The sequence below is a fragment of the Ahaetulla prasina genome, chromosome 7 (assembly GCF_028640845.1).
Source record: "Ahaetulla prasina isolate Xishuangbanna chromosome 7, ASM2864084v1, whole genome shotgun sequence".
Classification (NCBI taxonomy): domain Eukaryota; kingdom Metazoa; phylum Chordata; class Lepidosauria; order Squamata; family Colubridae; genus Ahaetulla; species Ahaetulla prasina.
This window is the reverse complement of record NC_080545.1, coordinates 87,983,258-88,055,346: the sequence shown is the minus strand read 5'-3', so window position 1 is coordinate 88,055,346 and position 72,089 is coordinate 87,983,258.

Below are 72,089 nucleotides of genomic sequence, written 5' to 3'. Positions count from 1 at the left end.
GGGACCTTGGAGATCTTCTAGTGCAACCCCCTGCTCAGATAGGAAAATTTATACCATTTCAGATAAATGATTGCCCAATCTTGTCTTAAAAACTTCCAGTGTTGGAGCACTCACAATTTGTAGAGGCAAGTTGTTCCGCTTGTTAATTGTTATCACTGTCAGGAAGTTTCTCCTTAGTTCTAATTGGTTCTCTCCTTGATTAGTTTGCATCCGTTGCTTCTTGTTCTGCCTTCAGGTGCTTTAGAGCAGGGGTCTCCAACCTTGGTCCCTTTAAGACTTGTGGACTTCAACTCCCAGAGTCCCTCAGCCAGCTTTGCTGGCTGAGGAACTCTGGGAGTTGAAGTCCACAAGTCTTAAAGGGATCAAGGTTGGAGACCCCTGATTTAGAGAATAGGTTGACCCCTTCTTCTTTGTGGCAGCCTCTCAAATATTGAAACACTACTATTGCAGTCCATTCATTAAACTAGATGCAACCAATTGGTTTGTGTGAGTGAGCCGGGATACCTGTGTACAGTTCTTAATTTTTAGGGCTGCTTTCCAACTGGGAGAGAGGGATGTTAAAGTAGGAGAGACGGATGTTAAACCACATCCAGAAATAGGTCTACAGCAGCAACGGGTTTCATATTTTGTTGCCACCGGTTCGCCACGCTCACGCTTGCTTCGCCCATGCACGCACCTTCCGCGCATACGCCCGGCCTCAAAAAACGTGCATAAATAGGACAGCATAGAGTTGGGCGGGTAGGCAGGCCTACCAGTGATTTCCGCTACCGGAAATCGCTGGTTCGGACCAGTTCGTGTAAACCAGTCCGAACCGGCTGAATACCACCTCTAGTCTACAGATAGTCTTCGACTTAGAACCATTCATTTAGTGACCATTCAAAGTTACAGTGGCACTGAAAAAAGTGACTGAGGACCATTTTATACAGGACCACAGCAGCGTCTCCATGTCCACGTGATCAAAATTCAGATGCTTGGCAATTGGCATTTATTGATGAGGGTCATGGTGTCCTGGAGTCATGTGATCACCTTCTGTGATTATTTGGGAAAGTACAAATGCTTTACGTACTGCCCATTAAAAAAGAATAGAATAATAATAAATAATAATATCAGAGTTGGAAGGGACCCTGGAGGTCCTCTAGTCCAACCCCCTGCCCAGGCAGGAAACCCTACACCATTTCAGACAAATGGCTATCCAATGTTTTCTTAAAAATTTCCAATGTTGAAGCATTTACAACTTCTGCAGAAAAGTTGTTCCACTGATTAATTGTTCTAACTGTCAGGAAATTTCTCCTTAGTTCTAAGTTGCTTCTCTCCTTGATTAGTTTCCACCCATTGCTTCTTGTTCTACCCTCAGGTGCTTTGGAGAATAGTTGGACTCCCTCTTCTTTGTGGCAGCCCCTGAGATATTGGAACACTGCTATCATGTCTCCCCTAGTCCTTCTTTTCATTAAACTAGACATACCGAGTTCCTGCAACCGTTCTTCATATGTTTTACTCTCCAGTCCCCTAATCATCTTCGTTGCTCTTCTCTGCACTCTTTCTAGAGTCTCAACTTCCTTTTTACATTGTGGTGACCAAAACTGAATGTAATATTCCAAGTGTGGCCTTACCAAGGTATTAGAATAGAATAGAATAGAATATAGAATAGAATAGAATAGAATAGAATAGAATAGAATAGAATAGAATAGAATAGAATAGAATAGAATAGAATAGAATAGAATAGAATAGAATAGATGGAATAGGACAGGATAGGGTAGAGTAGAGTAGAGTAGAGTAGAGTAGAGTAGAATAGAATAGAATAGAATAGAATAGAATAGAATAGAATAGAATAGAATAGAATAGAATAGAATAGAATAGAATAGAATAGAATCGAGTAGAGCAGAGCAGAGCAAAGCAAAGCAGAGTAGAATAGAGTAGAATAGAGGAATTGGAAAGGATCTTGCAGGTCATCTAGTCCAACCTCCCGCCCAAGCAGGAGAAGAAGTCGAAGAAATCCCAAAGAGAGCGGAACTAAAGATAGGCTAGGGTCCGTAAGAGGAAAAGAGTGGTCTATGTTAGTAATAGTATAGTAATAATAGTACAGAAGAATAGGATATACTGTACAGGTAATCCTCAACTTACAACCATTCATTTAGTGACCATTCGAAGTTACAACGGCACTGAAAAAAGTGGCATGGCCGTTTTCCCCACTTACGACCATTGCAGCATCCCCATGGTCATGTGTTCAACACTCGGATGCTTAGCAACTGACTCATATTTATGACGGTTACAGTGCCCCAGGGTCATGTGATCACCTTTTGTGACCTTCTGACAACCAAAGTCAGTGGGGAAGCTAGATTCACGTAACGACAGTGTAACTAACTTAACAATTGCAGTGGTTCACTTAATAAACTGTGGCAAGAAAGATTGTAAAATGGGGCAAAATTCACTTAACAACTGTCTCACTTAGCAAACAGAAATTTTGGGCTTGATTGTGATTGTAAATCAAGGATTAATTGTACTTTGTTCTTTACTGTCTAACAGCGTTGATCGCTGTACTGAATTTGGTTCTGAGAAGATATCTCAGAGTAGATGACAGCATAAATATAGCAGCGGTGAAATTCTCTGAATTTTGCTACAGGTTCTGTGAGTCTGCTACTGAGTGTACATGCACGCTTGAGGCGTGCCCATGCAGCGCTAAAAAAGGAACATTTTGAAGCCATCCGAGTCTGCAAAGGTAGGTAGAACAGCGAGTTGTGGGGGGGGGGGGAATCCGCTGTGCCACGCAATTTAGGTGAGCTAGAAAGCAGGAAATCTGACAATTCTAGCTAATATAAATCGTACGTCACAGTTGATCATTGGAAACACCGGTTCAGCCGAACTGGTAGAATTTCACCCCTGAAATATAGTATCTGATGCCAACGAATTGTATCTTTTCTCAGGATTGCATGGTTTCCATTTGATCCCCCCAAAAAGATATAGCTGCTTTAAAGAGTTGTGGGCAAATGCCACATTTGTGCTTCTGTGTGTTCTGTCGCTCTTTGTGTGCTAGTTCAGGGGTCTCCAACCTTGGTCACTTTAAGACTTGTGGACTTCAACTCCCAGAGTTCCTCAGCCAGCAAAGATTCTAGGAGTTGAAGTCCACAAGTCTTAAAGTCTTAAAGTGGCCAAGTGGCCAAGATTGGAGACCCCTGTACTAGTTGTCTTCTCAGATACACCTCAACAAATTCCAGCAGGCAACGCCCTTCTTTTGAACTCCATTTTACTTTATTCGTGTTTTATTTCAAAGATAGAAAGTACTGCTTTCTCTTTTAACCCCTACAAGGGTAATCATGAAAACAGCATATAGTTTAAGTGGATTAGCAAACAGATCTTCCCCTTCCACTTGCATCTGACTTGAAAGTGAACTTTGACATGCCTTAAGAAAGCAATAAATTACTTCATGATATTAATAGCTGCCACCATTCAGCAATTAACTATATCGCTCCCTGCAAATTAATGCCTCTTTTGAGGTCAGTGTGCTAATTCTAGGATGTACAGTAGCTAAGACTTTGTGTATAACCATGTTAAATTTACCCCACAGAATTAATCAAGAACATTAATTACTCCTAGCTTGCAATCTATCAGGGGCAACGGCGTTTTAATCTTCTTGGGTTTTCTTCAAATCTTCTTATCTCTCTCTGGCCTGTGCAGAGTAGACATCATCCCTGATAGTCCGATGCTTCACTATTTTTGGTAATCTTAACTTCACACTGGAATTCTTTTGTTGTGAGTTTGCCCAGAGTTATTGGGAGTCAGACAGCATGCATTCTTAAATCATCATCATCATCATCAAAACAACAACAACAACCCTAAAAAGACCACACCTGGAAAACTGCAACCAATTTTGGTCAACATACTTCGAAAAAGATGTTGAAACTTTGGAAAAAGTTCAGAGAAGAGCAACTAAGATGATCAAATGCCTGGAGGCTAAGCCATATGAAGAATGGCTGCAGATTTTGGGTCTGGCTAGTCTAAAGGAAAGAGGAATTAGGAGTGATGTGATGGCATCGTTCCAGTATTTGAGGGGCTGCCACACAGAAGAAGGGGTCAAATTGTACAGGAAGGGAGAAATGGCTTTTCAAATAGTCCAATCAGTTGGTCGACAGAAAAAAAGAAGTGAGTAATTCCTTGAAGTTTCACCATTTCTCAAGAAATTTCTTAACAGTGATAGAAGCATCTTCATCATCATCAAGAAACCTCCATGGGTGGATGATGGTTGCACAGTTATTTTTTCAGAGGCAAGAACCTCATATTCTACCCACTGTGGATAGGTTTTTCTTTTTTGAAGAAATATTGAAATAAAAATTTCTTCTATCTTGTTGTATAAAAGAATGGCAGAAAAAAGAAGGGATATATGAAAATAAAGGATATGCATACGCATATGGATAGTTGTGTTGATCCAATACTTTGTTTTTTTGTTTGTTTCCTACTGGTATTATTTTCATAAACAACTTAAGGTGGCAAGCATATCTAATACTCCTCCCTCCTCCTATTTGGTCCATAACAACAACAACCCTGTGAGGTGAATTGGGATGAGAGATTGGCTCAAGCTCACCAGTCGCCTTTCATATATAAGGTGGGACTAGAACTCACAGCCTCATAGTGATTGGCCCAAAGTCACCCAACTTGCTTTCATGCCTAAGGCAGGACTAGAACTCACAGTCTCCCGGTTTTTACCCTGGTGCTTTAACCTCTAGACTAGGCGTGTCAAACTCACTTCAGCACGGCAGCATCACATGACATATTGGGACTTCCCCCCACTTCGATAAACCAGGTGTGAGTGTGGCCAGCATGTGACGCATCCAGCCTGCGGGTTGGGAGATCGACAGTCCTGCTCTAGACCACAGGCGTCAAACCCGTGGTGTCACATTGCAGTCATGTGATGTATCATGATGTTTTTTCTTTTCACAGAGCTGGAGTGGGCGTGGCCTGTGCATAACACATTCAGCCTGCGGGCCACCAGTTTGACACCCTTGGTCTAGACCAAACTGGCTTCATTTAGAGAGATGGATATGAAAGTTGGATTCTACATGGAAAGGGAAGTTTAAGGTTATAAGTGTAATCTTAAAATATGGAAAAATAAGTATGGAAATCTGTTTTGTCAGAGCTTACCAATATGATGTTTTTCAACTTCTTTTATTGCTGTCAGAAGTTGCTACTGTTGTTGGTATTTGTCTTCAAGTTCCTCCATTTCCCTGAACTTTTCTTCACTACCCAGATTTCCTTAACAGAATAAGCCCAAAGGGAGAAATCCAGAAATCCCTCCTAGGAATTGAATAGGAATCTCAGAAGCCAAGAAGGTGTTCTGACATAGGCTTTCCAAGAGCATGAATCAGACTCCTCATCCCGATAAAACCTCTTTTATTGTCTCCTGCAAACTCCCCTCCCTTTTGCTCCTCTTTATTCCCTATGGGAGGGGCCATTCACCATCCACCTTTACTCCTGAGTTGGCCCTTGTTCCTTAGCTATTCCCTTCTCCTGGCAGCTCTGCGCATGCGCACACTGGGAACAGGCTCCAGCTGTTCTTCTGCCCCAATGATGTCCGGCTCCGAAGGCAGCTGACAACTGTTAGGCGGCCCTGGCCCCATCTCTGCTTCTGATGCAGAACACTCATCAGAGCCTTCCCCAGACTCCTGGACTGGCCCATGTTCCTCCCCAACCTTCTCACTGTCTGAGTCTCCCACCAGCTCTGCTAGCCGCTGGTGGGCCACAACAGAAGGTTGCAGACTGTTGAAATGACGATTATTTAATAAACAAGACATTCTCACAATTCTTGGCCACCTCTAAACTAAGCAATTATCACGTTTATCACATTTCTTGTAAAGGAATCTATTTGAGATTCTCTTCTCTCTTTTAAATAAATAAACATCAAAAGGAAATTCACTTTCATCAAAGCACACACAAATCGGTAGAAAAAAAATAAAATAACAGTGCGATATTCTTTTTCTGGATGGTGCAAATCAAAATTGTTTTCTCGTAGCGTATTACCAGTCAATGAAACAAGGTAAAACACTGCACATGATGGAACAATAAAATAATCAAGTTTTGTTTGTTTCTTGAGATTTAACATAAATAGCTTAATTTAATTGCCTTTTTTCCAATGAGACTGATCTATCAGGGCAACATGGTCTACCCAATTATGGGATGAAAAATACTGTTTTTGCTTTCACCTTTCAATCCAGGAGCCTTCGCAGGCAGTCGCTTTCATGACAAACTATTTTTGTGTTGAATTTATATTTACCGACAAAGAAATAAAGGGAGACAAGTATAGATTTATTTCAAGCTACTTAGCTCTTATCAGCTAGCCATACCCTTCTGGGATTCGAACCTGTGCTGCTTGCATATTAGATAGATGTATTAACCTCTAAGGCACGAGCTCTCTTCGCTTTGTTGGCTATACCAGGGGAGAGATTAGGGTATGGCTAGCTGATGAGAACTAAATAGCTTGAAATGGATCTATACCTTTATTTCTAAGTTGGTAAATATAAATTCAACACAGTTTAATTTAATATCAACAGTAGCATTTATCTACTGCACCATTGGTGTTGAGATAATCCTAAATATATATATATATATATAGGATTCTTAATTATTTGAAGTAAACAGGCACACCCTCAACACAGAAAGAAAATATCAACTCACAAAGCATCCCTGGCCTGCTCTCGTATTGCCCTAAGCAAGGCGGGGATGGGAAACTGATGAAACGGCACGGCAGCCAAAGACAGATGCACATTCCAGACTTATTTCCCTCAAGGCTATATCCCAGGGTTACCCACAGTGGCTGTAAGGGAATGGTCTCTACAACCCGCAAAATTGCTCTGCGGGCGAATGTGATTGATGACACACCCTGGGGGGGGAGGGGGGAAACAAGGTCATGACTGGGGTATCAATTAGGTAGGGTCAGAGCTGGCTTCACCTGGTTACATGCCGACATGAAGCTCTTAATAAGTAACTGGATTTCTTTTGAAGTTTGGCTCGAGGCTCATGTTTTAATTAGGGCATCCGACAGAACCTTGACAGAAAGTAGGACACACATGACTTAAAAGTCTCTTATAAGACATACGAGACACAACAGTTTTAACTATTGTTCCTGTTAAATTGGAAACTAGAAAGACAAGGATGAGTGAGGGAATGAGGTTTGTTAAAGGGGAAACAATTCAGAAATCCAAGCTTGCTTCCAATGCTTCTTATGGAGAGACTTTTTGATTGAATGGATTATAATAATCAACATTTACCATATTAAACATTAAAGTGGATGCATCCACTGCCACTACGGCTTCATTGTTTGATGGGATGTTAACAGTTTGGTTTGAAGGACACGGAAAAGGATGGAGCCTAGAACCACACCTCAAGAAATACTGATTTGGGTTAATGTAATAGTCCATTTGCCACTGATTAGTCAAGTTAACTAAGCTAAAAAGTCCCTTTTAACATATGAATGGAAAGAAATTGGGTCATTAATAATTATTATTGCAAATGTCACTGGTTTCAGATTATGAAACTTAATAGACTATGGCCATTGCAGCATGCACATCTTCGAATGAGGCTAGGTACTATTTGGTTCACACAAGGTCGCTTGCACACACAGCTGCTTCCAGAGGACAGTTGCTTCCATTTTGGACAGTTGCACAATGGAGAATACACTTAATAAGACCTCCCCACACAACCCTTTCAATTTCCGATGCAATTGCTGTGATGCGAAGACCAAGCAATTTTATTAATTGCTGATAGATCATAGGACTTTGACAAATGGGAGAAACAGTTTTTCCTTTGAGTTCTAATTCATTCCCTTTGAGTTATAATCAGTGTATTTGCATCAGTATCTATCTATCTATCTATCTATCATCTATCTATCTATCTATCTATCTATCTATCTATCTATCTATCTATCTATCTATCTATCTATCTATCTATCTGCAGGATTTATTTATCACTTCAGTTGACTAGTATTCTAGGCCATGGACAAATTAATAAATAATCCTAAGTAGCCTCTGTTGCTTGGAATTGCCGTGAGCTAAAAACACACTTATTTATTCAAGCGGGACTGGCCTAATAGTTTTATTAAATTTTTAATTGGGGTTTTAGTATTATTTTAGGGTTTTCAAATTTTAAATCCCGGTACAGTCAGCTGAGTCCACGGCTGACTGTTGGAGGCGAGTCATTGGCCCCGATGGAGAGGGTGCGCAACTTGGGCGTCCTCCTGGATGAACTGCTGTCTCTAGAAGATCATTTGACGGCCGTCTCCAGGAGAGCGTTCTACCAGGTTCGCCTGGTGCGCCAGTTGCGCCCCTTTCTAGACCGGGATGCCCTATGCACGGTCACTCACGCCCTCGTGACATCTCGCCTGGATTACTGCAATGCTCTCTACATGGGGCTCCCCTTGAAGGGCATCCGGAGGCTGCAGTTAGTCCAGAATGCGGCTGCGCGGGTGATAAAGGGAGCCCCTCGTGGCTCCCGTATGACACCTATCCTGCGCAGACTGCACTGGCTACCTGTGGCCTTCTGGGTGCGCTTCAAGGTCTTGGTAACCACCTTTAAAGCGCTCCATGGCATAGGGCCGGGTTATTTACGGGACCGCCTACTGCTACCGAATACCTCTCACCAACCCGTGCGCTCTCACAGAGAGGGACTCCTCAGGGTGCCGTCAGCGAGGCAGTGTCGTCTGGCGACGCCCAGGGGAAGGGCCTTCTCTGTGGGGGCTCCCACCCTCTGGAACGAACTACCCCCAGGACTTTGTCAACTTCCGGACCTCCGAACCTTCCGTCGCGAGCTTAAAACACACTTATTCATTCGCGCAGGACTGGATTAGATTTTAAATTTATGGGTTTTAAATGGGTTTTATTTTTATATTGTTTTTAAACATTTTAACATTTTTAAACACTTGGCCTTTTAGAATAAGTTTTTTAATTGTTATTTTACTTTGTATTTATGTGTTTTTATTTGCCTGTGAACCGCCCTGAGTCCTTCGGGAGATAGGGCGGTATATAAATACGATTAATAAATAAATAAATAAATAAATAAATAAATAAATAAAATATGTCGGCCATTTTGTAATATGCTTTGTTTTAAATTTCTGTTTTAATTGTATATATATTGGGTTTTTATCTTTTGGCTGTACACCGCCCTGAGTCCTTCGGGAGAAGGGCGGTATAAAAATCTAATAAAATGAAATGAAAATGAAAATGGAATTAATTACATAATTGCAAAGTGGGTGATTATTGCTCTGTTGCTCACATAGCTTAAAAGCTTAAAAGCTATGAGCTGTTTCCTATTAAAATAATATGCTCGGAAGCAGAGGTGGTATTTGGCCAGTTCGCCTGAACGGTAAGCAGAAATCGCGAATGGGCCCACCCACCCACCTTGGCTCTATGCCATCCTATTTAGGCACGTTTTTGACACTGGGCACTTGCGTGAAAGTTGCATGTGCCAGCAAGGCACATGCGCAGAAGGCCAGGCACATGCATGGACATGTGCGCTCATATTCGCGAACCGGTAGGAAAAGTAAATGAATACCACCGCTGCTCGGAAGCATATTTGATGGAGTTTTCTTTCTATTTCTGAAGTGGATAGACTAATGTAGGGGTCCCCAACCCCTCGTCTGTGGACTGGCACCAGTCCCCGGCATGCCAGAACCTGGGCTGCGCAAACAAGCGAAGCCCCAACTGTGGGATGCAGGCAGCACTTGAACCACACCCTCTCCAGTCCACGGAAAACCATCTCTCCAAGGAACCGGTCCCTGATGCTGAAAAGATTGTGGGCCACTGGTCTTACGTACTTTTCAGACACTCCCAATACACTTTTTAAAAAAATCTGTCAGCATTCCAGAAAAAAACCTCCCACTCCAAGTAAAATCTCTGAAGCAAGCATCTTTCAAAGTTCTATTTACTAGGATAGGTAAACTGGCACATCTGGGAAAATACGAATCTGAGAGGTCTGGGTTTTCCCTCAGTAAATCAAAAAAACCCAAACCATCCCCTCACTCCTCAATCACATGCTCCAATCACATGCTCCAATCGCCAACCGTCCCATCTCAAGGCAGCATTCTGACCACTCCTTCTCCAGATGCAGGATCGGCCTGACCTTGACCGACAGGAAGAATGCTATTAGGTCTAAAGACAACCCCTCTACTAAATCCCCATCTCCTACTTTCCCACACATGAGAAAATGGCAGCACGGAAGCTTCCGGGAAAATATGGCTTCCAAAGCTGACACTAACAACCATCCTGTGATTATTAGATGAAAAGACAGGAAACAAACTTTAGCCCTAAGGTGGGGTTGATCCTGACTCTGTCAAATACTTTTAGGAGGACTGGTCTCTCCCCAACACACCGTTGAAAAGGGCAAGTTGGACATGAAAATGTTGTGCGCTTTTATTTTAAGCCCTAAGTTCAGTGTGAGACATTGTCATTGTTTTCTGAATAATCTGGCCATTTTAAATGTCTATGGAGATTCTCAGTCAATCCAGGCCATGTGTTATGTCCTCCTCGCCTCCGTCCGAACAATGGCTTAATTAGCTGGCTCTTATCAGCTCTGGCAGCAAAAGAGCCAGCGTCTTCCAAGAGCCCTCGTTGGCTGCCAAGACACTGGTGAGTCACAACCTTCAGCTCTAGTTAATCCGTGGATTTGCCTGATACAAAGAGACACACCAGCTCTTGCTGCCTTTTATATCCTGTGGGGTGTGGCTCCATGACTCAGCACTTCCTAGGCCTGCCCCTTCCCTGCTTCTGTCGAACTCTTCCCTCCTGCCTATGAAACCTGGGATTGAGTCAAGCCTGATTGCTGTCAGCTGGGTCTGCAGGCATGGCCTGGGGGGGGGGGGGAAGAGTCAGGAGGAGGAGGCCTCTCTATCTCTTTCGCTTGGCCTGCTTCTGGCTCCTGGAGCTGATCCAGGGAGGCTGGTGCTTCCAAGGTAAGTCCTGATGGCCCTTCCCCCTCACTGTCCAAGTCACTTTCTGGCAGCAGGCCCGGCTCCGAGTCACTTTCTGGCAGCAGGCCCGGCTCCAAGGCACTTTCGGGCATGGGGCCAGCTTCTTCATATTTTATATTCAGGATTTATATCCCTTTCATTCCCCACCATTTAGTCAGAAGTGAAGATGCTTCTTGGACGAGAAGCGAAACATCTTCAAGAGAAAAAAAGCATAGAAAGTCCAGTTGCCTTTTGAAAAAGCACTTTGGGGACAAGCCATTTTAAGGGACTACTACACAAACCGTGGTTAAGCCTATCATCAACTTTCAGCTAAATTAAAGTTTGGGGGCTTGGAGTCCAAAAAGATGCCTTGAAGTATGCGGGGGCATAACTGGAGCACCTCACTGCCCCTCTTTAAAGCAACCGCATCTTTTATTATGATCCTAGGATGAGGCTGTTTTAAGGAGTGGCTACAACTGTGCCATTCATGCTGACATATGCTCCAAAGCAGCCGTCACCAACTGGTGGTCCATGGACCACTGGTGGTCTGCGAGAAAATTTTGGTGGTCTGCAGAAAAACTATTTGCATTTTTCATATTGTACAAAATTAGGGGTCCTCAAACAATGGCCCCTGGGCCGGATACGTGCAATGAACGTTTGCGTTGCTGCAGAGAGTCTCCCCCTTTGGGGTCTTTTTGTGTGGTTCAGAGGGGGGCAGAAATTCTGACTTGGGATCTGCTTCGGCCTCCTCGTGTGGGGCTTTGGGTGAATGGTGGAGGGAAGTGCTGCTGTTGGCGGAGAGCCAAAGGGCCTTTTTCCAGTGGGACTGCATCATGGCCTGGAACTGGCTGACCATCTCAGCCTGCTGAGCCTCCAGGCGCCGGTACCTGGTCTTATACTCCTGTAGATCTTCCCTCTGCTTGGAAAGCCTATGCTCCTAGTCCTCAGTGAGGTGCTTCTGCTGAGCCTTCTTGATCAGATCCAATTTGAACTCAGCTCTTTTGCTAACTCTTTCTCGTGGTGGCTGCTTAGCTCCAACAACTGCTTCCTGTTGGGGCCCTAAGGAGCCCGGGTGGGGAGGCGAAGAGTTGGCCACGCCCACCCAGTCACATGACCACCTAGCCACACCCACCCAGCCAGTCATTAGACAGATCATATTAGTGGTCCACGGGATTTAAAATTATGAATTTAGTGGTTCCTGAGATCCGAAAGATTGGTGACCCCTGCTCCAAAGTATCTTTTTGCCTTCAGATCTGAAGCATTGCGAAGCCCTTTTGAATTGCATTCAACACTAATTTCTTAAGACCTCATAATCCCTTGTGGGGTGGAGTCGGGGCAACTGAATGAATCTGAGTGTTTACTGGCTGGATGCCCTTCCTGCAGAGTTTTGTTCAGCAGAAAAATTCTCAGTGTGCCCAGAGAGAGAAATATCTGCCTCTACTAGGATCGAATTCACTGCCTCCCAATTGTGTGGCAAGAGCTCCACCTCTAGGCCACTGGACCACTCCAAACACTAATTTCTTGTATGTGTCTGATTAACCTCAAATTCATCCAGTTAATTGGAACTCTTCTCAGCCATGTGTTTGTCAAGGAAGGGAACGCTCTGAAAGAAAAGAAGAAGGAGAAGAGAAGCTCAACAATTGTGATCATCTTGTTTATTTTATTTTTTTTATTGAAAAAGTTTTAAAAAAAAACAAAGACATTTTCGCCCCTTTTTTTCCCCCTCCCTCCCAGAAAACCTCCTTCCCCCCTCCCTTCCCCCCCCCCCCCCGGCTTCCCAGGTCAATCACAAGGTATTGTTATACATAAACCAAACAGAATAAAATTTTCCCTTCCAATCCAATTAACCTCATCCAAAGCTTTTCATCTCCCAAACCCCTCCCCATTAAATAAAATAACTTTCTAATTATTCAAAGGCAATCTGATATTTCTTAATCTGATATCTGTTTTGTAGATAATCAATCCATTTTTTCCATTCAATTAAATATCTTTTCTGCGTATTGTCTTTTAAAAAAGCTGAGATTTTAGCCATCTCAGCCAAATTAATGACTTTCAGTATCCATTCTTCTATTGTAGGTACCTCTTCTTTCTTCCAATATTGTCCAATCAACAGTCTTGCTGCTGTTATTAAATTCAGAATCAGTTTAGTCTCAATCCCTGTACAATCCGTTATAATTCCCAAAAGGAAAAATTGTGGTAGGAAGTGATCATCTTGTTTATTTAATTTCTTCCCAAGTCAACTCTTTTTTCCCCCCTTTTTTTCTTCGGACTGATCTCTACAGAAAAATAAAATACATGGTGGTTTGAATGACTTTGTCTGGCTTTGTTGCTGCTTTGAAACACATGGCTCTAAAATTCAGAACAGTATCTATCATTTGGGCCAAGTCCACAGGAGCGATTCTTAAGTCAGCTGCATCTTGCAGGTTTGATTGTACGATGGTATCTTGATAAATAGACTGCTGCTTTCTGAATGCCTGATGTTACCTCTTCTCAAGCCACGGAAGGATAGGCTTGTAAATATAGGCGCACTTGGATTCGAGGATTCGGTCGCTTCATGAGAGGCTCGATGATCCAACAGTTTGTTAGAATAACCGAGTTGGAAGGGACCTTCGAGGTCTTCTAGTCCAGCCCCCTGCTTAGGTAGGAAACCCTATACCATTTCAGACAAATGGTTGTCCAATCTTTTCTTAAAAACTTTCAGTGTGGGAGCATTCGCAACTTCTGGAGGCAAGTTGTTCCACTGATGAATTGCTCTCACTGTCAGGAAATTTCTCCTTAGTTCTAAGTTGCTTCTCTCCTTGATTAGTTTTCATTCATTGCTTCTTGTCCTGCCCTCAGGTGCTTTGGAGAATAGCAAATAAAAGGTATCCATCCACCCATGATCTATCTGTCTGTCTATCTGTCTGTCTATCTGCCTGCCTGCCTATCTATCTGTCTATCATCTGTCTGTCTGTCTGTCTGTCTGTCTGCCTGCCTGCCTGCCTACCTACCAACCTACCTACCTACCTACCTACCTACCTACCTACCTACCTACCTACCTACCTACCTACCTATCTATCTATCTATCTATCTATCTATCTATCTATCTATCTATCTATCTATCTATCTACCTATCTATCTCTCTCTCTCTTCCTTCTCTCTCTCTCTGTCTCTATCTGTCACCTATGTGCTTCTCTATCTTTATATCTCTTAATCTCAATGACTCTTAATGATCTCATAAAAAGATTTTCTTCACGAAAATCTGTCCCTAACTCTTCTTTCAAGTGTATTGATGAGTCCATCTACTCTGCTGCTGATTGTTCTCTTCTTTCCATCCATCCAACCATCCGACTATTTCTTGCTCTCCCCCTCCCTCCCTTACTCTCCATCTTAAAATAATATTTTTTTGTTCTGAGGAACAAGCCAGTGAAAGTTGGCACAACCCTCTTGCATTTTCTGTTTCTGTTTTTATACTTTAGGGCGATAAAGCCCCTCCCCAGACTATAGGCAGTATATGTATGTATGTATGCATGTATGTATGTATGTAGGTCTTTGGTTATTCAGGTTTTCTCCCACGTAAAATTGGAAGTGTCTTGGCGACGTTTCGACAAAGTCTCATTCGTCATCTTCAGGCTGGTGTTTACAGCTTCGTGCTTCTAGGAGCAATGTGTGATCGCAGCTGTTTCTTCCTTTTAACTGTTAGTTAAGTTAACTCACTAGCAGTTAAAAGGAAGAAACAGCTACGATCACACATTGCTCCTAGAAGCACAAAACTGTAAGCACCAGCCTGAAGATGATGAATGAGACTAGGACACACCATCTACCAGAAGAAAACACACACAAACCGCTATCTGCACGCACTCTCACACCACCACCCAGCACAGATCAACTCCGTAGCCAAGATACTCATTTCCAGAACAAAATGCTTAGCTGATGAACAACACCTAAAACCCGAACTAGACACTCTCACTAACGTACTAACATCCAATGGATTCCAAACAAATAAGATTACCAAGTTAATCCAAAAAGAACCCCCCACTAAAATCCAAGACAGAGAACAAGAAAACGGCACAGCCCTCCTCCCATATATAAAAGGCACCACAGACAGAATCAGCAAGATCCTCCACAAACACAACATCAAGACAGCATTCTGCACAAACCGAAAAATATCCACCATCCTAAGAAACCCCAAAGACAAAATTGAGTTAGAAAATCAAGGAGTATATGAAATCCCATGCACCGCCTGCCCCACCACATACATCGGACAAACCAACAGAAGAATAAGTGCACGCATTGAAGAACACAAGAACTCAGTCAAAAAAGAGGAACCAACTTCTTCCCTGGTCCAACACTTTAAAGTCACAGGACATGATATTGACTTTAAAAAGACCAGAACTATTGCCAAGACTGAACACTTTAACAACAGAATAATCAGAGAAGCCATTGAGATAGAAAAACGCCCACATAGCATGAACAAACGAGATGATACCTCCCGCCTACCAGCCATTTGGAAACCCACCCTTATTGACAAATGAGTCCCTAACACGAGGAATGACACCAGACCCACACTCACGAGGTCCACACAGGATGTCACCACCGCACATCCACCCAGAAAGCAGACCCAAACCCACACTGATCATGAAGCACGACCAAGGACCAGAAGCCAGACTGCAGCTGCAACATTAGCCATTTCAAACCCCTCCAATCCATACATGCAGCAGACTGACACCCACTATGAAGATGTAGCACCACCACAAAGCCAAACAACAGCTATGCAGCTCACCAGCTCAAATCCCCCTGCAACACAGACTAAATTGAGCACAACCAAGCCCCCACCCAAACAGGACACACCCCCAGCCAATCAGAGCACAAAAAAACCTCCATCCAATCAGAGCACAGCCAAGCTCCCACCCAATCAGTTCAAACCCCCACTAGCAGTTAAAAGGAAGAAACAGCTGCGATCACACATTGCTCCCAGAAGCACGAAGCTGAAGGCTGAAGATGACGAATGAGACTTCGTCGAAACGTTGCCAAGACATTTCCAATTTTACACGGGAGAAAACCCGAACAACCAAAGACCTATATACAAACACCCGTGAAAACCTCAGAAAACAAATATTGCACCTCTACGGGGAGGAAATCCACCATCTGACCAGGACCTATGAAAAACTAGAAGTCCAAAGAGCTTCCATTTTATGTGACCTCGCATTCCTACGAAACTGCCGCGATCAAAATTTAATCCCCAAATGCTTCCAATTGAAATTCCACTCCAACTCTGCAGCCACCAAACGCATCCTAAAAAGAACAGAATTGGCCTTAATCAGAAATGAACTTCACACAAAAAGATTCCTCCTAGATCAAATCAACAAAGATCTCCTCACACTTCACCTCAAACTCAGCAACAAGATGCACCCTGCACTTTGGGACAAATCCAAACAACTTGCCGTCTGGAGAGCCGAAACACAGACCACCCTCAAGACAGACACGCACACCAACAAACTCCGAAGACTACAAGAACGCCAGAAACAAACTCCTCCACCCTTACAGCAACACATGAAACAAACAGTGCATAACATCTCAGATAGGATCCTCACCAAAGCTGAAACCGATGTCCTTTCCAAAGGATTCAACTTTGCAGTCACTCCCAAATACATCCCCACCGAAACCATTATATGCGGAGTTGAAACCAGCCTGACCAAAATCAACCCCGATGACGCTAACAAAATCAGACTCGAGATCTCCAACATCCTCTGCACCAGCAAGCCACCCAAAAGCAACTTACCCAAAGAGGAACAGACAGCACTACTTAACCTGAAAAAAGATACCAGCATAATAATCCTACCAGCAGACAAGGGCAACGCCACGGTGGTTATGAACACATCTGACTACCAAACCAAATTAACCAACCTACTCCAAGACCCTGCATACAAGCCCCTAAACACAGACCCCACCACCTACCTAGAAAACCACTAGATCCAAAATAAAAGCCTCCCCATCAGCGAAGAAATCCAACAAAGAATCATTCCCAGAGAGAAATCATCCAGATGCCCTAAGCTCTATGGCCTCCCCAAGATACACAAAGAAGGAACCCCACTCAGACCCATAGTCAGCTCCATAGGCTCACCTCTACAAAACCTAGCCAAATTTCTCGCCAAACAACTACAGCCCTATGCAGAATCCATCACCTCACACGTAAAAAACTCATTCCAGTTCATAGAGATCATAAAGAAACAAAACTTACAGCCCAGCGACCTACTCGTGAGCTTTGATGTCATATCCCTCTTCACCCAAGTGCCAATCAAAGAAGCCTTGACAGCTATCCAAAACAAATATAACCCCCCCAAGCACATCCTAGATCTGACCAACCACTGCCTATCCAACACATACTTCATCTATAATGGACAAAAATACAAACAAGTAGAAGGAGCACCCATGGGATCACACCTCTCACCTGTCATTGCCAATCTCTACATGGAACACTTTGAAACCCAAGCTCTAGAAAAATCTGATCACAAACCCAAACTCTGGCTCAGATATGTAGACGACACCTTCATAATCTGGCCACACGGGAAAGAAAAACTTGACAACTTCCTCACACACCTCAATAGCCTACACCCCAAAATACAGTTCACCATGGAAACAGAAGTTAATAACCAACTTCCTTCCTGGATGTCTTAGTCTACAGAAACCCAATGGCTCCCTAGGACACACCATCTACCAGAAGAAAACACACACAAACCGCTATCTGCACGCACTCACACCACCACCCAGCACAGATCAACTCCGTAGCCAAGACACTCATCTCCAGAACAAAATGCTTAGCTGATGAACAACACCTAAAACCCGAACTAGACACTCTCACTAACGTACTAACATCCAATGGATTCCAAAGAAATAAGATTACCAAGCTAATCCAAAAAGAACCCCCCACTAAAATCCAAGACAGAGAACAAGAAAACGGCACAGCCCTCCTCCCATATATAAAAGGCACCACAGACAGAATCAGCAAGATCCTCCACAAACACAACATCAAGACAGCATTCTGCACAAACAGAAAAATATCCACCATCCTAAGAAACCCCAAAGACAAAATTGAGTTAGAAAATCAAGGAGTATATGAAATCCCATGCACCGCCTGCCCCACCACATACATTGGACAAACCAACAGAAGAATAAGTGCACGATTGAAGAACACAAGAACTCATTCAAAAGAGGAACCAACTTCTTCCCTGGTCCAACACTTTAAATTCACAGGACATGATATTGACTTTAAAAGACCAGAACTATCGCCAAAACTGAACACTTTAACAACAGAATAATCAGAGAAGCCATTGAGATAGAAAACGCCCACACAGCATGAACAAACGAGATGACACCTCCGCCTACCAGCCATTTGGAAACCCGCCTTATTGACAAACGAGTCCCTAACACGAGGAATGACACCAGACCCACACTCACAAGGTCCACACAGGATGTCACCACCACACATCCACCCAGAAAGCAGACCCAAACCCACACTGATCATGAAGCATGACCAAGGACCAGAAGCCAGACCGCAGCTGCAACATTAGCCATTTCAAACCCCTCCAATCCATTCATGCAGCAGACTGACACCCACTATGAAGATGTAGCACGACCACAAAGCCAAACAACAGCTATGCAGCTCACCAGCTCAAATCCCCTTGCAGCACAGACTAGACTGAGCACAACCAAGCCCCCACCAACACAGGACACACCCCCATCCAATCAGAGCACAGAAAAAACCCCATCCAATCAGAGCACAGCCAAGCTCCCACCCAATCAGTTCAAACCCCCACTAGCAGTTAAAAGAAAGAAACAGCTGCGATCACACATTGCTCCCAGAAGCACGAAGCTGAAGCCTGAAGATGACGAATGAGACTTCGACGAAACGTCGCCAAGACACTTCCAATTTTACACGGGAGAAAACCCGAACAACCAAAGACCTATATACAAACACCCGTGAAAACCTCAGAAAACAAATATTGCACCTCTACGGGGAGGAAATCCACCATCTGACCAGGACCTATGAAAAACTAGAAGTCCAAAGAGCTTCCATTTTATGTGACCTCGCATTCCTCTGAAACTGCCGCGATCAAAATTTAATCCCCAAATGCTTCCAATTGAAATTCCACTCCAACTCTGCAGCCACCAAACGCATCCTAAAAAGAACAGAATTGGCCTTAATCAGAAATGAACTTCACACAAAAAGATTCCTCCTAGATCAAATCAACAAAGATCTCCTCACACTTCACCTCAAACTCAGCAACAAGATGCACCCTGCACTTTGGGACAAATCCAAACAACTTGCCGTCTGGAGAGCCGAAACACAGACCACCCTCAAGACAGACACGCACACCAACAAACTCCGAAGACTACAAGAACGCCAGAAACAAACTCCTCCACCCTTACAGCAACACATGAAACAAACAGTGCATAACATCTCAGATAGGATCCTCACCAAAGCTGAAACCGATGTCCTTTCCAAAGGATTCAACTTTGCAGTCACTCCCAAATACATCCCCACCGAAACCATTATATGCGGAGTTGAAACCAGCCTGACCAAAATCAACCCCGATGACGCTAACAAAATCAGACTCGAGATCTCCAACATCCTCTGCACCAGCAAGCCACCCAAAAGCAACTTACCCAAAGAGGAACAGACAGCACTACTTAACCTGAAAAAAGATACCAGCATAATAATCCTACCAGCAGACAAGGGCAACGCCACGGTGGTTATGAACACATCTGACTACCAAACCAAATTAACCAACCTACTCCAAGACCCTGCATACAAGCCCCTAAACACAGACCCCACCACTTACCTAGAAAAAACTAGATCCAAAATAAAAGCCTCCCCCATCAGCGAAGAAATCCAACAAAGAATCACTCCCAGAGGGAAATCATCCAGATGCCCTAAGCTCTATGGTCTCCCGAAGATACACAAAGAAGGAACCCCACTTAGACCCATAGTCAGCTCCATAGGCTCACCTCTACAAAACCTAGCCAAATTTCTCGCCAAACAACTACAGCCCTATGCAGAATCCATCACCTCACACATAAAAAACTCATTCCAGTTCATAGAGATCATAAAGAAACAAAACTTACAGCCCAGCGACCTACTCGTGAGCTTTGATGTCATATCCCTCTTCACCCAAGTGCCAATCAAAGAAGCCTTGACAGTTATCCAAAACAAATATAACCCCCCCAAGCACATCCTAGATCTGACCAACCACTGCCTATCCAACACATACTTCATCTATAATGGACAAAAATACAAACAAGTAGAAGGAGCACCCATGGGATCACCCCTCTCACCTGTCATTGCCAATCTCTACATGGAACACTTTGAAACCCAAGCTCTAGAAAATCTGATCACAAACCCAAACTCTGGCTCAGATATGTAGACGACACCTTCATAATCTGGCCACACGGGAAAGAAAAACTTGACAACTTCCTCACACACCTCAATAGCCTACACCCCAAAATACAGTTCACCATGGAAACACAAGTTAATAACCAACTTCCTTCCTGGATGTCTTAGTCTACAGAAACCCAATGGCTCCCTAGGACACACCATCTACCAGAAGAAAACACACACAAACCGCTATCTGCACGCACTCTCACACCACCACCCAGCACAGATCAACTCCGTAGCCAAGACACTCATCTCCAGAACAAAATGCTTAGCTGATGAACAACACCTAAAACCCGAACTAGACACTCTCACTAACGTACTAACATCCAATGGATTCCAAAGAAATAAGATTACCAAGCTAATCCAAAAGAACCCCCCACTAAAATCCAAGACAGAGAACAAGAAAACGGCACAGCCCTCCTCCCATATATAAAAGGCACCACAGACAGAATCAGCAAGATCCTCCACAAACACAACATCAAGACAGCATTCTGCACAAACAGAAAAATATCCACCATCCTAAGAAACCCCAAAGACAAAATTGAGTTAGAAAATCAAGGAGTATATGAAATCCCATGCACCGCCTGCCCCACCACATACATTGGACAAACCAACAGAAGAATAAGTGCACGCATTGAAGAACACAAGAACTCATTCAAAAAAGAGGAACCAACTTCTTCCCTGGTCCAACACTTTAAAGTCACAGGACATGATATTGACTTTAAAAAGACCAGAACTATCGCCAAAACTGAACACTTTAACAACAGAATAATCAGAGAAGCCATTGAGATAGAAAAACGCCCACACAGCATGAACAAACGAGATGACACCTCCCGCCTACCAGCCATTTGGAAACCCGCCCTTATTGACAAACGAGTCCCTAACACGAGGAATGACACCAGACCCACACTCACAAGGTCCACACAGGATGTCACCACCGCACATCCACCCAGAAAGCAGACCCAAACCCACACTGATCATGAAGCATGACCAAGGACCAGAAGCCAGACCGCAGCTGCAACATTAGCCATTTCAAACCCCTCCAATCCATTCATGCAGCAGACTGACACCCACTATGAAGATGTAGCACGACCACAAAGCCAAACAACAGCTATGCAGCTCACCAGCTCAAATCCCCCTGCAGCACAGACTAGACTGAGCACAACCAAGCCCCCACCAACACAGGACACACCCCCATCCAGAGCACAGAAAAAACCCCATCCAATCAGAGCACAGCCAAGCTCCCACCCAATCAGTTCAAACCCCCACTAGCAGTTAAAAGGAAGAAACAGCTGCAATCACACATTGCTCCCAGAAGCACGAAGCTGAAGCCTGAAGATGACGAATGAGACTTCGTCGAAACATCGCCAAGACACTTCCAATTTTACACGGGAGAAAACCCTGGGCAGCAGAACAACTGGGAAATGGCTTTTATAATCTCATGCCCGGCATTTTCCTTACGAGAAGTACAGCTTTTGAATGTTTAGGACAGTCCTTTCATTCTAATTAATCACAGCGTAGTGGATATATATGCCTTACCAGCAATGTAATAAGACAATGATTACAGGATTCAAAGGAGAATTAAGTTCCATGCCAAGTGGCAGTTGGTAAATTCAAGAAGGGGACAACATGAACATAAAAAAAAGTGGGGGGAATAACCTCTAACTGGCAAGACAACCTGTTCCTTACAGCAAATAGATGAGCTTCTCTCCACCTCCATAGCTCATTTGATCGTAAGTTCATTATTCTCCTACGCACATATGCAGTTCTAATGCTTTTTGAGCTTTTTGTCTGCATGAGCAATAGACAAATTAAGATTTGGTAGCCTGCCCCTCTCCATAGGAGGGGGAAAAATATCCTTGAAATAGCTGGGGCAGCCAAAGGCTTTAAATATCTCATCCTTCAAAAAGAGATTTGTTTAATGCAAGAGTGCATGTAATTTTACACTTTTTAGACCGGTTCAGTCAATGGATGGAATGGCAGACTGATGAAACTTCAGTTCCCCTGTGTCCTGAGAAAGGACATTGCTTAATATACACTAGGGTGGCCTGGTGGCTCCGTGGTTAAGATGCTGGGCTTGTCAGCTGGAAAGCCAGAAACCCAGGTTTGAGACCCAAGCTCTAGCGACGGGTGAGCTCCCATCCTCGCTCCAGCTCTTGCCAACTTTGCAGTTTAAATCATGCAAATGAGAGTAGATAAATAGGTACCACTTCGGTGGGAAGGTGACAGTGCTCCATGATGTATGCTGGCCACATGACCACAGAAATGTCTTTGGAATGTGCTAGCTCAATGGCCTTGAAATAGAGATGAGCACTACCCTCTATAGCAGGGCTGTCAAACTCAAGGCCTGTGGGCTGGATTCGGCCTGCAGGGTGCTTAGATCTGGCTCAGGGGCTGCCCTGGAAACAGTGAAGGGCTGGCCTGCACTGCCTCTGCCAGCAAAAAGGGAGATTGGGGAGGCTGTGTGCTGCCCGCCCGGGCTCTGTTTTTGGCCACAATGACCTCCTGCAGCCCTGTGGCAATAAAAACGGAGCCCAGGGAGGCCAGCAAAAGGGAACCCCCCTGGGCTCCATTTTGCTGGCACAGGGCTGCAGGAGGCTGCCGTGGCCAAAAACAGAGCCTCGACGAGTGACATCGAGCTGGGAATGGTCACCCTGGCCACACCCACCCAGCCCCCCGAGGTCAAACACAACCCTGATGCAGCCCTCGATGAAATCAAGATTGAGAACTCCTGCTGTACAGTATAGTCAGTGATGATTAGCAGAGATTCTTGAGAGACAGTCTGTCTCTGGTGATTTCTCACCATCCCATCAGATCTGGCAAGGCAGACATGCTCCAAGTTCTGTCTCTTATGGGAATCTAAGGAGGCATTCTCTGTCACAATGCATATGCTGCAGACTAGCATCCTCCCCGTAAGATTTGGATCAGTGTTGGGTTTCAAAAGTTTTTACTACCGGTTCTGTGGTTGTGTCTTGGTGGGTGTGGCATGGCTTGGTGGGCGTGGCATGGGAAGGATAATGTCAGCCTCCACTCCACTCTTCATTTATTTTTAAATGATTATATCAGTAGATAGAATGTAAAATGTTTATTTCTGTATTATAAACTTTTAGGATCATGAGGTGAATCCTACCACCGTCCGGGGTAAGGGAAAAGAGCTTATTATTAGTGTCGGCTGACATAACTGGGAGGAGGGGTGATTAATGATTGAATGTTATCAGCGCGCGCTTTCCTAACCGACACTGCATTCCTGAGTTGACTGACATCCAGAGACCTGTGGAAGAAGATTACCACGAGGGGCCGTGAAGGAGTTGGCATTGGACCAGACCAGCCTGACCTCCTGGAGGAGGAGGGACAATTGGGGGGATATGATATGTTTGCCATATTTTGTCTCAGTTCCAGCTTTGCTTGGCTGCTAACCAGACTGTAAAAGTAAAAGTACTTGTTTCCATACCAAATGGAGTCAAGGTGAATTCTTTCCTATTTGCCGTCGGGGGTAGCCTGGATTGGAACAAAACTATATGTTCCTCTATCACTCAGAGAAACCATCCTACAACGATGCCATGATGCCAAGATGGCAGGGCATTTTGGATTTGTGAAAACTTTGCATCTTCTTAAAAGACAATTTTGGTGGCCAAGTCTTAAAAAAGACATTCAAGCATATGTGGCAAGTTGCCCGGTCTGTGCATCATCCAAAAGACCTCCGGGAAAACCTCCTGGACTACTACAAACGGTAGCCAGACCAGGAACCCCATGGAAAGAAATATCCATGGATTTCATAGTGGAATTACCTGAAAGTTCCGGCAATACTGTTATATGGGTAGTAACTGACCTTTTCTCCAAACAAGTCCATTTTATTCCTTGTTCAAAAATACCCTCCTCAAAGACTCTAGCAAAGTTGTTCGTACAACACATTTATAGACTTCACGGAGTGCCTGATCGCATCATTTCAGATCGAGGAGTTCAATTCACTTCTAAATTTTGGAAAGAATTTTTACGACTCATTGGTTCCGCCCAAGGATTAAGCTCCTCCCATCATCCTCAAACTAATGGAAGCTGTGAACGTTCGAACTCTGTACTAGAACAATATCTCCGATGTTATGTTAACTACCAGCAAGATAATTGGGCTGATCTCTTACCTTTTGCTGAAGTTGCCTACAACAACTCAATTCATAGTAGCACGGGATTTACTCCCTTTAAAATAGCTTCAGGCCAAGATTTTGTTCCTATCTCGGAACTCCCACAGGAAGAAACTACTGTTTCCTCTTTATCAGAATGGATAGATCAAATACAAAGCACATGGAAAATGACTCGCAAGGCGATCGACGACGCTCACCGTGCACATAAAAAACAAGCAGACAAAAAAAGGTCCCCTGAGAACAAATATCAAGTGGGCGATAAAGTTTATCTTTCCACCAAATATCTTCAAACCACTCAGAAATCTAAAAAACTTGGACCCAAATATGTGGGACCTTTCCCAATAGTAAAAATCATCAACCCTGTGACGGTACAACTAGATTTACCAAAAACACTTAGGAGAATCCACCCCGTTTTCCATGTGAGTTTGCTGAAACCTGAACGCACTTCTACTTTCCGTCCTAACCATACACCCCCTCCTATACCAATTCTCATAGAGGGAGAACAACACTTTGAAATAAAAGAAATTTTAGATTCAAGAAAACATAGAAATAAAATTCAATATCTTATTTCTTGGAAACACTTCCCGTTATCCCAAGCTGAATGGGTGAACAAAGAAGATGTTCATGCCTCGGAAAAAATAGCACAATTCTATAAAAAATATCCTGACAAACCCTAACTTCTCTTTTTCCTTTCTAGGACTGACGTCCTTGTTGCAGGAGGGCCGAATGTCAGCCTCCACTCCACTCTTCATTTATTTTTAAATGATTATATCAGTAGATAGAATGTAAAATGTTTATTTCTGTATTATAAACTTTTAGGATCATGAGGTGAATCCTACCACCGTCCGGGGTAAGGGAAAAGAGCTTATTATTAGTGTCGGCTGACATAACTGGGAGGAGGGGTGATTAATGATTGAATGTTATCAGCGCGCGCTTTCCTAACCGACACTGCATTCCTGAGTTGACTGACATCCAGAGACCTGTGGAAGAAGATTACCACGAGGGGCCGTGAAGGAGTTGGCATTGGACCAGACCAGCCTGACCTCCTGGAGGAGGAGGGACAATTGGGGGGATATGATATGTTTGCCATATTTTGTCTCAGTTCCAGCTTTGCTTGGCTGCTAACCAGACTGTAAAAGTAAAAGTACTTGTTTCCATACCAAATGGAGTCAAGGTGAATTCTTTCCTATTTGCCGTCGGGGGTAGCCTGACAGATACTGCAAAATCTCCATTCCCACTCCACTCCAAGGGAAGGTTCCTGCAAAATCCCCATTTCCTCTTGATCAGCTGGGACTTGGGAGGCAGAGAATAGATGGGGGTGGGGCCAGTCAGAATTTTTACTACTGGTTCTCCGAACTACTCAAAATTTCCGCTACCGGTTCTCCAGAACTGGTCAGAACCTGCTGAAACCCATCTCTGATTTGGATGGCCAAAATCTGTTGGCCTTTTCCTTCAGGCTTTTGGACCAGGATCACAGTGAAGCCAAAATTTATTTATTTTTTTATTTTTTTATTTTGTCATAACAGTATATATAAGCATTAGCATGAAATAACTATATAATATATAAGCATATATATGAGCATAAGTATGTAATAACTATATTAACTGGATATAATGAAGAGGAACGATAGGACAGGGAAGTGTGGGCACGTTTGTGCTCTTATGCACGCCCCTTATTGACCTCTTAGGAATGGGGTGAGGTCAATGGTAGATAGTTTTTGGTTAAAGATTTTGGGATTTTGAGAAGAGAAGAGAAGAGAAGAGAAGAGAAGAGAAGAGAAGAGAAGAGAAGAGAAGAGAAGAGAAGAGACCACAGAGTCAGGTAATGTGTGTATTTTGCCCTTGGTTGGTTGAAGGGTTGATTATTTTTACATAGATATTGCCTCTCATATCCGCAGAAATTAAATGATATTCTTAGGTATGCTTTGAGTATTCAGATTTTAAAGTTTTCTGTTAGGACTAATGGATAAACAAAAAGAAGCCATGGAAGATTATTTTGATACCAATAAAGGAGAATATTTCTAGCTCAGGATTGCAATGAAGGCACCATTATCAGCACTGATGATGTTACCCGGTTTGGGTAATGAAACAACTGCAAGAAAACAACCAAGCTGAGAGACCACCAAAGACCTCTTGATTATTTTAGTATATGATTACTGTGCCAAGATTATTAAATGCACACAGATAGAAAGTCTTGAAAGTACCACTGGGGAGGGAATGGTTGGTGAAAATTGACAGATCTTGCTGAGATGGATCAACTAACTTCTTTGATTAGAGAAAAGGCACTATCTACATTTATTGGTCACTGGAAACCTCTTATCGGCTTTTTGTGTAAAATGAAAAAAAAAATGAACGTCTGGTTTGGATGATTAGACAGATTAGATTATAGAAAGAAGAATATTATGGTGTAACTTTAGAGACAGAAGGTAAAATATAATTGTGCTTATAACTGCTGCAAAGAATATTGGAAGCTTAGTATCTTTTTTTTCTTTAGTCTCTGTTTCCCCCCCACCTTTTTTTTCTGGCAATTTTTGCTTTCTTTCTGCTTTCCTCTTCTCTTTGCTATTTTATATTAGTTTGTATTAGTTTCATCTTGTATATTAAAAAGTTTTAATAAAAATATATATGTAGCATTCAGATTTTAAAGACAAACAGCTTCTTTTCTCACCAGTAACTCTTAGTTACCATTGGGTTTTCTTTTTCACAGGAATAATTTGGTCTGAAAAAAGGCAAAACTGGCTGATAGAGAGAACTAACAAATTTCCTACGGATCTTAGAATTAGTTTTAGTACCATGCAGAAGAAAAAAAAACTTTTTCCTACCTATCCTCAGTGCGATGAGCGAGAATTTGATTTACACATTCTTTCAAAGAAGACTAAGACTTCATTCCCATTGAAAATATGTAACTTTCTTGCAGATATTTATTTAAGAAAACACTGAATCATAGACTAGCAGAGTTGGAGGCATCATTAAGTCCAACTCTCTGGAAAGAAGAGGCCAGCCTATTCTCCAAAGCAGGGGTCTCCAACCTTGGTCCTTTTAAGACTTGTGGACTTCAATTCCCAGAGTCCCAGAGAACTCTGGGTGTTGAAGTCCACAATTCTTAAAGGGACCAAGGTTGGAGACCCCTGCTCCAAAGCATCTGAGAGCAGGACAAGAATTACCGTGTTTCCTTGAAAATAAGACCCTGTCTTATATTTTTTGAACCCTGAAATAAGCACTTGGCCTTATTTTCAGGGAGGTCTTATTATTTTGGGGCATGTGGAACAAGACAGGGTTCCTCTTACCATCTTAATTGATTTTCAGCTCTGTCTACCTAACCCTAACCAGAGGAAATGGTGGGGACCGGCTGCACATGCATTTAAATATCTTCAGGGAGGGTTTATTTTTGGGGGGGGGACTTATTTTAGTGCATGCGCTCAAAAGCCCGATTGGGCTTATTATCCGGGGAGGTCTTATTTTCAGGAAAAACATGGTAATAGGTGGGAAATCATTAAAGAGAGAGCCAAACTAGAACTAAGGAGAAGTTTCCTGTGAGTTAGAGCAATTAATCAGTGGAACAGCTTGCCTCCAGAAATTGTGGATGCTCCATCATTGGAAGTTTTCAGAAAGACACTGGACAACCATTTGTCTGGAATGGTATAAGGTCTCCTGCTCAAGCAGGAGGTTGAAGATCTCCAAGGTCCCTTCCAACTTTGTTATTCTATGTTCTAATGTGTAAAGAAAACCAAATAAAGCATCTCCAGGTATTAAAAATGGCTGACCAGTCTTCTCTTAAAAATCTCCAGAAGATGGAGAACCAGGGGTGAAATCCAGCAGGTTCTGACAGGTTCTGGAGAACTGGTAGTGGAAATTTTGAGTAGTTCAGAGAACCGGCAAATAGCACCTCTGGCTGGGCCCTGGGAATGGGGATTTTGCAATATCCTTCCTCCAGGAGTGGGGAGGGAATGGGGATTTTGCAATATCCTTCCCCCAGGAGTGGGGAGGGAATGGGGATTTTGAAGTATCCTTCCCCTGCCACGCCACCAAGCCACAGCATGCCCACCAAGCCACGCCCACAGAACTGGTAGTAAAAAAATGTGGAGAACCCACAGTCTCCATGGGTAAACTGCTCCACTATCGTATTGAGAGTATTGAAGTGCCTCCTTATGTTTCTTTATGTTACGTTCCTTATCTAGGTAGCTGCATTTTTATACCTGTGAAAAGATATAAATGAACATCCCTTCTTGAACTGTATCTTCTCCAGCAGCCTGGAACCTCTCTGGCTTCTGAAGTCCCATTAAATTCCAACAGCACAATTCCTCCCTTGCTGCATTTCCAGATTTTGCAAAGGCTTTAGAGTGACAGGAAAAAAGAAAAGAAAAGAAAATGACTTCCAGGACCATCAACTGTAAAGATTTTGCCAATTGTAAAGTCAGTTGAATAATATGCCTTGGAGAAATTTTTTTTTTAAAAAAATTCTAAGGCAACCAGAAAACAGTGTTGAAAAATAGAAACCAATTTTGCAAATAAAAAAAAAAAACTTTCCAAAATTTAAAAAGAAATTTTCAGAATAGACTTAGCTGACTGGGGGTCAGTTCATACTGTTAGGAAGGAAAGGTGCAAAATAATCTGCTATTTTAGAGAAAATAAGTAAAACAAGTAGTGTTTTTATTTTAAATTTGTGATTAACTTCAAGCTAAGTTTTAAGTTAAAACTCAACATTAAGAAAACTAAGATCATGGCATCTGGCCCGCTCAATTCCTGGCAAATAGATGGGGAAGAAATGGAGGTAGTGGCAGATTTTATTTTCCTGGGCTCCAAGATCACTGCAGATGGGGACTGCAGCCAAGAAATTAAAAGACGCTTGCTCCTGGGGAGGAAAGCTATGGCAAATCTAGACAGCGGACTAAAAAACAGAGGCATCACCCTGCCAACAAAAGTGCGTATAATCAAGGCTATGGTTTTCCCAAGTTGCAATGGATGGCTGTGAAAGTTGGACCATAAGAAAGGCTGAGCGCCAAAGAATCGAGGCCTTTGAACTCTGGTGCTGGAGAAGACTCCTGCAAGTCCCTTGGATTGCAAGGCGAACAAACAAATCAGTCCTAGAGGAGATCAACCCTGACTGCTCTTTAGAAGGCCAGATCCTGAAGATAAAACTCAAATACTTTGGCCACCTAATGAGAAGGAAGGACTCACTGGAGAAGAGCCTAATGCTGGGAACGATGGAGGACAAATGAAGAAGGGGACAGCCTGGAAGAAAGTTGTCCATGGTGTCGGGATGGAACGACATGACTTCACAACTAACAACAACAAAGTTTTAAGTAGGAATTTAAAACTCTCATTCAATTACAAATAGTCCTTGTTTAGCCACTGGCTCATTTAGCAACCGTTTGCAGTTATGTCAGTGATGAAAAAATAACTTTGCAACCAATTTTCATATTTATAACCTTTGGTCAAGCAAAGGAAAATTGAAGTAAGATCATCAGCAAAATTGCAGTCCCACTTCAATTAACATCTGAATGGCTGGTCCCAGTTGTGATCACTAAATAAGCCCTAATCATGTTCTGATATGTATTTATGATCATGAGTAAAAAGTGTCCCTTTTTCATCTTTAAAATCCTTAATTACTCCTATTTCCTCCTGCGGTCCACATACTTTGGTAAATATTACCTCTTCCTCTACTTAATTTGTTAAGTCATACAGCTATTTTTTTATTCTTTATTCTACAGTCAAAGTATTAAATATTTTTACATGGCTTTCTCGAAGAAGTGTATTAGAAAAAGAATTATCAGAAGGCCTTTTGTTCTTTTTATTGCTTAGATCACTCACACCCTCTAGTGGGCCAGTAAGCTCTTACAGCTTATTTCTGACCACACAATTTAGAATAGAATAGAATAGAATTTTTATTGGCCAAGTGTGATTGGACACACAAGGAATTTGTCTTGGTGCATATGCTCTCAGTGTACATAAAAGAAAAGATACCTTCATCAAGGTACAACATTTACAACACAATATATTGTATATGATTTATAATATATGATTTATATCAATATAAATCATAAGGATTGCCAGCAACAAGTTATAGTCATACAGTCATAAATGGAAAGAGATCGGTGATGGGAACGATGAGAAGATTAATAGTAGTGCAGATTTAGTAAATAGTTTGACAGTGTTGAGGGAATTATTTGTTTAGCAAAGTGATGGCTTTCGGGAAAAAACTTCTTGTGTCTAGTTGTTCTGGTGTGCAGTGCTCTATAGCGTCGTTTTGAGGGTAGGAGTTGAAACAGTTTATGTCCTGGATGTGAGGGATCTGTAAATATTTTCACGGCCCTCTTCTTGATTCGTGCAGTATACAGATCACAGCTGCTTGCAATTACTGCAGGTTCTAGTCCCACCAGCCCCAAAGTTGACTCAGCCTTCTATCCTTTATAAGGTAGGTAAAATGAGGACCCAGATTGTTGGGGGGGGGCAATAAGTTGATTTTGTAAATATACAAATAGGATGAGACTATTGCCTTACACACTGTAAGCCGCCCTGAGTCTTCAGAGAAGGGTGGGATATAAATGTAAATAAATAAAAAAAAATAGGCAAATAACATGGCTGACTGGGGAATTCTGGGATTTGAAGTCACAAGTCTTAAAGTTGCCAAGGTTGGACACCCTGCCATAAGCCATTTGCTTTTACCTTTCTTACTACACATGCACACACACACCAACATACCCCTTGCTCACCCTGCCTTCGCATTTTTCTTTGTAAACTCAAAAGCCCAGGTGGGGTGAAGCTTTCTCTGGACATCAACACATCTTTGAAAACTTTGGTTTGAACTGAACAATATGAAACTGAATAAGCAGACAGAGCATTAAGGATATATTTACATGGCTATAAAACCTTCCAAAGCTTAGAAGGATGGAGTTGACACAGGGCAATAGCTGTTGTGACCCAGGCCCAAGTAGGTAGTAGTAAACTCAGTCAGTTTAAAAACAAACAGACTTTATTAGAACAGCTGAGAATTAAACTCATTCTCAGCATAGTCCAAACTAAATCAAAGCAAATTCTTCCTAACAAAATTCCTCAGTCTTATCACCAACCTTGGTCTAATTAGGCAAACTGCCAAAGGCTTTTCTTGGAAAAAGCTCAGAAGCAGAAGATGCCGACAAGAAATAAATGCAGCAAGACAAGGAGCAATTCTATCAACGTTGTTTTCCGGCAAAGAGCCCAAATGCCGTTGCTGGTCTTTTAAGCCTTATGGGAGGGGCCAATCATCTCTTGGCCCTACTTCCAAGTTGTCCTCTTTGCTTTAGCTGCTCTTGCCTTCTGGCAGCTCTTCTCATGCGTGCATTAGGAATAGGCTCCTCCTGTTCCTCTGCCTCTTTATTGTCAGCTTCTGGAAGCTTCGGAGTCTGCACATCTCTCCCAGACGGCCCTGGCCCCACCTTTGCCTCTGACACAGAGCCCTCATCTGGGCCTTCCCCAGCCTCCAGGACTGGCCCATATTCTTCCTCAGCCTCATTGCTGTCTGATTCTGTTGCCAGCTCCGTCGGCCGCTGGTGGACCACAACACTAGCCTGATTTTGAGGAACTTGTGTATGTATGTATGTATGTCATCAAGCAGGTAACAAATATAAGTATAAACATAGTTATGAATACATGAAATGGATACATATAAAAGGGAACATTAGGACAGGGACGGTAGGCACGCTGGTGCGCTTATGCACGCCCCTTACAGACCTCTTAGGAATGGGATGAGGTCAACAGTAGACAGTCTAAGGGTAAAGTTTTGGGGGTTTAGGAAAGAAACTACAGAGTCAGGTAGTGCATTCCAGGCATTAACAACTCTGTTACTGAAGTCATATTTTCTACAATCAAGTTTAGTGCAATTTACCATAAGTTTGTATCAATTGTGTGCTTGTGTATTGTTGTGGTTGAAGCTCAAGTAGTCATTGACAGGTAGGACATTGTAGCAGATGATTCTATGTGCTACACTTAGGTCTGGCCGAAGACGTCGAAGTTCGAAGTTGTCTAAGAAATTCTAAGTGTTGCAATAAAGCAATCTGTATGGATTTGCGGCACTGTATTGTGTCCAGTCTTTGGAAAGCCAAGAACCCCAAATGCCTGCAGGATCCATCTCAAGACACAGAGTGGTATGTCATCTACCAGGCATTCACCGAACTGGGGTTACACAAGATACTCAAATGGTCTAAAATGAAATGGCGGGTTATAGTTTGGCATGTTCTGAGAATTCTGGGACAAGTTGTGTGAAAGCAGGTTGTCCTTTTAAGATATAACATCATTGATTTGTTTGGCCCCTAACATTTAATTCAAAGACAGCAATTGTGCTTTGCTAATATGGGTTGTGGGTTTGGAGTGTTGTGCAAACAGCCAGCAGGTGCCACTACAAGCTTAGGTTACAAGGACCATAAGTTAATCATTTATTTTCCCCCATCTTGGCCGACATGCTAAAATGACTTGTCCAGTGAGTAAGAGTCCTCATATCTGGTTTTATACTAAAAGGCTTGCCTGATCAATACGGCCTAATTGTAAACTGCTAATTGCAAATTACTGTGTATATATAGTTACACAGCATCATGAGCTTTTGAATCAAATACACCATAAACCCACTTTTTTCCCCCCTTGCAGATATGGGCTGTGATTTGCTTGCAATCATAGTTGATCAGGAGATTATTGCCATGGTATGTGGAAATAATCCTAGGAGGCAGGAAAGAGAGCTGGACAACCAGTGTGTAAATGATACTCCAGCCCACACAAAGAAGGGGAGTGTGAAAACATTTTGGAAAGGACTCACCTTAGTTTTCCCAAGAAAGAAGGGCAGAAATGCTTTCAGTCTTCCAAAATTCTGTTAACATAAACTTACAACAAGGATAGATAAGTGACCGTGTTGTTCCACATCTTACAATGCTATTTTCCAACTTAAAAATGTGCAAAATAAATAAATAAATATCCCGACACTATGGAACATAATGTAAACAAAATTATTGTATGAATGAAGATAGCTCACAAAACATACGTTCGAAAATACAATTTTTTTTCCAAATGTATATTCAGAAAAGAATGACGACTCCACTTAAATGAATTTGTCCCGCAAGAAACCCTTCAAAAAAAAAAAAAAAGATGACAAAACACAAATGGATATACAAACACACTTTTTTTAAAAAAAACAAAAACAAAAACTGATTGGGTAAAAAATATGTTCACATATTGTAACATATGCTAAAATGCCTGTGTAAAATGGCTTTGGGTTAACATTCCAACAGAGTATAATTCCATCTTCTGTCAATGAGGCACTCAAAAAATAATTCCATCTGCACTGATTTTTTTTGTTTAAAGAGGTTGTATGAAATGCTCAGCACCAGCAAGGATCTTGAATTTCTCCGCCTCGTATTTATAGGAATGACAAAAACAGGCTGAGCTTTCATTGAAAGAGGATGCAAAACTGTAACGGGGCCATTTTTCCTCGGATCAATGCATTAATAAAAATATCTACTGTAACTACATATTTGGAGGGTTTATTCGGGGGGGGGGGGAAGTATCTCTAAAGGAATATTTAATTACATGGAACTTTCTCCCCTCCCCATGTCCTCTAGACTCCAACCATGGCAACTTTAAGACAGGGGTGAAATGCTCCTGGTTTGGACCAGATCGCCTGATCCAGTAGTGATGGAGGTGGGTGGTTTCGAGAACCAATAGCAAAAATCCCTGCCCCCCCTCCCCGCCCGCATGCACAGCTGAGCCGCGTTATCATCAGAGATGTTTTTTTTTACTTTTAAAAGCATTTTTTCTTCGGCCAAAAAAATGCTTTTAAAAGTAAAAAAAAAGCCTCTGATGATTGCGTGGCTTAGCTGGGATCGTCAGAGCCTTTTAAAAGCATTTTTTAAATAACCCCTTTGGCTGAAGAGATTGTAAAAAAATGTTTTTAAAAGGCTCTGATGATCCCAGCTGAGTTGCCTGATCGTCAGAGCTTTTTTTTTTCTTTTAAAGGCAAAAAAGAATGCTTTTAAAAGCAAACAAAAGCCTCTGACAATCAGGCAATTCAGCTGGGATCATCAGAGCCTTTTAAAAACATTTTTTTACAACCTCTTCGGCCAAGGAGGTTGTAGAAAAAATGCTTTTAAAAGTAAAAAAAAAAAATTGGCCATGCCCACCTAGTCACATAACCCCCCACCAAGCCATGCCCACAGAACCGGTTGTAACAAATTTTACATCTCACCACTGTTGGAGACCCCCGCTCTAGACTGCCCTTTTCAATATTCTATAATGCTGCCTAATTGGTTAGATCAGGGGTGTCAAGATCAAGGCCCATGGGCCGGAACCAGCCCACGAAGTGCTTAGATCTGGCCTACGGGGATGCTCTGGAAACAGCAAAGGACCAGCCTGTGGTGCCTATCCCAGCGAAAATGGAGCTTGGGATGAGAGGCCCTTCTCGAGCCCCTAAGCTCTGTTCTCCCTGGCAGAGGTCTAGCAAAATGAAGTAAAAACAAAACAAAAGGAGAAATGTTTCCCCTTTTGCATTTCAGCATCCAAGAAGGGACCGTAAAGGAGAAAGGGAAAGAGGAAAGACAAAGAAAAGGAAGGGAAGAGAGCAAGGAAGGAAAAAGAAGGAAAGAGGGGAAGGAAGAAGAAAGGAGAAGGAAAGGGGAAGAAAAGAAAAAGAAGGAAGGAAGGAAGGAAGGAAGGAAGGAAGGAAGGAAGGAAGGAAGGAAGGAAGGAAGGAAGGAAGATTATAATGTGAAGAACGGTCTGAGGGAAGTCCTGCCTTAGCATTTGGCTACCACAGGTGCCCCCAAAACGAGTGATGTTGAGCTATGCCCATCCTGGCCATGCCTAACCCAGCTACGTACCTCCCCGCTCTCTGCCCCCCAGGTCAAACACAACCCTGATGTGGCCCTCAATAAAATCGAATTTGACACCCTTGGTGTTGTGTCTCGCCCAATCTCACCACAGCCGGGGCCTGCTTATCTGCTTCCGAACGCTGAAGAATGTCCTAGTATGCCTCCCGGCCCCAGCCCTGGCTCCATGCCCAGACAGGCTGAAGAAGAGGAAATATCTCCAGCCCCCAGCTCTGGCTCCATGCCCAGGCAAACGGAGCAACTAGACCCCTCCCCCTCCCCCACAGCATGTGAGCCTGAGGAAGGTTTATTACCAACAGCTGCCGATTGGAGTGACCCTCGCTTCAGAAGAATTGATAGGCGGCGGCGTCAGAAGGAAGGGAGGGGCAGGCCTGGATAAGTGCTGAGTCATGGAGCCACACCCCATGGCCTATATAAAGGATCTGCTTTCTGGCAGTCTCTGAGTCAGGCAAAGTCTAAACATATCTTGCTGAAGTCACTTTCTGGTCTCCTGCCTGCCCTGAGGACTTTGCTAGGACTTTGGCAGAGCTGCAGAGGCAAGCCTGATTCGGATTTCCCTGACCCGGCCGTCAGCGGAGGAGTGGGACACGACACTTAGGATAGATGTTACATTAAGCATTTGGGCACCAGAAAAATGACTGTCATTGAGTCCACCATTACAATTGTCAGTTGTGATAGTCATTAAGTGGGTCATTATGTGACCATGAACGGTTTTATTTATTTATTTATTTATTTTGCATTGGTTGTAAAGAGAATGCAGTAGTCGTAATGTGAAAGTTCTGATTGTTAAGCAAAAGCCATTGTTTTTGCTGGAAACCAGAAGTAAAAGCTGGTTTCTTGCAAAAAAAAATAATTGAAAATTGCAGTCATGTGACTGTGGGTGACTGCAAGTGGCTGTAAATTGAGCCAGTTGCCACGCCTTCAAAATGTGGGGGGTGGAGCAGCTGTCGGAACTTCAAATTTATGCCGTAAGTCCATTTTCTGTCATAACTTCAACAGTCGCTAAGCGACCTATTGTAAGTGAAGGAGGACTTCACTAATTGAGTGATTTAATCATCTTCTAATTTAATAATTATATTCTGCTCTGTTTTAGGACTTGTTTTTCTACACTAAGGTACCTTCATATCTTCTCCTCCTCCTCCTCCTCCTCCTCCTCTTCTTCTTCTTCCTTTTTTTAAATTTATTTTTATTTTATTTTTATTTGAATTTATATCCCGCCCTTCTCCGAAGACTCAGGGCAGCTTACACTGTGTTAAGCAATAGTCTTCATCCATTTGTATATTATATACAAAGTCAACTTTTATTGCCCCCAACAATCTGGGTCATTTTACCTACCTTATAAAGGATGGAAGGCTGAGTCAACCTTGGGCCTGGTGGGACTTGACCTTGCAGTAATTGCAAGCAGCTGTGTTAATAACAGACAGACTTAGTCTGCTGAGCCACCAGAGGCTTTTCCTCCTCCTCCTCCTCCTCCTCCTCCTCCTCCTTTCTTCTCATCCATTTTTGCCCTACCCACCCCCGGCGCCTCACTATTACAGTATTAGCCTTCCTTCATAATTATTGAATTATTGAGTCTGTCGTTTGCACCTCTATAACTGTCTGGTTCGGTTCTGCAACCCAACAAGAAAGACACAGACTTCAGAGGATAATTAGAACTGCAGAAAAAATAATTGCTACCAACCTGCCTTCCATTGAGGACCTGTATACTGCACGAATCAAGAAGAGGGCCGTGAAAATATTTGCAGATCCCTCGCATCCTGGACATAAACTGTTTCAACTCCTACCCTCAAAACGACGCTATAGAGCACTGCACACCAGAACAACTAGACACAAGAACAGTTTTTTCCCGAAGGCCATCACTCTGCTAAACAAATAATTCCCTCAACACTGTCAGACTATTTACTGAATCTGCACTACTATTAATCGTTTCATAGCTCCCATCACCAATCTCTTTCCACTTATGACTGTATGACTATAACTTGTTGCTGGCAATCCTTATGATTTATATTGATATATTGACCATCAATTGTGTTGTAAATGTTGTACCTTGATGAACGTATCTTTTCTTTTATGTACACTGAGAGCATATGCACCAAGACAAATTCCTTGTGTGTCCAATCACACTTGGCCAATAAAATTCTATTCTATTCTATTCTATTCTATTCTATTCTATTCTATTCTATTCTATTCTATTCTATTCTATTCTATTCTATTCATAAGAATTTGCTTCCTATCCTGGCTATTTTAGATTGCCATTGTGTATTGCTTCCCAAATTCTAAAAGATTCTCTTGGAGATTGCACAACCAACTCTACCTACAAATGGAAGCTCCTTCTCCCCTTTTGTAATAATGGTGGAGTTGATTTCACATCATAGCTCACCTTTGCATCAAGGACAGTACCTTACCGGCAACCTTGGAGAGTATATTTATTATCAATTGCAGCCTTCTACCGAAGTTCTGCAGATAGAAACTCCACATTCCCCCCACCCTCCCCAATATTAAGAGAGTGGCGGGGGAGAAAAGCAAAATCCGTTCTGAGGATACCTTACAGGAAAGGTTAATGACTTGACTTGCTTCCTCACTTTCTGGAGAAGTCCATTTGCTTTTCCATTCTCTCCTTGCTCTTATTCCCCACCCGAAGCCCCAAGATGATGTTTAACTTCCTAAAAAGAAGCAATCTCCTTCCCTTCTCCAAGTATTACTGTTATCAGAGAGCCCCCCGCTATAGAAAATGGAGGCATTCACTATCTGGTTTTGATCACATTGTGAAACGGGCTATTCAGCAGAGCCCCAGGGATACACAGTGTTATCTATTTGGTCTCTGTGGACTTTGGCTGGCTGTGTTGTTCAGATGCCTTTCTGAAAGTTTAGACAACTATGTCAAATCTCTCTGAGATGCATACTAATTTTAGATGCTCGCTTGGCATTGAAAGTACCGTAGATGCCGTACCTATAGCAGGGAAAGTTGCCTTCTAATTGATTAGACCAGTTGTCCATCTCTATTGTGGCTCCAGCCCCCGAACCTGGCCCCATGCCCGAAAGTGATTCTGAGAGTGAGGGGGAAGGGCCAGTAAGGCTTACCTCAGGAACACTGATTCCTTTGGCCCGCTCCAGGAGCCAGAACCAGGCCAGTCGGAGGATGTAATGAGACCGACATCCCCTGATTCCTCCCTTCCTCAGACTACGCCTACAGACACAGCTGATAACCATACTAATCAAGCCTGGACCGACCCGCACTTCAGAAGATTAGAGAGGCGTCGTCATCAAAGGGAAGTCTTCAAGTTGCCAAATTTGGAGACCCCTGCTTCAGAACCCAGGCCAGCCTCTGTCCCCGAGTCAAACTTCCTACTTCTTTTCAACAGACTCTAGAACATCTTTTACCTGCACAGCTTCTTCTCCAAGCTGTGTTTTGCTTTTTTTTAAAGAAGTTCACAAGCTGATTGTAAAGTACAGTTAATTATGGAAACAGCTGAAACAGAGGGCTGTATGTTGCTTGGATTTCTTCCTAGAAAGGCCATACCCAGCCTTTTTCACCCCAGAACCAGGACTATATCAGCCTTACCCCATTGGTGCCTCTAAAATAAATAGTAGCGATTGTAATTCACCATCTCTGGAATACTGCAGAGTTGGCCAAAATCTTTAACCTAGGCTGGCTGAGACTAAACGAAGCCAATCAAGATATCACTGCACGATCTATGCTGAGAAAATTTAATTTGTAGAAAATGCTGCCTCTCTTCTCGAAGATTTGATTCATGGGTTAAAAGCACCTAAAGGATTACCCTTCTGGGATTTCGTCTTTTCATCTCTTGGCTTCAAATTAATATACGAGATAAATGTTGGCATTTATTTTTTGGGGGGGGGTGTCACGATTTAAAGAGGGGTGGATTTGTTTTGATGAAACTTAAAGCAAAAATGCAATGTGAAGAACATGTAGGCATCAGTTCATAGCACAATGACAAAATATTTTATTTATTTATTTATTAATTAGATTTCTAGACCGCCCTTCTCCCGAAGGACTCAAAAATATGTCTTGTGGCATCACAATACAAGCTCCACCTTTTGGTACTTGTCTTGCAACATTGCATGCAGTTAGGGACAAGGGACATTAAAAGAGAATATTTGTAGCTCAGGTTTGCTACAAAGGGTCTTTGGTGCTCTCTGAGTTTAGTTGTTTTCTTGCAGACAACATCATCCATGTACTGAACATCATTCTGAAGTTCTGGGGGCTCCATCACTGGAGGCTTTTTAGAAGAAACTGGACAGCCACTTGTCTGGAATGGTAAAGTATGTGCACGAAGCGAACTGGTGGTAACACCGGTTGGAACCCACCACTGAAGTTAATATGACTTTTATTATAAGACTAGCTAGTGTTGTGGTCTGCCAGCAGCCTGTGGAGCTGGCAACGGAATTGGACAGCGATGAGGTTGAGGTGAGGCCAGGGCCATTGGGAAGTGAGGTGCAGACTCCAGAGCCTCCAGAGACTGATAGTAGTGAGGCAGAAGAACAGGAGGAGAATGTTCCTAATGCATGCATGAGAAGAGCTGCCAGAAGGCAAGAGCAGTTCAAGCAAAAAGGACAACTCGGGAGTAGAGCCAAGAGATGACTGGCCCCTCCCATAAGGCTTAAAACAGACCAGCAACGGCATTTGGGCTTTGCCGGAAAACAACGCTGGTAGCTTTGTCTTCTGCTTTGTCTATGTCTTGCATTTATTTTTGTGACCCCTGAACATTTGCCAAGAACTTTGGCAGTTTGCCTAATTGGACCAAGAATTTGTGATAGGACTGAGGAATTTGTGTTTGGGAGGAATTTGTTTTAATTTAAAGTTGAACGATGTTGGGAATGAAGTAATTCTCAGCTGTCCGAATAAAGTTTGTTTTTTCACAGACTGAGTTTCCTACTACCTACTTGGGTCTGGGTCACAACAGCTGGATGCTCATGCTTCGCTACAAACTATGTGATTAAGTGTGATAAACTGATACTTAAAGCCTGAAACTTAATGTAGAATGTGTAACTCCGTAGCATTAGGGCATGTTAATATAAGGCAACTAGCAATTAGAACAGAGGGGGGAGAGGGAGTAGAATGTCCCAGCCCACAGGCCAGATGAGTCACATGCTGGCCACGCCCATGCACAGTTTAGCAAAGGGGTATCATCAAAGCGTGGTAATATAAGGCAACTGGCAGTTGGGACAGAGTTTCTTTCAGGTGGAGAGGGGGCGTAGAATGTCTAAGTCCTTAGCATCAGAATGTGTGAATATAATACTGTATATGAAATACTAATGATCTGATGGTCATTTCAAAACATCCTTTCTTAGTGAGCACCTAGAAGCCAAGAGGAACATAAGTGCCAAATTTCAAGTTTGTAGGCTTTACCGTTCTGGAGATTTTGTGATGAGTGAGTGGTATTTGGCTTTTATATATATATATATAGAAGATTAGAATCTTATAAGTCTAACTGGGCTTGCCCTCTCCTTGCCTTTATCCTAAAAAGAACTAGTGAGGATCATGTCTGAGATCCTTTCTCAGATTACTGTCCATGGAGATTCTCAGTCATTCAGGTCCATGGTTGTCCCAAAGGTGCTTTTTCAAAAGGCAACTTTCTGGTTTTTCTTTGAAGACATTTCATTTCTCATCCAAGCAGCTTCTTCAGCTCTGACTGGATGGTGGGGAATGGAAGGATTTATATTCCTTGCAAGCAGCTGATGATTTGCATTTTTTTACCGAGTCCTTAAGGCCAACTTGATGTTTATCTGTGTCCTCAGGGTCACCTGAGTGTTGCAAATGGGTGCGGAGCCCTCTTGGAACTGCTGAAAGGACTGTGTTGTAGATTGGAGATAGATGATGTTGTATCCCACCCTCTCTGTTGAGATTTTGACATAGATGGCCTCTTTGACCCCTCTTTCAAACCCGTGGCCCTCTCTGTCCAACAGGTGGACTTTGCTGTCTTCAACAATGTGGCCTTTGCATTTTAAGTGCAGATTGACAGCTGAAACTAGTCCTGATGGATTTGTTCTCCTATGTTGAGCCATATGTTTGTGAACAGGCATAAACACAGCAACATAGTATAGGAAGTACAATGCAGTGAGCCATGTGCAGATGTGTACATTGGAGAAGCAAAACAACCACTTCGTGAACACATTTTTTTTCTTGGACTCAAATTCTTTTTATGTGATTATTGTCTTGATTGTGGCTTTTCCTCCTGTCCCTCAAGGATATTCCTTCTGCCCATTATATTGTAGTACTGGTTTATTAGACTTCAGAGCAGGGCTGAAATCTACTTACCTTCCCTATTGGTTCGGAAGTGTGCGCGCGCACCATCTTCACGTCCAATTTTGGACCATCTGCACATGCGCAGAGGGTTAAAAACAGGTTAAAACCAGGAAGTAACGACGTCCAGGTGGGAGGGTGGAGCCTCGTGTTGCAGCCGCTACCGGTTCGCCGAACCACATGCCGTCGCTGCTACTAGTTCGCCCGAATCGGAGCGAACCAGTAGCATTTCATCCCTGCCTCAAAGATGATTATAAGATGGGTGGCTATATAAAAGTTTTAAATAAATAAATAAATATGAATTTTGGTTAGGTGCATATTTCAGACTCTAGCATAGAGAACTTGGTTGCCATGTTTTAAAAATCAAATTCTGTTTTGGTCTCTAACGTTAAATATTGCGGATTCTTAGGCTGGAAACCCTGAGTTTGTGAAGTTGCTGGAAGTAACTGGGTCAGCCACTTTGCTTTTAGCTCTACTTGTGCGGCTGCTTCTGAGACATTCTGTTGAACAATAACATCAACAAATTTAATCATGAAAGCTCTGATCTACAGTGACCCTTTTCATGTTCGCCGATAGTTTTGTCTCCAGCACATTATTGTTGCACTCAAGAGAACAATTGTTCTCCCTTATTCTGATGACTTCCCTGAGTCAAGAAGGAAAGCCACAATTTTTAATGGGGCAAAGAGATGTAAGTTTCCGTACCTTTTTATAGTGCCTTGTAGAACACAGTCCTTATTTATCTGCTTATGTTTGAACCATAACATTTACTTCCAGATCAGCTCCAGTGAACTTGTGATACCCTAGTGCGAATTTCAAATTTTCAATCAAGCTCCAGCTGAAACCCATTTTCAGAAGTTCGGAACGTCCCTGCGTTCATTCTGCCCAACTTGAACAGATAAGCAGAAGCAACATAAGCATTTCCTCTTTAATCAGGCTCATACACCCATGATTCAATTTCATTCTCTATAGGAATTCTTCTATATCCTCCCATTCGCTGCTTTATTGGAAAGCTTGAATTCTGACACTTAAAGCCAGCTCCTTACAAATATCCCTCAGGTGTATAAAGTGATTATCTTCCTTGGAAGAAAAAGCCCCAAATGATCTTGAAATCCTAGATAAACCGCATGTGATTTGTAGGAAGGGAACCTTTTGCTTTTTATAGGCTATTCTTATGGTATAAGATTGCTTGTTTCCAGACTTCTGGAAACCTGTCCCAGATTGAGATGTCTTCTAAGCAGTCCACCTCTAACATGGAATGTTTCCAGAGAATTTCGGGAGCTCTTTAAAGGGCAATTACAGTTTATTTATTTATTTATAAAATTATAAAAAGTATTGGCAGCCCATACACACACACACACACACACACACACACAATATAACAAGTTAATACAAGCCCAATGCTATGAACCAATTATAGATGGGGAGGGTGGAGGCAGGGTGTGGGATCGGTTGTTAATCCATCAACCCCTCGTGATGCTCTCCCATTGAAGCCCCAATGTCCTTCCTGTTGAAGACTACTTCAGCTTCAATCGCAACAATACACGAGCACACAATAGATTTAAGCTTAATGTGAACTGTTCCAATCTTGATTGCAGAAAATACGACTTCAGTAACAGAGTTGTTAATGCCTGGAATGCACTACCTGACTCTGTGGTCTCTTCCCAAAATCCCCAAAACTTTAACCAAAGACTATCTACTATTGACCTCATCCCATTCCTAAGAGGTCTGTAAGGGGCGTGCATAAGAGCACCAGCGTGCCTACTGTTCCTGTCCTAATGTTCCCTTTGATTGTATCCAATTCGTATAGTTATTTCATGCTTATGCTTATATATACTGTTGTGACAAATAAATAAATAAATAAATAAATAAATAATAATAAGTAACTGGTAGTCAGGTTTTTAGGCTCTTGCAGAAGATCAGGAGGGTTGGGGCTGAGCTCCCATCAGGGGAGGGGCAAGACGTCCATCAATGACCGGAAACCACTTATGGACTTTTTGTGTAAAAAAACAATAAAATGATTTTGTGACTTATGGTTTTGATGATTAGAAAGAACAGATTATAGAAAAAGTGAAATGATGTCATCCTAGAGAGACAGTTTTGATTAGAATTGTATTGCATAACTTTGGAAGATTGAAAGTCATTTCTTTGTATATTTTTAAAAAATATTTTCTGCTATTTTAACTTTTTCTTTTTTCTATTTCCTTTTTTCTTTGTCTTCTTTTCCTTTCCTTTTCTGATTGACTATATTTTTGGGAGTCAATTTTACTATTACGTAAGTAAAATCTTGTAATGAAAACTCTAAAAATGTGGGTAGCTGGCCACCTTATCTTGAAGAACTGATAATTAGGAAGCCACAGGTAGAATGAAATATAGAACAACTAAGTGATTCAAGATTATGAAAGGAGTACACAAATTTGTCTATTATTGCCTCTGTTATATGCAATATATTGTATACCATCAGAAGTGCGAATCTAGAAGACATAGAAATTGGATTTAAATTCCTGGGAGAAACATCAACAAGCTTAGATTTATTTATTTTTTGATGATATCCCTTTGATGTCCAGAAGCAAGGAAGGAGTCCCTTGTTAAAGGTGAAAGAATAGAGTGCAAGAATATTTTTTTAAAAAAAGCAATGATTGTATCAATGACGAAGGTCACCCCAGTGCAAATAGAACAAAAGAAAGTAATATGATAACAAACATTATCTTCCTTGACCCAAAAACCCATATGGGTAATGACTGCAGTTGTGTGACTTGGGAATAAAACTATGACAGATCACAACAAAATATTAAAAGCATGGGACAGAAAAGGTTGTTTGACCACAGAGGTATGCATTGTCCATTGTATTCTCAGTTACAGCCTACAGCTGAGTAAGCAAAAACATCAGAGAGGCTTAATGAAGAAAAATGGATGCCACTGAATTGTGGTGCTAGAGCGAAATAAGCGCAGAAAACACCTTGGACTTCAAGAAAACCAAATTGATCAGTACTAGCTGCAGTGAGCCAAGGCGAGTTATTGGAAGTTCTAATAACGATACTAAGTTTAGATATTTTGGACACATCATGTGATGGCAAGGGTCATTGGAAGATATTCTGAAGCACGGAAAAAAATTGGGTCAATAGAAAAAGAGGCCAACAGAAGACAAGACAGCAAGAAACAGATGACACAGCAGGAGTTTAGAAGACCTTGAAGAACTGGTTCATAAATAACGTTCCTGGCAAAATGTTTTGCATCATGGATCACCTGGAAACAATTGAATGAGTGCATGGAGGGGAGAAAAGCAAAGAAGCAGCGTGAGGGAGAAGGAGATTGGGAGACCCTTAGAAAAGGAGGCAAAGTAAGCGGAGGCCTGAGGGGAGAGGGAAGAGGGGAGGAAAGGCTTATCAGCCTGCCCTGTCCCCATCCAGGGTGGTGGTCCCTGCTGGGTGGAGCTGCATGTGAGGCGAGACAGGCCTGAGGGGGAGAGAGTGTAAGTTGAGAGACAGAGAGAGAGAGAGAGAGAGAGACTATAGATAGATAGATAGATAGATAGATAGATAGATAGATAGATAGATAGATAGATAGATAGATAGGGATACACAGAGAGAGATAGTTATAGAAAGACAGAAATAGAGAGATAGAGAAAGAGTAGATAGATAGATAGATAGATAGATAGATAGATAGATAGATAGATAGAGATATAGAAAGGTAGAGATAGAAAGATGGAGATAGATGATAGATAGATAAATATGATATGATATAGATGAAATATATAATGTAGATATAAATGATAGATGATAGATAGATAGATAGATAGATAGATAGATAGATAGATAGATAGATAGATAGATAGATAGATAGATAATGATCAGTGGTGGGATTCAGCCATTTCGCACCACTTCGGGAGAACCGGTTGTTAACTTTCTGAGCAGTTCGGCAAACTGGTTGTTGGAAGAAATCATTAGAGCAGAGAAACAGTTTTTAAATTACTTGAATCCCACCACTGTATGTGTGTGTGTGTGTGTGTGTGTATATATATATATATATATATATATATATATATATATATATATATATATATATATATATATATAGGTCTTTGGTTGTTCGGGTTTTCTCCCGTGTAAGATTGGAAGTGTCTTGGCGACGTTTCGACGAAGCCTCATTCGTCATCTTCAGGCTTCAGCTTCGTGCTTCTGGGAGCAAGGTGTGATCGCAGCTGTTTCTTCCTTTTAACTGCTAGTGGGGATTTGAACTGATTGGGTGGGAGCTTGGCTGTGCTCTGATTGGATGGGGTTTTCTGTGCTCTGATTGGCTGGGGTGTGTCCTGTGTTGGTGGGGGCTTGGTTGTGCTCAGTCTAATCTGTGCTGCAGGGGGATTTGAGCTGGTGAGCTGCACTGCTGCTGTTTGGCTTCGTGTTCGTGGTCGTGCTACATCTTCATAGTGGGTGTCAGTCTGCTGCATGTATGGATTGGAGGGGTTTGAAGTGGCTAATGTTGCAGCTGCGGTCTGGCTTCCGGTCCTTGGTCGTGCTTCCTGATCAGTGTGGGTTTGGGTGTGCTTTCTGGGTGGATGTGTGGTGGTGACATCCTGTGTGGACCTCGTGAGTGTGGGTCTGGTGTCATTCCTCGTGTTAGGGACACGTTTGTCAATAAGGGCAGGTTTCCAAATGGCTGGTAGGCGGGAGGTATCATCTCGTTTGTTCATGCTGTGTGGGCGTTTTTCTATCTCAATATATATTATATCTATATAATATATCTATCTCAATATATATATATATATATATATATATATATATATATATCATTAACAAGGCACACATTGATTTTTCGGTTACTACCAATTTCTCTTGGATTATTATTTCTTCCATAATTTTCTGCACCGTGTTGGCATAGATTAAGCAGCGCTTTAAAACTGAGAGGCTTCATTAGCTCAAAGCATAAGAAAAGACCTGAATAACTTGGCACTTCTGTTAAGTGAGCTGAAAATGTGTCCTGAGGAGGCTAAAAATGGGGGGGGGGGAAGTTGAAAATTGATTACAAAGAGACTAATTTGTGATTTCTCTCTCCATCTGAAGCTGTATTAAAAACAAGAATGTCTGCCAATTGCTGTATCACTAGGCTTTTCATTTTCCTAATCCTAAATGTGTTAAAAAACAGTTTGCAAGTTTTCCATAAACTTTCCTGCTAATATAAACCTAAATCCTCCAAAAATGGCTAGAAAAGGAGATTCAGAAGCATAGATCGGAAGATTAGCTGATAGACTTACTGCTCACGAATTTACTAAACAGGAAACGTGAAAATGTAAAGCCAAACAAATTCATATCAAACACAGGTAAAATGGAGAAGTATGAGTGGAGATATTTATGGAGATTCTTAACCATCCAGATCATGGTTGTCCCAAAGGTGCTTTTCCAAAAGGCGATCAGACTTTCTTGGTTTTTTTCCTTGAAAATGTTTCACTTCTCATCCAAGAAGCTTCTTCGGTTCTGATGGAATGAGGGGTTATGGAAGGATTTATATTCCAAGTGGCCTCAATGACTCTCAGAGAACTAACAACTGACCTTCAGAGTGCTAATGACCAGATGGCTGCAAAGAATATAAATCTTTCTATTCCCTATCTATCTACCTGCATAGAACATGCTTTCAAGCTCTTAGGTGAACAGAAGCTGAGGTGAGTGACAAGAGTCCAGCTCGCCACATTGCTTGGGCTTCAACCACCGAAGCTGAGACCATCTCCACCTCCAGCATGATTAAGCCACACATCTCTGGAAGTTGTCCATTGGCCCACAACACATTAGCCAAGAATCTGTGGGAATGGGTGGGCTGCCTGAGGAACTCTGGTAGTTGAAGTCCACAAGTCTTAAAGTTGCCAAGGTTGGAGACCCCTGCTCCAAAGCACCTGAGGGTAGGATAAGAAGCAATGGGTGGAAATTAATCAAGGAGAGAAGCAACTTTGAACTAAGGAGAAATTTCTTGACAGTGAGAACAATTAATCGGTGGAACAACTTGCCTGCAGAAGTTGTGAATGCTCCAACACTGAAAGTTGGATAACCATTTGTCTGAAATGGTATTGGGTTTCCTGCCTAGGCAGCGGGTTGGACTAGAAGACCTCCAAGGTCCCTTCCAACTCTGTTATTTTATGATTCCCATCAAAGAGCAGGAAAAAAATAAACATCTAAACAATGTCGGGCCCAACATTGTTATTTGTCTATAATTCCAAATAATGAAGCTTCCAAGAGTAAACAAAGGAAGAACCCTGATTCTAAGAGTATATTTTTGAAAGATATACAGAAACAGCTGAAGTGTGGGAGGAATCATCAGGTGAGCTGAAGACATCTGAAGACCTTATTAGCACATCAGACCTATTGTGTTATTACACTAATTAGTCTTCTTTCTGTTCTTAAAGCCTACAACATTGTGTTTCTTATTCCCAACCCTTCACCTGCTTCAAAGGCCTGTCGTAAAATTCACTCTTTTTGAAAGTTAAATGCCATATTCTAATCAATTCAGATTTTGAATGAATTGGATTGCATTAAAAGGCTGTGGAAATTCTAGGCTGAAGGAAGAAACTGTCTCTATGTTCCTTTTCCATCTGGGAGAAGCAATTCACAGGTGAGGTCACATTTACCTCACAGGTCACATTTACACCTGTAAATTCCACATGTTTATTCTTCAGTAGATTTCATCCTTTTTTTCTTCTTCTTTGTAACAAAATGCAACTCTTTGTTGTTGTTGTTGTTGTTGTTGTTGTTGTTAGTTGCGAAGTCCAATCCATTGCGACCCCATGGACGTTCCTCCAGGCCTTCCTGTCCTCACGCCTACTGCTTCAGTGACTCCATCCAGCCACCTCATTCTCTGTTGTCCTCTTCTTCTTTTGCCCTCAATCGTTCCCAGCATTAGGCTCTTCTCCAGTGAGTCCTTCCTTCTCATTAGGTGGCCAAAGTATTTGAGTTTCATTTTCAGTATGAAACTCAAATGCAACTTTAGATAGCAGGAAAAGTTTTTTAAAAAATATATTTTCCAGAAATACATATTTTTGTTGGTGCAGTTAGTTTGACATTTACAGTTCTGTATGCATGTTTAGATGAAATATTCATTTAGACACATTGTGGGATATTTGTTTAACCAAGAGCAATAATGTCAACTTTGGAGAAGAATTTCTAACTATGCTGGCCAAGGAGGAAAACAAAACATTTCCGATGCACGTATAAGTAAAAATAAGTTATGCATCTGCTTTCTATAACGGAGAAAAGGTTTTCAGAATTTATAAAAGCATATACACACTGATATTTATTACTCATATTTATTATGCATTTTAACCTGAAATATGCATTTATTATATGCATTATGGTAAGTTTTGAGCTGGGAATAATAGCACAAAATTCTAAGAATTAATAGCAAGGTCCCCCCCACAAATAAAATATGCCCCAACGCGTATATAAATGGAAATAGCTTATAAAAATTCATCCATTCAGAATGCACAGATCTACAAAGGCATACATCAGGAAAAAGATACGCAAAAATAATTCACAAACTAATGCAGAAACGGGACAAATCAAATGAAGAGAAAGGAGAAAAAAAAGAAATGGAGAGAAATCAATGATGATATTTTTGATGCACTAGCTTTTTTTTTTTCTACGCGCAGGGGATACTTTAATAAGTTTTAGGATTTATCTTGTTTTAAATATTCCAAGAAAGTTTATTTTTCCCTTGAAGGGCGCAGAAAAGTCTTTTTCATTAACGTGTTCGGCTACTGTATTTAGGATTTCAGTGGCTTCTAGAAAAGATGTAGCCCAGATGTGCTGCTTACTTTGTCTTAAAATCTGAAACCTGATGAGACATCCCTGTTTTTCCAAATATTTCTGCAACATGTTGCCCAATGTTCCAATAGCAAAAAGAAAAACCCAGGCTCTCATAGGCTTGGTTGCTTCGCCTGCATGTTTGATTCTTCAGGTAGAATATGAAATTTACCCAGTGGACCAAACCTAGCAATACCTGGTCCAAAGGAACATAATAAGCTGTGCCTGTCAAATTATTAGAGATCATCAATAATGTAACTTCTTTCCTGAACAAGGACAACAGTTGAAAAATGTTGAAGTTGGGAGTGATGGAAGCCCAGAGGTACATGAGAAACATTCTTTGCCTTCACCCGTTGGGTTCTCTTCAGTGTTTCAGAAGATGCCCTGAGTCAGGACATCCATGTTTCTTAACATTTAAGAGAAATAGGGAATGAAGTCTTAAATCTCTTTTTTTAAAAAAAAAAAAAAAAAAAAAAGCAAAATAGGAACAAGGTGGTTGTCACAAAACTAGAAACATCATGTAGGTTGTCTAGAGTAGAGGATGAATGCACAAAAGAACGAATGAATATTACACACACACACACACACCATAAATAGAACATACATGCATACAAATGCACTACAGCTCAGAAGTCAAATTAAAGCTGTTCATAGTTTTTTAAAACTTGACCTAGAATAGAATAGAATAGAATAGAATTTTTATTGGCCAAGTGTGATTGGACACACAAGGAATTTGTCTTGGTGCATATGCTCTCAGTGTACATAAAAGAAAGATACGTTCATCAAGATACAACATTTACAACACAATTGATGATCAATATATCAATATAAATCATAAGGATTGCCAGCAACAAGTTATAGTCATACAGTCATAAGTGGAAAGAGATTGGTGATGGGAACTATGAAACGATTAATAGTAGTGCAGATTCAGTAAATAGTCTGACAGTGTTGAGGGAATTATTTGTTTAGCAGAGTGATGGCCTTCGGGAAAAAACTGTTCTTGTGTCTAGTTGTTCTGGTGTGCAGTGCTCTATAGCGTCGTTTTGAAGGTAGGAGTTGAAACAGTTTATGTCCAGGATGCGAGGGATCTGCAAATATTTTCACGGCCCTCTTCTTGATTCGTGCAGTATACAGGTCCTCAATGGAAGGCAAATTGGTAGCAATTATTTTTTCTGCAGTTCTAATTATCCTCTGAAGTCTGTGTTTTTCTTGTTGGGTTGCAGAACCGAACCAGACAGTTACAGAGGTGCAAATGACAGACTCAATAATTCCTCTGTAGAATTGGATCAGCAGCTCCTTGGGCAGTTTGAGCTTACTGAGTTGGCGCAGAAAGAACATTCTATTCATCATATATGCTAGGGAAACATTATTGGAGGTCTATGCAAAACTGGGAATAGAATAACAGAGTTGGAAGGGACCTTGGAGGTCTTCTAGACCAACCCCCTGCCCAGGCAGGAAACCCTACACCACTTTCAGACAAATGGTTATCCAAACTCTTCTTAAAAAACTTCCAGTGTTAGAGCATTCACAAATTCTGGAGGCAAGTTGTTCCACTGATTAATTGTTTTAGCTGTCAGGAAATTTCTCCTTTGTTCTAAGTTGCTTCTCTCCTTGATTAGTTTCCACCCATTGCTTCTTGTCCTGTCCTCAGGTGCTTTTGAGAATAGTTTGACTCCCTCTTCTTTGTGGCAGATCCTGAGATATTGGAACACTGCTATCATGTTTCCCCTCGTCCTTCTTTTCATTAAACTAGATATCCCCAGTTCCTGCAACCGTTCTTCATATGTTTTAGCCTCCAGTCCCCTAATCCTCTTTGCTGCTCTTCTCTGCACTCTTTCTAGAGTCTCAGCATCTTTTTTTACATCGTGGCGACCAAAACTGGATGCAGTATTCCAAGTGTGGCCTTACCAAGGCATTATGACGTGGTCTTAACACTGGGAGTCAAACTGAAGCTTCTAGCAAGGTCAGCTTGGGGTTCAAAACTCATCCAAACTTCAGGATGGGCTCAGAACAGGCATATTGTTCCATTGCTATTTTTCATTTTCCTTTCATAGACTCACCAAATCACAGACAAGTTGTCCTCGACATACGACCACGACTGAGCCAAAATTTCTGGTGCTAAGCAAAGACAGTTGTTATGTGAGGTTTGCCCCATTTTATGATGTTTCCTGCCACAGTTGCTAAGATAAAGGCTGCAGTTGTTAAATTAGTAACCCAGTTGTTAAATGAATCTGGTTTTCCCCATTGATCTTGCTGGTCAGAAGGTTGCAAAAGATGCTCACATGACCCTAGGACACTACAAATGTCATAAATATGTGCCAGTTGCCAGAGCCAGATTTTGATCGTATGACTATGGGAGATGCTACAATGGCCACAATGTGAAAATGGTCATAAGTCGCATTTTTCAGCGCCATTGTAGCTTTGAACAGTCACTAAATGAATGGGTATAATTTGAGGATTACCTGTAGTTAGATTGGTCTATCGAGGCTCTCATGTCCAAGCCTTTGCTCGTTGCAAGAAATGAAATTAAATCTCTCCAGACTGCTGGACTCGGTACACCCAGATTCACCAACTCTCGTTGTCCTACTGCTATGATTGGGGGCAAGTTTTGTTTTTTCTAACATTCCACATTTTATGCTACTATTGTGGAATATAAAGAGTTTGCTGTAAGTTTAGGGAAGGCGAGTCACTTTTTTCAACAGCAATGTGGTGGCAAAAACAGAGTCCTCCAGTTGGCAGTGCAGTTTTAATTCCGTTTATCCCTTAATGCTACATACAGCTCCCTTAATTTATCATCTAAATTAGCTCATTTTCTCTCTTTTCACAACATGAGTATCCTTCCACTAAAGGACTAATCAAGGTACACAACTTTAGCACGACCTGGTTCAATTTGTTGCGTAAACACAAGCAATTGTCTCACGGCACAATAGAACCATCCATTTCCTTGGGGGAAAAAAACATCCTGACATTTTGTGAGTCCTTGAGGCTGACTTGTTACCTTACCTAACTATGTTTCATTACCTAACCATGTAACATCATCTTCTATAATGGAAAAAGGTTTTTAAGGTCTAATGTCAGCCCAGATTAAGCAGATCTGTTGTTTTAATGTATAATATGGAAATAGTCACAGATGCAACCTCTGGAGCAGGGGTCTCCAACCTTGGCAACTTTAAAACTTGTGGACTTCAAATCCCAGAATTCCTCAGCCACAAGTCTTAAAGTTGCCAAGGTTGGAGACCCCTGCTCTGGAGCTTCTGAAGTCGCCACCGACCAGTTTTAAGCAGTGGTGGGATTCAAGTAATTTAACAACCGGTTCTCTGCCCTAATGATTTTTTCCAACAACCAGCTTACCAAACTGCTCAGAAAGTTAACAACCGGTTCTCCCGAAGTGGTGCGAACTGGCTGAATCCCACCACTGGTTTTAAGTAATTCTGAACTACAAATCCTTCTTGTTGGCTATCATCTTCTTATTATGTTCTTTGTCTAACGCTGAACATTTGTATGTTTCTGTCTGGGAAGCAAGTTGTCCATTCCGAACTCGTTGTCAGGATTAATCCCTATTTGTGGAATGCACTGAACTGCATGCAATAAACCAATAAACTAGGATCACATATGAACAATTCAGAAAAAGTGAACCAGGATTAAATTTAGCCAAGCTTAGCATCTTAATTGGGAAAGGAGCAGGGGTGGGTTCTAGTTACCTTTACTACAGGTTTGCAACGGGAGCGTGCATGTGCGCACTTCTGCACATGTGCAGATTGTCAATTATGACATCCGGGCAGGTGGGCGGAGCCTCCCACCGCTTTTACTACCTGTTCTAAAGAACGGACAGGACCGGGAGCAACCGATCACTGGAAAGGAGTCCAGCAAGGGTGTATACTATCACCCTGCCTATTTAACTTATTTGCAGAGCACATCATGAGAAAGGCGGAGCTAGTTGAATCAAAAGTTGGAATTAAGATTGCGGGGAGAAATATCAACAACCTCAGATATGCAGATGATATCACTCTAATGGCAGAAAGTGAAGAAGAACTAAAGAGCCTCTTGATGAGGGTGAAGAAGGAGAGTGCAAAAGTTAGCTTGAAACTCAACATTAAGAAAATTAAGATCATGGCATCTGGCCCTCTTAATTCCTGGCAGATAGGTGGGGAAGAAATGGAGGTAGTGACAGATTTCATTTTCCTGGGCTCCAAGATCACCGCAGATGGGGACTGCAGCCAAGAAATTAAAAGATGCTTGCTCCTGGGGAGGAAAGCTATGGCAAATCTAGACAGCGGACTAAAAAGCAGAGACATCACCCTGCCAACAAAAGTGCGTATAGTCAAGGCTATGGTTTTCCCAGTTGCGATGTATGGCTGTGAAAGTTGGACCATAAGAAAGGCTGAGCGCCAAAGAATTGAGGCATTTGAACTCTGGTGCTGGAGAAGTCTCCTGCAAATCCCTTGGACTGCAAGGTGATCCAACCAGTCAGTCCTAGAGGAGATCAACCCTGGCTGCTCTTTAGAAGGCCAGATCCTGAAGATGAAACTGAAATACTTTGGCCACCTAATGAGAAGAAAGGACTCCCTGGAGAAGAGCCTAATGCTGGGAAAGATTGAGGGCAAAAGAAGAATGGGACGGCAGAGAATGAGGTGGCTGGGTAGAGTCACTGAAGCAGTCGGCGTGAGCTTAAATGAACTCCAGAGGATGGCAGAGGACAGGAAGTCCTGGAGGAATGTTGTCTATTGGGTCACGATGAATTGGACACGACTTTGCTACTAACAACAAAAGCATCTTAAAGGTACGCAGCTACAAGTTTTTTCTCTCTCTGATGAAGTGAACCTTGTGCAAATGCAGGCATACATATTTCATACAGTTGCAAACTACCGACTCGTATTGGTGAAATCTAACCCTTTGGAATACACCCCAAATATAACTTTATATTCTTACTACAATCTTAAGATATCCCAAAGCTTCAGATGCTGGAAGAACGTGTTGTTCAACAGGCATTTCCTCATGTGCACATCACCAGGACCTAACTTAGCTAGGAAGCATTCATTACATTACTATGTCTGGCAATCGCTAGAGATGAATGTATAAAACCAGATATAACCTGTTACTTCCCTAAGAAGGGTGTAGATTTAGGATGTTTTCTAGAATTTAAATCATGGGACGGAGGGTGAAAAAAATGCAGCCACTGTCTCTTGTTTATTTTTAACCCTTGTTTCATTTGCTGGTTTTCTTTCACAAAGGACTGTTTTAACCCACTGAGATATAACGCGTCTGCTATGGTCTCTAGCTTAGGGTGTGTCTGTGTGTCTGTGTGTTTTAACAGATTCAACAGACCAGCAAAGGAACAATGAAATGTCTTTTTCCTGGATGAAAATGACATGAGTTCTGCAGAATTCCCCCTTCTAGCTCAAGGAGGAGAAAGAATGTTTCCTCCTTGAAACATGTTTAGGGAAGGGCTGAAACCTGGAGGGGGATTTGTTAAGCCAGCCACATTTCCAGCCAGTTTGTGTATAAAGAAAGAAAGAAAGAAAGAAAGAAAGAAAGAAAGAAAGAAAGAAAGAAAGAAAGAAAGAAAGAAAGAAAGAAACGCCTGAACATTGCAACATGGAAACGCCCTTAGTCAAGTTTCCTTACTGCCTTTAAAATAAAGAACAAACTTTGTACGTGAGACACAACAGGTTTAACTGCAGAGTTAAGCCTAGTGAGCCATTTATTTCATTTGTCACAACAGTATACACAAACATCAACATAAGAAAATCAACACTTTATAAAAGAAATATATATATATAAGCAAAAGTATGTAACAACCATGTTAATTTGTTATAACGACAGGGAACAATAGGACAGGAACGGTAGGAACATTTGTGCTCTTATGCATGCCCCTTATTGTCCTCTAAGGAATGGGGTGAGGTCAATAGTGGACAGTTTTTGGTTGAAGATTTTGGGATTATGAGTAGAGACTATAGATTTTGGGTTCTTCGGCTAAGTCATTCCTCCGCCTTTAACTGAAATCCGATCAACTCTTTCCATCTGCAAGTTAACTACAAAATATGGTGAGTTGGATCTTGAGGTCTCATTGAAACTTTGGTTTTAACAAGCGCAGGAAAGCGTTTTGCAATTAATGGCCCCACATTTCTTCAAAGCATTCTTCTTCTTGTTATGTTGACAGCAAGGACTGCCGTGCTAAATTGAAAGGTGGTGTCTCCCCCACTTTGTCCTTTTTGTGATTTATTTATTTATATTTATCTCAATTCAAGGGAACATAAAGACCCTACTCTATTAGATCTTATTGGGCAGGCAAATTCTATTGGGAGAAAGTAACCCATAGATAATCCAGGCCTTGAACAAGGAGGGTTATATAACTTATCATATTTTAGTAGCCGTATAATTAAAACAATGCAGAAGACAAGGACAACAATGCAGAAGACAAGGACAACACAAGGGCAGTTCCCCCCCCACCCCAAATGCCATCACTCTGCTTAACAACTAATTCCCACAACACTGTCAAATAATTTACTAAGAGTAAAACTATTATTCTTCTCTTCCTTCCTAGTATCTATCCCTTCCCACTTATGACTATAACCATGTTGCTTGTATCTTTCAATTTATATTGTTTTTATTTGTTTCCTAGTACGATTTGATAGCTTATTAGTAACCTTGACTATCATTAAGTGTTGTATCTTTTTATTCTTGATGAATGTATTTTATTCTCCTTGTGTGCACTGAGAGCATATGCACCAAAGACAAATTCCTTGTGTGTCCAATCACACTTGGCCAATAAAGAATTCTATTCTAGATATGCACTTTACCCACAAGCCAAAGGAAGCCTCTCGTTCCTAATAGACCAGGGGTCTCCAACCTTAGTAACTTGGCTTTGCTGGCTGAGGAACTCTGGGAGTTGAAGTCCACAAACCTTAAAGTTACTAAGGTTGGAGACCCCTGTAATAGAGTATTCCAATGGTAAGAAACTTTTTATTTATTTTATTTATTTATTTTGTCATACAGTATATATAAGCATAAGCATGAAATAACTATGCAATATATAAGCATATATATAAGCATAAGTATGTAATAACTATATTAATTGGATATAATGAAAGGAAACAATAGGACAGGAATGGTAGGCACGCTTGTGCTCTTATGCACGCTCCTTACAGACCTCCTAGGAATGGGGTGAGGTCAATAGTAGACAGTTTTTCATTGAAGCTTTGGGGATTTTGAAAAGAGACCACAGAGTCTGGTAGTGCATTCCAGGCATTAACAACTGTGTTACTGAAGTCATATTTTCTATAATCAAGATTGGAGCGGTTAACATTAAGCTTAAATCTATTGTGTGCTCGTGTATTGTTGCAATTGAAGCTGAAGTAGTCTTCAACAGGAAGGACATTGTAGCAGATGATTCCATGAGTTAAACTCAGGTCATGTCGAAGGTGGCGTAGCTCTAAATTTTCTAAACCCAGGATTTCAAGTCTGGTGGCATAAGGTATTTTGTTGTATTCAGAGGAATGCAGAACTCTTCTTGTAAAATATTTCTGGACACGTTCAATTATATTAATATCTGAAATGAGGTATAGGTTCCAGACAGTTGAGCTGTATTCAAGAATTGGTCTAGCAAATACGCTCTGGTTAGTAGTGTAGTGTTTTTGGAGAAGAAGCTACCAAACTTTTGTCAAAGCTTTCTATTCCCAGCAGCCTCCTATTCCTGTGTAGGAGGATTAGGCTCGCCCAAGACAGGATGGGAGTTGGCGCAGAAGGATAAGAAACAAATTAAAAATATCTCACTCACTTTCTAATGGAACCTCATTAGAACTTCTATCCGTTGAACAATGAAGCTGCTCTTTTTATGACATCAAGGGCATTAAGGGCCTAACGGACAAATATGTGTATATCTGTCAAATTGCCCCCAACAGCGCTGTTGTTTTTAAGTTTAAGCTAGAAAAAAGATTATTCTTGTTAAATGTCATTGTCCTTTAAATCTTGTTCTTTAAAAAAAGTATATCCTTCCTCCCCGCCCGATGCTTGTCTGAGAATCTTCAGCTGGAATGACACACTCCATGCCTCTAGGTTTCTAATTAAATAGACAGATAGGGTGTTGATAGCATCAGCTTTCTGTAATAAAAACTATTGATAATGTTGACCTGGAAGATTTTTATCTTCAATAGACAGAAAGAGATGGACAAGCCTAAAACTGAAGAACATTGCATGAACAGGGTTGGGGCAGAGAAAAGTATGAAAGTTACCCAGTCTGTTCAGAACCTGTGTTTTGAGGTAAAATATTCAAATATCTAAAAGTCAATATTAATTCATCATTGTCTTCTATTTTTGGGATAAGAGAAAGAGAGAGAGAGGGAGGGAGACAGAGGGGGAGGGGAAGGGGGAGGGGGAGAGGGGGAGGGAGAGGGAGGAAGAGAGAGAGAGGGAGAGGCAGACAGGCAGACAGAGAGACTATGCTAGGTGTTCTGCCTCGCCCGCCCCCCTCTCCACAGCCAGGCCCCTCTCATCTCCTGTTATCTCAGCCAGGGACTGATAGTGCAGACGAATGGCCTGGCATGCCTCCAGCCCTCAGTCCTGGCACCATGCCCGGACAGACTGAGCAAATAAACCCCTCCCCCACAGCATGTGAGCATGAGGAGCATGAAGCCAGTCACGAGCTGGAATTGCCGGTAGCTGGAGGGTGGACAGATCCACGCTTCCGGAGAATGGAGAGGCGACATCAGCAAAAGGAAGGGAGGGGCAGGCCTGGATAAGTGCTGAGTCATGGAGCCACACCCCATGGCCTATATAAAGGATCTGCTTTCTGGCATTCTTTGAGTCAGGCAAAGTCTAATCTGGATTGCTGAAGTCACACCTTGGACTCCTGCCTGCCCTGAGAACTCTGACAGAACTTTGGCAAAGCTGCAGAGGCTTTGTGGCCACGCTTGATACAGACTTCCCCGACCCGGCCGTCAGAGGAGGAGTGGGACACGACACTAGGTGGACAAAGCAAAAAAAAAAAAGATACTTTATTTTGCTTTTGTTTGTTGGTGAGAATATTCTTGTTATAGATCTAATAATAAATGCAGAAATGAAAAATAAGTGCTTCTGTTTTCCAAATCCGCTTGGACCCTTATATATATTTTTTTCAATTTCTCCATGCTTAATTAGGATGGACATCAGTTAGTATTTAGTACATGATCCAAATTCAATAATTACCTTGATGATAAAATCGGGCCAGTGCACATTAGATTTCCATTAGATTTTAAGTTTCAGCAGTAACTTATTCAAGTTTGCAAACACATCAGAAAGCATCCGTTTAAGAAATCAGTATAAGAAACAGCAGAGAAGGTTTTCATCCCCTGGGCAAGAGATACCTGGACTCTTGGAGGCTATGAAAAATGTCCTTTGTACTGTAGGCATTAGCAAGGTAGCTCAGATCCTGGATTTGATCCTGATTATTCTCTGACACTGGCCATTTCTATCCACTGTGCTTAAACCAGGGGTAGTCAACCTTTTTATATCTACCACCCACTTTTGTATCTCTGTTAGTAGTAAAATTTTCTAACCGCCCACTGGTTCCACAGTAATGTGCCGTGTATCGTCGTCTGCGCATGCCTCTCACGCATCATGGATTGGGTTTGGGGGGTGGGCATGCCGGTTACCAGCTCTGCTTGTCTGTTACAGCTGGGTGGTGTGGGGGGAGATGCGCGAGCTATTCTGGGACGAGGCTGTTTTGTTTGCGGTCGCAGTATAGCGCCATTTAGTTTCACTTACATAACATGAACTAAACTTATGCACGGGCGATACAAATAGTATATTTTCAGAAATTTAAATTGTCACGGGGAATTTTATAGAAACCTAATGAAAATGTTTTTAAATAATGCTATGAACTTTTTTTAAAAAGTCAATTAATTTTTTTAAAAAGGAAAGTGCTTCAGTATCGGACAAAACCCCTACCGCCCACCATGAAAGCTGGAATGCCCACTAGTGGGCGGTAGGGACCAGGTTGACTACCACTGGCTTAAACCATTGTTTATGTGAAATGTACTTTGTTGAAAAAGCCTAATAGTTACACTTACGGATCACTGATTTCATTTCTGTTGCTCAAAATTATTAACTATTGGTTTCTTGACCACTCCACACATGTACCAAATCTTCAAGGCAGTCCAGACAAGAAACCAAACCATGCGTTCCAATACTACTTTTATTGTAATGTTACAGAAACAGAAACTTACAAGTCTGAAAGCAATTCCCCCGCCGTCCCTGCCTTTACTTTCCAGAGAACTAGGGAGGGTCTCTTCTGAGATGCTGTCTCCATTCCTTCTGTACGCTGAGATATCTCTTCTCTAAATGTTGTCCTGGTTGATGCCAGTTGCTGCAAAGAGTCAGAGCCAATCTATGTAGGTTACAGCAAAAACAATTTATTCAAGTCTATATACAAGAATCTGGTCAGCACTAAAGGGTCAGTGGAATTAAAGTGAGGCAGGGCTGGCGACACAAGGACTCTAAACCAGTGGTGAAATCTGAACCGGTTTCCTACCGGTTTGCTGGCTGCGCATGCACGTTGCACACTAAATGCAAGGTCCATGCGTGCAGTGCACACCAAAAGGAGGCATGGAGTAAGTAGAACAGCGCACATGGGGGGGGGGGGCGGACTGATCAGCAGTGGCATGCAATCTTTTTTTTTTACTTTTAAAAGCATTTTTTTTACAACCTATTTGGCCAAATAGGTTTTTTAAAAAATGCTTTTAAAAGTAAAAAGCTCAGCTGTGATCGTCAGAGCCTTTTTTTAGACCTTTTAAATGCATTTTTTAAAAACCTATTTGGCCAAATAGGTGGTTAAAAAAATGCTTTTAAAAGTTAAAAAAAGGCTCTGATGATCGCGCGGGTCAGCTGTGATCGTCAGAGCCTCTTTTTTTTACTTTTAAAAGCATTTTTTAAAAGAAGCAGCAAGCGGGCAAGCGGGTGACTGGGCGATTGGGTGGGCACGGGCAGGGGGAGCCAGGGATTTTTGCTACCGGTTTTCCAAACCACCTGCCACCATCGCTACCGGATCGGTCGATTCAGTCTGAACCGGGAGCATTTCACCCCTGCTCTAAACTGATGATGTATTTAACTCTGCCCACCAGTTCTGCCTGTTCTTCTTCTACAGCTACTCCTCCTCCTTCTATCTCCCAAAATCATTCTCACAGTCCGTTACAATATATCAGTTCTGACAATAAGAAACTGATTGTTTTCATATGTCATTTGTGAGCCATCGTGTAGTTTGTTTGGATTAATTTTATTGAACCCAACAACTAAGACTTGTTTAGCAAACTGTGGTTAACATAAAACATAGGTTAGAGCAGGGGTCTCCAACCTTGGCAACTTTACGACTTGTGGACTTCAACTCCCAGAATTCCTCAGTCAGCAAAGCTGAATTCTGGGAGTTGAAGTCCACAAGTCTTAAAGTTGCCAAGGTTGGAGACCCCTGGGTTAGAGTGATACATAACCCAGACATTAACTTCCTACTTGGAATTGGGTTCCATATACGAACTCCGGTAAAAAAAAATATTCCCCTGAAGCAGAAAAATAATAAGGGATCTGTTCAAACTAGAAACCACGTAATTAGAGTGCATTGCTGCTGCCCATGAATATCTTCTCCCTCAACATTTTGATAAAGATTTGATGAATAGACACTGCAACCTCTGGTCTCTTTTGTTTCTCTCAACAGGAGCCCATGTCTCTAGGCAACCCATGGGAAAAATTAAAATAACTACAGTAAGTTGTTCGGAAGATGGCTTTTCAGTGACCTATGATGGAAATGTCAGATTTCCTTTCTTTGCCTTAATCAGCAACCTGTAATGAATGAATCACCAAAATATCACACTAATCGCTCAAAAAGGGCACTTAGAATTCAAAAAGGGTTAAGTCGTGAAAAGCCAGAGTAATGACCTTTTGATGCCCTCCAATAGAAAATTCAAATTGGGTTGTATTTCCTTGGGCCTGACAGTCTCAAAATGATGGAATATACCACACATCCTCTTGTGTGTCCAACAAAAAATGAGTGATTTGACAACCTGATTTGCAATCTGGCCAGGCAAAAACCAAAATGTCTTTTCCGTCCCCATTTTTAGGCTCCATTGGTAGCTTTTGCTTACACAATTTGTTCCCAGCATTGAGGATCTACTGTTGGTTGGGTAGATCATCAATGATCTACCCAAAGAGGCTCTTGAATTTCTCAGAGAGATATAGAGGCAGGGGCCCTTACACTACAGGCGTACGGTGACGTAGCAATTGTGGTAGGTTTTCATATTTCTAAGGAAGATTGTCCTCTAAGAACGCAACATATAGTATAGGTCCATGGAGGCAGAATTACTGATAAAGCTACTTTTGGGTTCCAGGAGAATTCTGCTTAGCTTTAGGAAGCTATTGAATTGGAAGTTGTCAAATGCAGGAAATCAGGAGTCCAGCCAGTTCAAAAGAAAATAGGTTTATTGTAAGCTAATGCTCTCTACAAGAATCTGAGCTACTAATGGTCAAAGCAAATTTTTGGACGATGGGAGTCAATGGAATGCAAGGTGGGCTGGATTTAGTTCTCTTGTGAGCACAGAGAAATTTGAGACTGATGATGCATTTGATCCCACCCTCGGGCTCAGCCTGATCATCTCCTACATACGTTAACCAGATCTGATGAAGATTGCTTGATTCGCATGGAAAGGCAGAGAGCAGTAACCAGTTGATTGACCTAATGATACTCTTCTGAGATGTTAGAAGTTGTTATTGAACAGCGATAGGAGCTTCATTCCTCTAATAGGATCTCCTCTTCTCTAGTCCCAGTCAAATATTACAGGTATGTTTCTAAAAGTTAGGATCTTAGCATCTCCTTCCTGTTCCTCATCTCATTCTCCACTTGTACTGAATATTGCAATAAAGTACATTTTTTACTGAATGAAAAGTTGTTCTCTTTGTGAACTCAGCCTTGGAGAATAAGTACTTGAACTATTGCTTCAGTTAAATATTCATATCACAATCCAAGGACTAAAATGAGTATCAGAGTGAAGCATGGAGGAGGAGGACCAGGGGAAGAGAGGGAAAAAAAATCACTCCAAGAAATCTCTAGACATTTATCATAGGCCCAGAGGATATAAACCAATCAAATTCTAAAATTTGGTATTTGATCAAGGTGCCCAATATAGCCTACATTACTTATAGATGACTCTGTTTAAAAAGTCTATTAATCAAGATGGGATGACTGATTAAGTGAATAAAGTCCAGCGTTGTGACCCAAAACGCAAGTTTTATAAAACCCTTAGGGATTCAGTTAATGGAAAAGGAAAAAGAAGAAAGAAAGAATTCAGATGTCTATGCCTATGCTGATTATATTGACATGACATATTGACATATCATAGGGGTTCTGCATATCATAAGACTTTTAGAAGGAGGGGAATTGAGAATAATTAATGTATTAATTTGAATTTGAATGGAAAACATTAGTTCATAGTTAATAATCAATATCAACATACCTGGAGTGGCCCAGAATGAAAGAGGAACATTTAGACTCAAAATTCTTCACTGAATATTTATTGCCTTTATTTATCAGTGCTACGTAAGGGATTACTTGGTATTTTTTTTCAATCAGCAAGAGGAAAGGAAAGGCCGCAGGTCTAGAGAATGAGCAGCCAGGAATCAAGTCCAAAGTTAAGTAAGAACTGAAGATCAGAAAGGAAGAAGAATTTGGGAATAAGCTAGAAGTCTTAACTCAAGAGCAAGTGAAAAATAAGGAACAGCAAGAAGCCCAATTGGAAGAGGGAGTTCTGTGAAGAATTTTCCCAATTCCTGGGATGTTATGGCCAAGTTTATAATCATATTACACCTGCAGGTCAGAGGTAGGTTTCAGCAGGTTTGATCAGTTCTGGAAAACCGGTAATGGAAATTTTGAGTAGTTTGGAGAACCAGTAGTAAAAATTCTGACTGACCCCACCCCCATCTATTTTCTGCCTCCCAAGTCCCAGCTGATCGGGAGGAAATGGGGATTTTGCAGTAACCTTCCCCTGGTTTGGGGTGGGAATGGAGATTTTACAGTATCCTTCCCCTGCCATGCCCACCAAGCCACGCCCACCAAGCAATGCCACACTTACCAAGCCACACCCACAGAACTGGTAGTAAAAAAATTTGAAACCCATCACTGCTGCAGGTACACTGACATGTTGTCACTTGGAACTCAGTGGTTCAATACATTGATGTGGTGGAATGTAGTATGGATTCCCAGGAGGGAGGGGCTGCTTCCCAGAAGGCAAAGAGACAGTGCAGTTTGGAATGTCTATCAGGCTGGAAGAGGATTAAGACAATCTCTCCTTAGCAGTCCACACAGCATATCTATAGCTATGCAGATAGTTGCTTTAGTCTGGCAAGATTCTGTCTACAGGTGAACAATAAAGTAACTACTCTTGTTCTTCATTCTTGGGACCTGCCTATAGGAAAGCCTGTTCTGGCAGGCCTCACTCTGACCTATGGCCATCCTAGTCAGGGATGGGTTTCAAAACCTGTCAGTACCGGTTTACTCGTGGGTGCGCGCTTACGTGCTTGACGCTTATGTGCATGCACAGAAGCGTCCAGCCGGGTGGGCAGAGCCTCCCGCCGCCGCCGATACTGGTTCACCTGATCCAGGGTGAACCGGTAGCAACCCACCACTGATCCCAGTGCCCAGAAGTCAGCCTGTACAATGTAGGTCATTCTTTCCACCTAGTGAGGAACCATGACAAATGGAAAAGGGCCACATTTCCAAGAGAGTAAGACTCCTGCACCTTTAGGAATTGTACAGATAGGGACATTTCAACAGGTACGTCTGAAATGACATGTAATTTCCTCTTCTGTTCCAATATTAAAGAGTCTGGAGTTTCATCCTCCATCTTAGAGAAAACTAGAACATTAGGAATGATCAAGATGATTTCCCGTAGAGAATGAACAAAAGAGTTCCTTAATTCCATGGTGAAATAAGGATTTAGATTTTTTCACTCTTACCTTCTACAATTGATATATAAAAATTTCTCATTGCTACAACATTTGTTCCCAACCTGATAACCTCTAACTATGTTGAGACTTACCACTTTTAGAATTCCCCAGGCTTTCGATTCATATGAAGGCCACCAGGTTGTAAAGAGATACCTGGAGTCTTTCTCCCTTTGGTATTTGAGGACATCTTTTCTGCGCTACCCCGGACCCTTTTCTGGGAGTTTCTTGCTCTAGCTAGTCCCTTATTAAACCTTGTTGGCTGCTCAACCCCTTAGGGAGGCTGTAAACTAAGAAACTGAATTTCCTGTAGTATCTCCCTCTGCCACACCAATCACCAGATCCCATTCTTTTAGAAATATTCTTAGCATCCACTCTTTATTTCCTGTATCCTCTCTCACATTTATTTATAATGATTGGATTTGTTTGCTTACTTTTATCAACCTATTTTAAAGAATGAGGAAGGAACCACCTTACTTTTGAGGGCTGGGGGGGCTTCTATTTTGTCTGCATTGTCTTTTTAAGTCTGAGCGATGGCACTTCCCCATAACTAGTTTGTAATTTGTTGTCATGCATGATTCTGATAGCAGAGGGAATTTCATTACAGGTACATTAAAATAGGAGAATCCATGTACATTTGCATTTCTGGGTGCAGGTAAATAAATAGCAAACCTCATTGATAACCAAGGCAATTATAATTTGAATAAGATTATATTGTCCCTAGGAGAGATAAAGGGTAATGAAAGACAATTCAAAGCTAGTTTGTTATTACTTCATCAAATACCTCATCCTCAACCTGATAAAACTCTCCACTGTGGTCCCCACGAGACATTAACAGCTCCCGTACATTTGTAGTGATCTCTAAAAACATTAATATCGCTATTTAAATGAATTTGTGATGTACTATAACAGAGGGTGAAGCTAGAGGTGAAAACACGACATGAGTTTGCATGCCATCGCTACCCATGTGTTGCTGGGAATGACAAGATGAATTATGTTCAACCAGACAGGTCCTCCATGGAGGGTTTTAATAGAGTTTAGCATGACAACAAATATGTTTGCTGCAAGAATATTCCCTTCTCTCCATCAGCCTGAGCTCACGCCTACTGCTTCAGTGACTCCATCTAGCTACCTCATTCTATGTAGTCCCATTCTTCTTTTGCCATCAACCGTTCCCAGCATTAGGCTCTTCTTCCTTCTCATTAGGTGGCCAAAGTATTTGAGTTTCATCTTCAGGATCTGGCCTTCTAAAGAGCAGTCAGGGTTGATCTCCTCTAGAACTGACCAGTTTGATCGCCTTGCGGTTCAAGGGACTTGCAGGAGTCTTCTCCAGCACCAGAGTTCAAAGGCCTCAATTCTTTGGCACTCAGCCTTTTTTATGGTCCAACTTTAACAGCCATACATTGCAACTGGGAACACCACCATAGCCTTGACTATATGCACTTTTGTCGGCAGGGTGATGTCTCTGCTTTTTAGTACGCTGTCTAGATTTGCTATAGCTTTCCTCCCCAGGAACAAACGTCTTTTAATTTCTTGGCTCCAGTCCCCATCAGGAAAATAAAATCTGTCACTATCTCCATTTCTTCATTTGCCAGGAATTGATGGAGATACTATATACTCCAGGTTTGGAAGTTTATTAGAAGGTCATGGATTCATACAATGAGCTGCTAATTTAAAATAACTATAGAAGTAGGTATGGTGCATTGTTAGAACCTCAGATCATGCCTGGAGATATGTAGCTTGGTGGATCATTTTGGCCAAGTCACTCACATTGCTCTTCGGCTCATCCACAGAGTTCTTAAGAATTCATAACAGAGAGAGAATGTTTTCCTTTCAGAAGACAGAATGGATTGCTTATAGAGCAAGGGTCTCCAACCCTGTCAACTTTAAGCCTGGCGGACTTCAACTCCCAGAATTCCTCAGCCAGCAAAGCTGGCTGGGGGATTCTGGGAGTTGAAGTCCGCCAGGCTTAAAGTTGACAAGGTTGGAGACCCCTTTTATAAAGGATCTTTGAAATTAAGGACTCCCCCCGTTAGCCTACTTTTCACTTCTGGCTCACTAATCTATCTTGTCTACCATAGATTGTGTACATCAATGTACATCAATGAGTGATGGTTGAGATCTTCTCCAGTTCTTAGCTGAATGTAACCTAATCCAAAGGGATTCCAGGGAGTTCTGCTTGTTCTACTTGTGCCAGACATATTGAGATCCTCCGTTACTGAGATGTGGTTGTAGTGACCAACATCTGTCTTGGGTGTGACTATTGAAACACTCATTATCTGGGGTCACTCTCACGTTAAATTAATCTAATGGGTTCAGCGTCCATAACACACCAAGGTTAATACTAACCAAGTTTATCACATTACGAAAATGAATCTGTTGATTTTTTGCTTGACCCTTTGAAGCATTTTCTTGAACATGAACACTCAATCATTTAGAAAGAATGCAACCCCATCAAGGACAACCTATAGTCTTATCTCCTAGGCCTGGGAAATACCTGCTAACAATGTTTCTATCTTGTTAAGATTGTACCCCGTTTCCCCAAAAATAAGACATCCTCTGATAATATGCCCAATCCGGCTTTTGAGTGCATGCGCTGAAATACCCCCCCCCCTGAAAATAAGCCCTCCCCAAAAATATTTAAATGCATGCACAGCTGGTCCCCACCATTTCCTCTGGTTTCCTCCACATGCCCCAAAATAATAAGACCTCCCCAAAAATAAGGCCAAGCGCTTATTTTGGGGTTCAAAAAATATAAGACAGGGTCTTATTTTCAGGGAAAGACGGTATTGACCAGAAATAGTAATTCACCACCTCCAAATTCTTCATCCATTTTCTGCCTTCTCCCAACTGATTCAAGTAGACAATTCTAAGGCAGAATTGTCTCCTCCTCTAAACAAAAACGAGGGGGCTAGAGGAGACCAATGGTTCCTCTTCTACTACCTCAATACCTAACATGCCTCAGCTCTTCTTTTTTGGAAGACGTTTAGAATAGAATAGAATAGAATAGAATAGAATAGAATAGAATAGAATAGAATAGAATAGAATAGAATAGAATAGAATAGAATAGAATAGAATAGAATAGAATAGAAGTTTTTATTGGCCAAGTGTGATTGGACACACAAGGAATTTGTCTTGGTGCATATGCTCTCAGTGTACATAAAAGAAAAGATACGTTCATCAAGGTACAACATTTACAACACAATTGATGGTCAATATATCAATATAAATCATAAGGATTGCCAGCAACAAAGTTACAGTCATATATAAGTGGAAAGAGATTGGTGATGGGAACTATGAGAAGATTAATAGTAGTGCAGATTTAGTAAATAGTTTGATAGTGTTGAGGGAATTATTTGTTTAGCAGAGTGATGGCCTTCAGGAAAAAACTGTTCATGTGTCTAGTTGTTCTGGTGTGCAGTGCTCTAGAGCGTCGTTTTGAGGGTAGGAGTTGAAACAGTTTATGTCCTGGATGTGAGGGATCTGTAAATATTTTCAGTTTACAGGGAAAAAAAGCAGAATCACCAGCTGATCATTTTCCCAGTTCCCTGTTACCAAGTTGCTGGTTTGCAAATCTTTGTAGAGCAGCAAAGAGCAAAGCTTAGGTGCTTTTGGTGAGGTGGCAGCAGGAGGCAAATGATGACCACATCCATCATGCCATCTTTGTGAAAAAAAGGACTTGGGGTGACATGATAACAGTGTTCCAATATCTCAGAGGTTACCACAAAGAAGAGGGAGTCAAGCTATTCACCAAAGCACCTGAGGATAGGAGAAGAAGCCATGGGTGGAAACTAATAATAATAATAATAATATCAGAGTTGGAAGGGACCTTGGAGGTCTTCTAGTCCAACCCCCTGCCCAGGCAGGAAACCCTATAGTACTTCAGACAAATGGTTAACCAACATCTTATAAAAAACATCTAGTGTTGTAGCATTTGCAACTTCTGCAGACAAGTTGTTCCACTGATTAATTGTTCTAACTGTCAGGAAATTTCTCCTTAGTTCTAGGTTGCTTCTCTCCTTGATTATTTATTTTTATTTATTTATTTATCAAATTTTTATACCGCCCTTCTCCCGAAGGACTCAGGGCGGTGTACAGCCTAAATAAAACACAATATATATACAATTAAAATCAAAATTTAAAATAAAGCATATTACAAAAAGGCCAATGTTTAAAAATGATTAGTTTCCACCCACTGCTTCTTGTTCTACCCTCAGGTGCTTTGAAGAATAGTTTGACTCCCTCTTCTTTGGGGCAACCCCTGAGATATTGGAACACTGCTATCATGTCTCCCCTAATCAACTAATCAAGGAGAGAAGCAGGGGTGAAATCCATCAGGTTCTGGCAGGTTCTGGAGAACCGGTAGCAGAAATTTTGAGCAGTTTTGTTTTGTAAAATCTGCCAATTGCCTGCACTCAATAATAATAATAATAATAATAATAATAATAATAATAATAATAATAATAATAATAATAATAATAATAATAATAATAAATAAATAAAAAGGAAATTTTGAGCAGTTTGGAGAACCCCTAGCGGAAATTTTGAGTAGTTCAGAGAACCAGCAAATACTGCCTCTGGCTGGGCCCAGAGTGGGATGGGAATGGAGATTTTGCAGTATTCTTCCCCTGCCACGGCCACCAAGCCATGCCCACAGAACCAGTAGTAAAAAAAATTGGATTTTACCACTGGAGAGAAGCAACCTAGAACTAAGGAGAAATTTCCTGATAGAATCAGTGGAACAACTTGCCTCCAGAAATTGTGAATACTCCAATGCTGGAAGTTTTTAAGAAGAGATTGGATAACCATTTGTCTCAAATGGTGGAGTGCTTCCTATCTAAGCAGGGGGTTGGACTTGAAGACCTCCAAGGTCCCTTCCAACTCTGCTATTCTATTCTATTTGTGCAAATGAGTCCGTTTCCACGCTTTCATCAAATGTCACAATACAGTTGTTACAATAACACAAAATGGTGTCATCATCATTATTTGGATGGCTTGTAATGGATGCCTATGCATATGACTTATTCATCGGAACATGCCAAGGAAACGTTGGTCAAAGAGAGGACCACTTGGAGATTTTACCTTGTAATTATGTAATTGTGCCATCTGGCCCAATATTAATGTTCTTGGTTTCTGATTCAAAATATATATTTTAAGTGTGAGGCTTGGAGATCCTATGGAGCAGGGGTCTCCAACCTTGGCAACTTTAAGACTTGTGGACTTCAACTCCCAGAATCCCTCAGCCAGCAAAGCTGGCTGAGGAATTCTGGGAGCTGAAGTCCACAAGTCTTAAAGTTGCCAAGGTTGGAGACCCCTGCCCAGTGATGGGATTCAAATAATTTAACAACCGGTTCTCTGCCCTAATGACCAGCTGGGTGGGCATGGCTTGATGGTCATGTGACCACATGGGCGTGGCCAACTCAACATCACTCAGTTTGATGGGTGCTTCGCCTTAGATGTTACAATGTAATAAGGTTTAACCAGAGAGGTGTTTTCTGTAAGCAAGTCAATAAAGATTAGGCTAGAAAAACCACCAGAATGTTTCCTTCCTGCCTTCCTTACAGGATTAGCCCTGTAAAGTGGTGGAAAAAAACAAAATAAGATTTCTTCCAACAACCAATTCTCCGAACTGCTTAGAAAGTTAACAACCGGTTCTCCCGAATAGGTGCGAACTGGCTGAATCCCACTGCTGCCCCTGCCATGGAGAACCCTATCCACATGAGGGTTTATGATATGGCTAATCATCGTTTGTATTTAAGGACTTTCTTAGACATTGGGGGGAAATGACTATTCCCCCCATGCCCCAGAATCTCTCCAGCCAACTTTCCTACACCCTTCACTTGTTCTCTTAATCCTTAATAACATTTTGCATTGTATAATCTCCTTAACACTAAAGGGAGAGAGAGAAAGAGAGAGAGAGATGCTATTGCACTATCCCCTTGAAGAGGTTTATTCTCTGGGGAAAGCAGATTCATAAAGATTTTCCTTGTCACAAGTCAGCCCTCTTAAAATTGCCGCAGATACAATCAGTTTTTGAAATGCCCTTTATACCTGTCAAGGCAGATAAGATTACTAAATTGTCTGCTTTCAAAAGTGTGATGTCATATAGTCCCATTTCCAGCAGGCTGGGTCATTATCTGCCTTGTCTGACAGGACACAGGACATGCTCACAGAGATCAATGGGGAGCTGGTTTGAAAGGGAATGGTTGCCTGCCTGTTGCATCCTGTTGATCGAGCTGGGAAGCGGGAAAGTAACTTTTATCTACTCCAAATAATCCTGAGCCGAAATTTGCCTTGCAATTTCCAAAAAGTAGGTGTTTCCTCCAGTGGTGAAATCCAATCTTTTTTTGCTACCAGTTCTGTGGGCGTGGCTTGGTGGGCGTGGTGTGGCTTGGTGGGGGTGGTATGGTATGGTGGGGGTGGTGTGGCTTAGTGGGCGTGGCAGGGGAAGGATACCAGAGAATCCTCATTCCCATCTCACTCCTGGGGGAAGGATATTGCAAAATCTCCATTTCCGCCCCACTCTGGGACCAGCCAGAGTGGTATTTGCCGGTTCTCCGAACTACTCAAAATTTCTGCTACTGGTTCTCCAGAACGTGTTAGAACCTGCTGGATTTCACCCCTGGTTTCCTCCCTCCCTTACGTGGACTTCTGTTACTCGCCCTCATTCCCTGGAAGGCTTGGGTAGATCTTCAGTAGTGTTGGAAGCACCCGTCCCTCTCCTAGGAAAATGAGATATTTTAGGAAATATTAAAAGGGCAGAATATTTTCCCTAAAAGGGAGGCAGAAACTCACCTCCCCCTCCGCCCAACCTTTGTCAATGGGCCATTAAGGCCTGGGCCAGTCTATTCTACAGAACTGTTGTGGTCCGCCAGCAGCCTGTGGAACTGGCAATGGAGTCGGACAGCTGAGGAAGAATGTGGGCCAGTCCTGGAGGCTGGGGAAGGCCCGGATGAGGGCTGTATGTCAGAGGCAGAGGTGGGGCCAGGGCCATCGGGGAGTGAGGTACGGAATCCAGAGCCTCCAGAGGCTGACAGTAGTGAGGCAGAGGAACAGGAGGAGCCTGTTCCTAATACACACATGAGAAGAGCTGCCAGAAGGCAAGAGCATCTAAAGCAAAGAGGACAACTCGGGAGTAGGGCCAAGAGATAATTGGCCCCTCCCATAAGGCTTAAAAGACCAGCAACAGCGTTTGGGCTCTTTGGCAGAAAACAACGTTGATAACTTCGTCTTGTTGCATTTATTTTGTATCGGTGTCTTCTGAACTTTTGCCAAAAAAGGCCTTTGGCAGTTTGCCTAATTAGACCAAGATTGGAGATAAGACTGAGGAATTTGTGTTGGGAGGAATTTGCTTTAATTTAGTTGAACTACGCTGAGAATGAAGTAATTCTCAGCTGTTCAAATAAAGTTTGTTTGTTTTTACACTGACTGAGTTTCCTACTATCTACTTGGGTCTGGATTACAACAAGAAGAAAGATCTACCTCCTAGGCAGAGCCATAGTACGAATTGCTCAAAGCCCTTTCATTACATCATTACCCAGCAAGAGTCAACCAAACCTGGGACTCAAAAGACAACCTACAGAGTTAGCCCTGCATGGCCCCATGGGAGTCTGACAACCAATCAGAACACAAGCTCAAAGTCAAAGCCCAACAGAGGGCATAAAACCCAGGCACTCTCAGCATCTCTTCCCTTTTTGCCCAAGATCTCCAAGGCATGTGATCCTGTTCATCAATAAACCTTCCTTCCAAGCAACTTCCAT